At 33.8% G+C, this 72,089-nt stretch overlaps 2 pseudogenes; both read left to right on the top strand.

Moving 5' to 3' along the window:
• The first annotated feature begins 43,969 nt into the window (after positions 1–43,969).
• Positions 43,970–46,280, top strand: LOC149531296 (caffeic acid 3-O-methyltransferase 1-like; annotated as a pseudogene).
• Positions 46,281–54,776: 8,496 nt separating this feature from the next.
• LOC149531295 (geranylfarnesyl diphosphate synthase, chloroplastic-like) lies at positions 54,777–56,047 on the top strand (annotated as a pseudogene).
• The last annotated feature ends 16,042 nt before the right edge of the window (positions 56,048–72,089 follow it).

Here is a 72,089-nt window from a genome sequence, read left to right as displayed (position 1 = left end):
ACAAATTTCATGTGATAATGCATACTATGTTGAAGGATTAAACTACAATTTGCTAAGTGTGTCATAGTTAGGCAATGTAGGATGCAAAGTAGAATTTGGAAACAAAACTGCAAAAATCTATGATACTGATGGCAAATTGATAGGAAAAGGAGATCAAAAAAGAAGTAATCTGTTTTACCTTGATATGGATGATGTTTCTTTTTTTGTTGCAAAATTTGATGATAAGTGGTTATGGCATAAAAGGCTATGTCATGTCAACTTTGACAATCTGGTCAATATCAGTAAAATGAAGAAAGTCAGAGGTTTACCTAAATTGAAAAAACTTGACAATATCATGTGCAAACAATGTCAGCTAGGAAAGATGACAAAGTCAAGTTTCTAAAGAAAAAACTATACATCTAAAGAAGTACTTGAGTTAGTTCATACTGACTTATGTGGTCCAATGGAAGTACAAAGCTACAAAGGAGATAAATACATAATGTTGTTTGTTGATGACTATTTCAGGATGATGACTGTTATGTTCTCAAAGAAAAAATCTAATGCTTTTCAAATTTTTAAGTGGTATGTGGCTAGAGTTGAAAAGGAAATAAGAAAAAGTTTGAAATGCTTGAGATCAGACAGAGGTGGTGAATTCACATCAAATGAATTCGAGATATTTTGTAATGACAAAGGAATCAAAAGAAAAACGTCAGCTCCTAGAACTCTCCCACAAAATGGAATTGCCGAGAGAAGAAATAGATCTATGATTGACTGTGCTAGAACAATAATGATGGACAAGATTGCTCTAAAATACTGGAGAGAAGTTGTAAGTGTAGCTATTCATACACTGAACTAAGTACAAGTCAAGAAAGGTACTAGTGCAACACCTTTTGAATTATGGTATGGTCACTCACCCAATGTAAAACATTTCAAAGTATTTAGTTGCAAATTCTTTATCCTTAAAGATGCTAAAAATGGGAAATTTGATGCAAAAAGTGATGAAGGTATATTCCTTGGTTACTCCACTAGAAGTAAAGCATACAAGTGTTTGAATACTAACACTAAGAAAATTGTGGAAAGTACAAATGTAACCTTTGATGAGCATACAGAAGTCCAAGCTGAAGAACCAAAGAGAATGAACGAATACAAAACCTTTGTGTATTCTTATGAAGGAATGCATGTTGACGAGGATGATATCAATCAAATTGAAAGTCAACAACAAATTTCAGTTTCAGCCAAGTCACAACTAGTGAATGTTGAGTTACATTCAGAAGCCAAGTTACAGAATGAGGAAAATGCACAATCTGATCCTAAAGTCAGAACACATGAAATAGATGAAGAACAACCTGACAACGAAGTGCATAGTGACCCTGAATCTGAAAGATCAAACATGCAAACAAGGACAGAACCAAGATTATCCAAATATGTAAAAAGACATCACCCTGCTGAACAGATAATTGGTGACAAAGACGCAAGACCACTGACAAGGAATAGACTAAGACATGAATCATGTCTTATCAGCAAACTTGAACCTAAGACAGTATATGGTACATTACAAGATGATGAATGGTATAAAGCTATGGAAGATTGTTGGAAATGATCATATATAAAAAGTAATGGGAGTAATGGAACTAGTAAATAATGTTCGCAATCATTGTTTTTTCATTGATGTCAAACTTGCTACTTGCAGGAATCATAATTGCTTTAGTAATCCAAACACTATCAAATGATTGATTGACAAGGAGGAGGCAATCAATAAGATGTAACCAAAACACCTAGAGAAAGGTTGAAGTTATGATGTTGTAATGAAGTATAAGGATCAACTAAGCCATTGATGAAAAAGTGTATTGATGACATATTCTAAGACACAGAAAATGGGCACACTAAAACATATCAAAGATGCAAGGTTTTAACTAAATCATTTGTAAAGCCTAACTAACTTCATTAAAGAGAGAGAGAGAGAGAGAGAGAGAGAGAGAGAGAGAGAGAGAGAGAGAGAGAGAGAGAGAGAGAGAGATAGAGCCAAGCAAGCTAGTAAGTGTCGAAAAAATTCCTAGTTGAAGTTGAGAAAGTTCAACTTTAGTAAGTGCTGAGTCAACTTCAGATGCCAAGCAGCTATAAGTGTCGAGCAAAAACAAGTGTTGAGTTGATACAAGTGCCGAGTAGAAACAAGTGCCGAGTAACATAGAGATGTCGAGCATCAATAAACCAATAGTGCCGAGTTGTTGCATTATTTCAAAGATCAAAGATTCGTTAGATCTGAGCTGACAAGGTTGTTATCTTGAATTATGTGAATTAAATAGAAGATAAGAGTGATGAGCTGGTGGCATAGAACACCATGTAGAACATTTTTTTGGAGAATACAACTAGACTCTAAACGAAGTTTCTAGATAAGAGCAAGATATGGGGTAGATACATTGTATCCTACCTAATCCATATGAAACCCTAAAGTTGGAGAGGGAGAATCGAGCAGCAAAGGCAATCCAAATTTCTATTTAAGGAATAACAAGGTCATGAAGCAAAGAGAGAGGAGAGGTCAAGCATGAAAGTATAAAGTGCTAAAGGAGTTGCTAAGGAGTAAGAAAGCACAGTTACTCTGCTTCAACATATGACCACAAATATGATTACATTGGTATGATGAGTAAGAAGACTCAAGGAGATGAAGCTTGAGATGACAAGCTGTCAGAGCTGAAGTGATTAAAGCCAAGCAAAGGATTGAGCTGAAGTGTGATCTGAAATCTACAAGATATGCTGTAAGTTGTATCAGATCAAAAATCCATTATTGTTACTTTCTAGCAATTGTAAGAGTTTGTTTAAATCCTATGGACTTAGGTTGGTTTAATAGCCATGTTGTAAATCCTTTAATAGGGTGACATTCCAAGTGAATTTTCTAAAGTCCTTTGATCAGGCCCATTCCTAACAGTATGGTGAAATCCTCTAACAAGGTCACATTTAATAGTGTGTTGTAAGCCTTTAACAAGGCAAGCTTTTAACAGGGCATCACTTTAGAAGAGTGAAAATCAAGTAGCATGTTACTGGTGGTTTTTTCCAAATTGGGTTTCCACGTAAATCATTGTGTCATGTGTTGATCTTGCATGTTTTATCCCTGCATATTGATTTACTGTGATTTGCTAAGATGATTGATTTAAGCTTGGATGGATGAAAAGTTTATGGATTCACTATAATTTCAAAAAAAGTATTATTAGAGCATTTGGACCCTAGATAACTGATTCACCCCCCACCCCCCCCCCCCCCCCCCCCCCCCCCCTCCCTCCGCCCCCTTCCTCTCAGTTATTCTAAAGAATTCTAACAGTATTTTTATACCACATTCCTGCAACATTTATTTTAGATCGAAATACATCATATTGGTAACAAAATTGAACATGATTTTTACAACAACATGTGATTCTTTCCTTGTTAATCCTTACATAACATGGTTACCACTTTTCAAAAGATCTTTGACTAAAGGTAATAGTTAACACCTTATCATCTACAAATTTTCTAAACAATTCAATTTGAGTCATGTCCAAATGGTGTCTAGGATGTGGATCACATATTTTTGAGCCAACTCTAAATTTAAGAAAACCTCTTGAATTAGGTGATAGTCTTGTATTATCATGCTAGAATTTTTCTACCAAACTTTTGACTTCACTAGTAAGTTTCATATCACATCTCGGGAGTCTACCACTACAAGTCCACAAAATATTTGTTGGATCAAATTCAAAGTTAACCTTTCTCTTTACAGCTCTTGCTAAAGTCTTATGATTCACATTAACATATCCATTTATGTTACTAATAAATCTTTTGTCAATTCTTGATTTGTTAACTAAATTTGTTGTTATTTCTTGTCATGCTACATTCTTATATTTAGAGTGACTTCTCTTTTTCGATAACATCAAAGGCACTAGCAACAATGGATACAACTTGTTTTAAATACTCATTTTTATTCTTGAGTTTTGCATGCATTCCTAACCTTTTCATTACTTCTCACGTTTTAGACATTTTAATTAGTTGCAACATTAACTGACATTGAAACCCAAATTTCTTATTATAAAAAAATCTCTATATAATCTATTAGCATGTGTCCTAATTTGTCTCCATGAAACCAATCCCTCAAGATTATCTAGCACATCATTAGGAAAATGAAAATTATGTTCAGGCACTTTAGTATCATTCTAACATGTTTGTTCAGTAATTGGTGTTTCCATATCTACATTCATACAATTGTTATTTTCAATTGGCATTTCATTTTCACTGCTATTTGGAATTCGAATCTCATTTTCATTTTTTCTTAGTATTTCTCTTAGGGCATGCATTTCCATTGGAGTTTTTTGTACATGATTTTTGGGCAATCTATTCTCATGAAGAAAATCTAAATCATTTAAATCATAACTTGCTTCTAAAAAATCACCATTTTCATCATGAGAAAAAATTTCAAGGTTTTGAGACACATTAGTATTGAATGTTTGATTAGAATGTGCACCTAAATCTTCTTGTATTGGGTTCTCTTCTTCAGCCTTTTCATCCATCATGGTATCCTCAATGTCTTTCTCCTTTGAAACATTGCTCAACTCTCTAATTCTTTGTCTTCTCTCTTGTTGACATTGTGCTTCATTCTCTTTACTTGTTGCAATCTCCTCATTTGTCAGAACTTTTATTTTCTTCTTTCTTTGTTGTTTTGATCCCATGTTTGCACCAATATTGAATTCGAATCAGTAGCTTGTAAATTGTAGAAGAAGATAAGAAAATAGAATAACTATGATAGAAATTTGTTGTTGTAGTTTGAAACTATCATTCAATCATTGCAATCATTGAAAAATGGTTTGTGGGGCATCTTTTGGGGCCTAATGAGTAGATCGGAATAGGGTACCGGACTGTTTAAAAATTGGGTACCCAATTTTTAAATAATCGGGAACCTGATTGTTTAAATATCAAGTGCCCAATTTGGTTAATAGCTAAATCCAAATTGGGCAACCAATTTTTTAATTGCAAACCAGGTTCCCAATTCTAATGACATGGACAAGAATTTGGCATGGGCATGAATTTGCATGGGGTTTTGCCTTGGGGAAAGACATGGCATAGGCTTTGTCCCACCAAACCTATGCCTTTATGAACCAATTTTACTAAGGTATTTAATCGACAATTTCGAGGATTGTCATTTTTTTATATGGTCACCCCCATTGAATTTTTTGACAAAACAGAAACGCATTATAGGTCTTACTATTCTAATTTCAAAAATGTAAATTTTATAGTGCTATGAGTTCATTTGATATTTTTCCATTATTTATTAATCAAAAGTATCTCTTAAACGTTAAATAATGACATTCACTAAAACTTTAATAACTTTTTAAATTTTTCATATTTTGTAAATTAATTTACATGGCATCAATCCTCACACAATTCTTTTAAAGTTAAAAAAATAAATTAAATAAATAAAAATTAAATTTTGATTAAATTATGGCATTCGTACATGAGAGATTTTAGAAATTAGCTTAATCATCAATTAAAAATTGATTTTAAAAAATCATTAAAAAATTCCAAAAAAAAACTTATCATCAATCTTTGGTGTGTTAGGTAACTTTGTTTAAAAGGATTCACAAAAATTCATTTAGTTGCGTCAAATTATGGGTTCCATACACAGGCATGGTATGGTCCTAAAATAGGCATTTTGAAAAAATGGTTTTTAAAGATCCATACCAAAAATAATAATCTATCATATGGGTATAAAAATAATTTACATATTCAAAAAGAACATCCTAGGCACTACAATTTTTATTTCTAAAGTTTTTTATATTTAATCTCTAAATGGCTCAAGTTTTGGCATCAATTGACAATATATTTCAAAAACACAAAAAACACTTCCACTTTTTGGCCAAAAGTGAGACCCTACTTCTTGCAATGACCCCAATATCTAACTAGTCCATCAATCTGAATTTTGGGATACAATTCTTTTACACACATATTGTCATTTCTCAATAATCTTGTGATAGTATCAATGATTTCCTTTGTAATTTCCACTTTTCCATTCTCCAACCATAAGTATTCTCCATGTATTCTACTAAGTACAATTTTAATCCATTCTTCATCAAGATTTATGTGTAGTTGAACAATACATGCACCAACCTAAACTCATCATTTTGCACTTCTCTTGTTTTGAATAGCTCTTTATATGCTAGTTCAATTTCCTCATTTCCAAATTCAATTTTTTTACTTTGAAGATATCAACTTACACCCTCCATCAATAGTACTCCATATAGTATACTTGATAAGGCTCCTATTCTAACTAGGTCTTTGAATTCCAGTGAACACACACTATATTATGGCTCATATTCATCAAATATTCATATCAACATGTTTCGTCCTTCCATATTTCTCAATTTCAATAGCGTAATAGAAATCTTGCTTCATTTTCTATGACACTTGGCTCTTTTTTTCTTTTACACTTCTTTTTGTCAGATGTGAAAGCTTTGAAAAGTGTTTCCCGTATTTACAACATACATATTCAAACATCTATTTTTCTAAATGTATTAAATTCCAAGAAACAGTAACTAGTTTTCCTTTTACTGGTAGTATAAAATATTATATTTTTTCTTCACTGATTGTTGATTTATTCCTACAAGTATCCTTTTACTTTTTGGCCCCTTATAAATAATCAATCATTTGTGTCTCGACTATTTACTTACCTTAATAGTTAGATGAAGTTCTCATGTCATCCAATAAGAGCTCCTGGGTTGTTATATTTTCATCCCCTTTCCTTACCCATATTCTTTTCATTCCATTCGTTACTTGGTCCTTGTCTATAGTTCCTTTTCCTTTTCTAGTTTGATTTTCAGCATTAAACTAATACTAGTAGTAGTAGATGGAGTGATTGTATTACAAAAAAAATTGAATAGCATTTTTAGTGATCTTCACGGATGTGTTATTCCTGATCTACATTCTAAAGTTAGATGGCCATGTTCTCCACATTGATAGAAATTCACAAGTTCCATTATGTAATCCTCTGGATAGTGCACTATTTTCTTACTTTTCAGTGACCTTGGTTTACATGTATCTGCGTTGTGACCATATTGATTGAATTTATAGCATTATCCATTGAAACTCCCTCCAATTCTCCTATCATATTCTCTTGTCCTTCATTCTCAAGATTTATGTCCATATACACTGCAATTGTAATAGTAACCATTGAATGGTATTCTTTTTGCACTAGTTTCCTATTAGTATCTATAGCCATCTTTTATATGATTATTTTCTCCATAATAATAATAGATGGGATGATAGTTTTCTCTTCCTATGTCTACTTATTTTTTCTTTGATTGTTCAAAATTTGATGTTTTACCTTTCTTTATTGAATTAATTTTTATAGGGGTCTTGTTGATAACCAGTTGCTCATTCTTCTTTACTAATAGTCTATCCAATTCTAGCATTCTTTCTTCAAATTTGGGGAATTTCAAATTTACCTCCTCAACTTTCACTTCATTGCTTACATCATTGTTTTCCTTTTTTAATTTTTGGTTTTCATTCTCAATAGTTTGACTTCTTTCACTAATCTTGTTGATTAAATCATCTAGTGCATTAATATCATTTCATTGTCTTTCTATGACTAAATATTTTTCAGTCATTGTCTCTAGGGCATCTTGATGGCTCAATTTAGTGTTATATTTTTTTACTTTCAAGAGCTCCAGCTCTATATAATACCTCATTTAGTCTAAATGTTTGACTATATTTTTCCCTTTTCATTAGATTTAACCTCTCCTTCAATTCTTTGATCTTTTCCAATAGTTCATCATTATTTTCTAGTAATATCATTATTGGGGCATTAGCTTCCTCAAAGTTGACACTTTCTTCCCATAGTTTATCCAAAAAATCTAGACTTGTCTATAATTTCTCTATGAGCTTCTTTTGTTTTGCAACTAAGGCTCTCAGTTTGTCTTTTAATTAAAAAATCTATCCATTTTCATCTTGTAGGGCTTCTTCTAATTCCTTCAGATATTTGTAAATATTCATAATTCCAATGTCACTCAAGTTCTTTAAAATTTCTTTCAAGAATGAGATCCTCTAATACAAATTATTGGTAGCTACAAGTAGGAAAAAGTACTAAGAAAGCAAGGGGTATGTGCAGGATCATGGTGTACCAAACTATGGCCTTAAGTGGCAGTGAAAAATTAGCAAATCAGATTTATGTCAACTTGACACATAATTTTGAAGTGGTTATGGACTTTATATCAAAAAGTTGTAAGATAATAATCTGTAACTAATTGAATGTATTTTCTAAACTACTAGGCCTTATTAGGAGAAAAAAATAATTAATTGGTCAAAAGTTTGAATTTTAAAGCAGTACTAAGAAAATTTCAGGGCAAAAATAAAAAGTAGGTGTATGTCGGACCACCTTAATCAAAATCAAATCATAATATTTTTTTAATATAATTATAGATATGAAAAGTAGACTCATGCTCATATTTGACGCATATTTTGTGGTATTTTTATTCCAAATAAATAATTAACCATGAATTTTCTACCAAAACTTTTTCGAAAAAAAAAAGTCCCGTGTCTGACCACCCTAACTAATAAAAAATTTTACCAAATTTAAATTTTATTTTTTTTCTTATACTAGCCAAAGTATAGAATGTGATGCAAGTTTTAGATTTAAAAAATGTTATACCGTTTGAAAGTTATAGCTATTTTTCAATCAGTATGTCAATCAACACTTTACAATTATCTTCATTGATAATTAACTAATAAATACTTATCGAACTCAGAATTTGACAGAAATTATATTTATGGAATTTAGAGATCGATATTAAAAAGCCCTTTTCATTTTATTCAATTTCGATCAAAATAACATTGTCAGACAGCTACCCGAAGTTTGAGTATCACTAAAACCCTCTTCAAACACGTCTTTTGGGTTGACCGGGTAGGCTTGGTATTTACCAAGCCTAATCAGATATCCGACTGCAAATCAGATATTCGATATGTTGAGGTAGGCAAATTTAAAATCTCAACCCATTTTGGAGAGAAAATTGGGTTTAAACCTCACAACTTAATATTTCTAAATTATTTCACCTATATTACTATGTAAAGATGTATTTTAATATTATATATATATATATATATATATATATATATATATATATATATATATATATATATGTAATGTAAAGATATAAGATATAATCTAACAATATATACTAATATATTATATTAATCTTATTACAATCTATCAATATAATTTATATTATTATTTTTACTAAATATAATAACGTAATTTATATATATATATATATAATACATATTATATATTATTATATTAATATGTATGTTATTAATATACATATAATAACGTAATATTTTCATTAAATATTATATCTATTATATATTATTATATTAATATGTATAATAATATATTATATATATAATAACGTAAAATATTAAATATAAATATATAATATGTATTATATATATTATTATATTAATATGTATGTTATTAATATATATATAATAACATAATATTTTCATTAAATATAACAAAGTATTACATATATATATGTTATTAATCTATATATAATAACGTAATATTTTTATTAAATATAATAATGTAATATGTGTGTGTGTGTGTGTGTGTGTGTGTGTGTGTGTGTGTGTGTGTGTGTGTGTGTGTGTGTTATTAATAGATATGTATATTATTAATATATATGAGTCAAATGGGGTCATAGGTCAACCATTGACCACTTTTGATGCATTAAATGATGACACATGTCCTTAGGGGTCCTAAGAGCCCTAGGGACATATTACAATGGTTAATATGGGTCAAAGGGGGTCATAGGGTGACCTATGACCCCCTTTGACCCATTAAATGACGACATATGTCCCTAGGGGTTCTAAGACCCCTAGGGACATATTCGAATGGGTAATATGGGTCAAAGGGGGTCATAGGGTGACCTATGACTCTCTTTGACCCATTAAATGAAAACATATGTCTCTAGGAGTCCTAGAACCCCTAGGAACATATTCAATGGTTTATATGGGTCAAAGGGGGTCAGAGGGTGACCTATGACCCTCTTTGATCGATTAAACGATGACATATGTCGCTAGGGGTCCTCGGACCCCTAGGAACATATTTGAATGGGTCATATGGGTCAAAGCGGGTCATAGGGTGACCTATGACCCCATTTGACCCATTAAACGACTACATATGTCTCTAAGGGTCCTAGAACCTCTAGGGACATATTTGAATTGTTCATATGGGTCAAAGGGGGTCATAGGATGACTTATGACCTCTTTTAACTAATTAAATGACGACATATGTCTCTAAGGGTCCTATAACCCCTAGGGACATATTCGAATCGTTCATATGGGTCAGAAGGGGTCATAGGGCACTGTGACACCCTTTGACCCATTAAATGAGGACATATGTCCCTAGGGGTCTTAGGACCCTTAGGGATATATTCGAATCATTCATATGGGTCAAAGGGGGTCATAGGGTGACCTATGACCCCCTTTGACCCATTAAATGATGACATATGTGGCTAGATGTCCTCGGACCCTTAGGAATATATTCGAATGGGTAATATGGGTCAAAGGGGATCATAGGGTGACCTATGACCCCCTTTCACCCATTACATGATGACATATGTCTCTAAGGGTCTTATAAACCCTAGGGACATACTCAAATTGTTCATATCTGTCAAAAGGGATCATACGGTAACCTATGACCCCCTTTGATCTATTAAATGACAACATATGTCCCTAGGGTTCCTAGGACCCCTAGAGATATATTCAAATCGTTCATATGGGTCAAAAGGGATCATAGGTCAACCTATGACCCCGTTTGACGCATTAAACGATGACATATGTCACTAGAGGTCTTCAAACGCCTAAGAACATATTTGAATGGGTCATATGGGTCAAAGGGGGTCATAGGGTGACCTATAACCCCCTTTGACCCACTAAACGACGACATATGACTTTAGGGGTCTTAGAATTTCTAGGGACATATTCGAATTGTTCATATGGGTCAAAGGGGTTCTGACCCATTAAATGATGACATGTCTCTAGTGGTCCTATAACCCCTAAAGACATATTCAAATTGTTTATATGGGTCAAAGGGTGACCTATGACATTTTTTGACCCATTAAATGATGACATTTGTCCCTAGGAGTCTTATATTCGAATCCTTCATATGGATCAAAGGGGGTCACATGGTGACCTATGACCCCTTTTGACCCATTAAATGATGACATATGTTGCTAGAGGTCTTCAAACCCCTAAGAACATATTCGAATGGGTCATATGGGTCAAAGGGGGTTATAGGGTGACCTATGACCCCCTTTGACCCATTAAACGATGACATATGTCTCTAAGGGTCCTATAACCCCTAGGGACATATTCAAATTGTTCATATGGGTCAAAGGGGGTCATTGGGTGACCTATAACCCCCTTTGACCCATTAAACGATGACATATGTCCCTAGGGATATATTCAAATCATTCATATGGGTCAGAGGGTGTCATAGGGTGACCTATGACCCCCTTTAACCCATTAAACGATAATATATGTCGCTAGAGGTCCTCAGACCCCTAGGAACATATTTGAATGCGTCATATGGGTCAAAGACGGTCATAGGGTGACATATGACCCCCTTTGACACATTAAACAATGACATATGTCTCTAAGGGTCCTAGAATCCCTATGGACATATTCAAATTGTTAATATGGGTCAAAGGGGGTCATAGGGTGACCTATGACCCCCATTGACCTATTAAACGATGACATATGTCTCCAGGGATCCTATAACCCTCAGGGACATATTCAAATCATTCATATGGGTCAAACGGGGTCATAAGGTGACCTCTGACACCCTTTGACCCATTAAACGATGACATATGTCTCTAAGTGTCTCAGGACCCCTAAGGACATATTCGAATCGTTCATATGGGTCAAAAAGGGTCATAGGAGGACCTATGACCCCCTTTGACACATTAAATGGCGACATATGTCCCTAGGGGTCCTAGGACCCATAAGGACATATTTGAATTGTTCATATGAGTCAAAGGGCGTCATAGGGTGACCTATGACCCCTTTTGACCTATTAAACGATGACATATGTCTCAAAGGGTTGTAGGACCCGTAGGGACATATTCAAAGGGGTAATATGGGTCAAAGGGGGTCATAGGGTGACCTATGACTCTCTTTGACCCATTAAACGATAACATATGTCTCTAAGGGTCCTAGAACCCCTAAGGACATATTCGAAAGGGTAATATGGGTCAAAGAGGGTCATAGGGTGACCTATGACTCACTTTGACCCATTAAACGAAAACATATGTCGCTAGGAGTCCTCGAACCCCTAGGAACATATTCGAATGGCTCATATGGGTCAAAGGGTGTCATAGGGTGACCTATGACCCCCTTTGACCCATTAAACGATGACATATATCTCTAGGGGTCTTAGAACTTCTAGGGGCATATTCGAATTGTTCATATGGGTCAAAGGGGGTCATAGGGTGACTTATCACACCATTTGACCCATTAAATGACGACATATGTCTCTAGGGGTCTTATAACCCCTAGGGACATATTCGAATCGTTCATATGGGTCAAAGGAGGTCAAAGGGTGACCTATGACACTTTTTGACCCATTAAACGATGACATATATCCCTAAGGGTCCTAGGACCCCTAAGGATATATTCGAATCGTTCATATGGGTCAAAGGGGGTCATAGGGTGAGTTATGACCCTCTGTGACCCATTAAACGATGACATATGTTGTCAGAGGTCCTCGAACCCCTAGGAACATATTCGAATGGATCATATGGGGTAAAGGGGGTCATAGGGTGACCTATGACCTCCTTTGACCCATTAAACAATGACATATGTCTCTAAGGGTCCTATAACCCCTAGGAACATATTCGAATTGCTCATATGGGTCAAAGGGGGTCATAGGGTGACATATGATGCGCTTTGACCCATTAAACGATGACATATGTCCCTAGGGGCCCTAGGACCCCTAAGGATATATTTGAATTGTTCATATGGTTCAAAAGGGGCCATAGGGTCACCTATGACCTCATTTGACCCATTAAATGATGACATATGTCGCTAGAGGTCCTCGGACCCCTAGGAACATATTCGAATAAGTCATATGGGTCAAAGGGGGTCATAGGGCACCCTATAACCCCCTTTGACCCATTAAACGATGACATATGTCTTTAGGGGTCCTAGAATGTAGAGACATATTTGAATTGTTCATATAGGTCAAAGGGGGTCATAGGGTGACCTATGACCTCCTTTGACCCATTAAACGATGACATGTGTCTCTAAGGGTCCTATAACCCCTAGGGACATATTCAAATCGTTCATATGGGTCAAAGGGGGTCATAGGGTGACATATGACACCCTTTGATCCATTAAACGATGACATATGTTTTCAGGGGTCCTAGGACTCATAGGGACATATTCGAATCGTTCATATGGGTCAAAGGGGGTCATAGGGTGACCTATGACCCCCTTTGACCCATTAAACGATGACATATCTCCCTAGGGGTCCTAGAACCCATAGGAACATATTTGAATTGTTCATATCAGTCAAAAGGGGTCATAGGGTGACCTATGACCCCCTTTGACCCATTAAATGATGACATATGTCCCTAGGGGTTCTAAGACCCTTAGGGACATATTCGAATGGGTAATATGGGTCAAAGGGGGTCATAAAGTGACCTATGAATCTCTTTGACCTATTAAACGACAACATATGTCTCTAGGGGTCCTAGAACCCCTAGGGACATAGTCGAATGGGTAATATGGGTCATAAGGGCTCATAGGGTGACCTATAACTCTCTTTGACCCATTAAACAATAACATATATCGCTAGGGGTCGTCGGACCCTTAGGAACATATTCGAATGGGTCATATGGGTCAAATGGGGTCATAGAGTGACCTACGACCCCCTTTGACCAATTAAACGACAACATATGTCGCTAAAGGTCCTAAAACCCCTAAGAACATATTCAAATGGGTCATATGGGTCAAAGGGTGTCATAGGGTGACCTATGCCCCCCTTTGACCCATTAAAAAATAAAATATGTCTCTAGGGGTGCTATAACCCATAGAGACATATTCGAATTGTACATATGGGTCAAATGGTTGACCCATTAAATCAAGACATATGTCCCTAGGGGTCCTAGGACCCCTAGGGATATATTCGATTGATTCATATGGGTCAAAGGGGGTCATAGGGTGACCTATGACCCCCTTTGACCCATTAAAAGATAACATATATCGCTAGAGTTCCTCGGAACCCTAAGAACATATTCGAATGGGTCATACGCGTCAAAGGGGGTCATAGGGTGACCTATGACCTCCTTTGACCCATGAAACGATGACATATGTCAATAGGGGTCCTAGAACCCATAGGGACATATTTGAATTGTTCATATGGGTCAAAAGGGGTCATAGGGTGACCTATGACCCCCTTTGACCCATTGAATGACGACATATGTCTGTAGGAGTCCTATAACCCCTAGGGACATATTCAAATCGTTCATATGGGTCAGAAGAGGTCATAGGATGACCTATAACAACCTTTGACCCATTAAATGATGAAATATGTCCCTAGGGGTCCTAGGACCCTTAGGGTTATATTCAAATCATTCATATGGGTCAAAGGGGGTCATAGGGTGACCTATGACCCCCTTTGTCCCATTAAACGATCACATATGTCGCTAGAGGTATTCGAACCCCTAGGAACATATTCGAATGGGTCATATGGGTCAAAGGGGGTCATAGGGTGACCTATGACCCCCTTTAACCCATTAAATGATGACATATGTCTCTAGCGGTCCTATTACCCCTAAGAACATATTCGAATTGTTCATATGGGTCAAAGGGGGTCATAGGGTGACCTATGACCCTCTTTGACCCATTAAATGACGACATATGTCCCTAAGGGTCCTAGGACCCGTAGGGATATATTCGAATCATTCATATGGGTAAAAAGGGGTCGGGGTCATAGGGTGACCTATGACCCCCTTTGACTCATTAAATGATGACATATGTCACTAGAGGTCCTTGGACCCCTAGAAAGATATTTGAATGGGTCATATGGGTCAAAGGGGGTGATAGGGTGACCTATGACCCCCTTGGACCCATTAAATGATGACATATCTCTCTGCGGATCCTAGAACCCCTAGGAACATATTCAAATTGTTCATATGGGTCACAGGGGGTCATAGGGTGACATATGACCCCCTTTGACCCATTAAACGGTGACATATGTCTCTAGGGGTCCTATAACTCTTAGGGACTTATTCAAATCATTCATATGAGTCAAAGGGGGTCATAGGGCGACCTATGACACCCTTTGATCCATTAAACAATTACATATGTCCCTAGAGGTCCTAGGACCCCTAGGGACATATTCGAATCGTTCATATGGGTTAAATGTGGTCATAGGGTGACCTATGACCCCCTTTGACCCATTAAATGACCACATATGTCCCTAGGGGTCCTGGGACCCATAAGGAAATATTTGACTCATTCATATGGGTCAAAGGGGGTCATAGGGTGACCTATGACCCCCTTTGACCCTTTAAACAATGACATATGTCCCTAGGGGTTCTAAGACCCCTAGGGACATATTCGAATGGGTAATATGGGTCAAAAGGGGTCATAGGGTGACCTATGACTCTCTTTGACCCATTAAACAACAACATATGTCTCTAGGGGTCTTAGAACCTTTAGGGACATATTCAAATAGGTAATATGGGTCAAAGGGGGTCATAGTGTGACCTATGACTCTCTTTAACCCATTAAACGACAACATATGTCACTAGGGGTCCTCAGACCCCTAGGAATATATTTGAATGAGTCATATGGGTCAAAGGGGGTCATAGGGTGACCTATGACCCCCTTTGAACTATTATACGATGACATATATCTCTAGGTGTCCTAGAACCCCTAGCGACATATTCAAATTGTTCATATGGGTCAAAGGGGGTCATAGGTCACCCTATGACCCCCTTTGACCCATTAAACAATGACGTATGTCCCTAGGGGTCTTGGGACCCCTAAGGACATATTTGAATCATTGATATGGTTCAAAGAGGGTCATAGGGTGACCTATGACTCCCTTTTACCCATTAAACGATGACATATGTCCCTAGTGGTTCTAGAACCCCTAGGGACATATTTGAATGGGTAATATGGGTCAAAGAGGGTCATAGGGTGACCTATGACTCTCTTTGGCCCATTAAACAACAACATATGTCTCTAGGGGTCCTAGAACCCCTAGGGACATATTCAATGGGTAATAGACGATATATGTCACTAGGGATCCTCAGACCCCTAGGAACATATTTGAATGGGTCATATGGGTCAAAGGGGGTCATAGGGTAACCTATGCCCCCTTTTGACCCATTAAACAATGACATATGTCGCTAGAGGTCCTAGAACCTCTAGGGACATATTCGAATTGTTCATATGGGTCAAAGGCGGTCATAGGGTGACTTATGACCCCCTTTGACCCATTAAACGATGACATATGTCTTCAGGGGTCCTATAACCCCTAAGGACATATTCGAATCATTCATATGGGTCAAAGGGGGTCATAGGGTGACCTATGACACCCTTTGACCCATTAAACGATGACACATGTCTCTAAAGGTCCTAGGACCCCTAGGGACATATTCGAATTGTTCGTATGGGTCAAAGGGGGTCATAGGTAACCCTATGAACCCCTTTGACCCATTAAATGATGACATATGTCTCTAGGGGTCCTATAACCCCTATGGACATATTCGAATTGTTCATATGGGTCAAAGGGGGCTATACGGTGACCTATGACACCCTTTAACCCATTTAACGACGACATATATCCTAAGGGGTCCTAGGACCCCTGAGGACATATTCGAATTGTTCATATAGGTCAAAGGGGGTCATAGGTTGCCCTATGACCCTCTTTGACCCATTAAACGACAACATATGTCCCTAACGGTCCTAAGAACATATTCGAATGGGCCATATGCATCAAAGGGGGTCATAGGGTGACTTACAACCCTCTTTCACCCCTTAAATGATGACATATGTCCCTAGGGGTCCTAGGACCCCTATGGACATATTCAAATCGTTCGTATGTACGTGGGTTAAAAAATTAAAGGATATATATATATATAGTATTTATACTATTTTATTATAATAATAATAATATAAATAAACATTAAATATTAATATTATCATATCTATAGTAATAATGATAATACTGTTATAGCTATAATAATAATATATATTAATACTATATTGTAGCATAATAATAATAATATAAATAAACACTAAATATTTACACTATTATATCTATAGTAATAATATTAATACTATTATGGGTATAATAATATTGATACTATAGCTATATTAATACTATATATTAATATTACTATATATTAATACTATTATATATTAATACTATTGATACTTTATATTAATACTATTATACTATTAATACTATTGTATATTAATACTACTATATTATTAGCTTAGTAATAAACCAAAGTCAAAAAATTATAGCAAGTTTTGATTTTGATAATATTAATATAATTATGGAAAAAGAGGGAAATTATCGCAAGTTTTCCTTCCAAAAATTCACTTTGCAATATCAGATATCCGATTTAGGATCGAATATTCAATTTTACTAGCACCAATTCCCAATAATTCTCTATCCCTATAGACCCGCCAACATCACTTTTCCACTTTTTTTTTGACGGGTTTTGAAAAAAGTCACGTTTTGGGGCCCAACTAATCAAAAAAGTTTTGAAAATATAACTTTAGGTGTTCAAATTTGTCATCTGAATGGGGAGCGGCAGTCGTCGAAAGGATAAGTGCAAAAGGAAGATATCCAATGAAGACATTGCGACTTATAGAGAAAGGGAAAAAATGGAATACCGAAGAAAAAGACAAGGTATGCTAAATATCCGTCATGTTGACAATGAATTAATCAAAGGTGAAATCATAGAATCAGATAATGAATATGTACAGTTGAGGAATGAAAATGTACCTATTGAAAAAAATAATGCCGAAATTGAAAATTTGGAGAATGAAAATTTTGAAGAAGAAATGCCACCAAGTCATAATCCAAATTGCATAATTGACCATGTTGAAGATGACAATGCACAGGAACCTAATGCACAAGAACCTTACATATCTCCTAATTATAATCAGCACGAAAGTTCTAAAACACCAAAATGGATAATTGAAATTGATGAAACGATTATTGCTAGTTTGGAAGGGAAAAAATCAGAGAGAACCATTCAGTTATGGGCTTCAAGACTATATCAGATGTTTTTCGGCAACAAGACAGTGGTAGAGCAATGTCAGCTTTTCATGCACTTATTAAAGATGCAAAAGATGAGACCTATGCTTTCCAAATTGAAGATTCGTGTCAATAAAAAGTTGGAAAGAAATGCCATTATCGTGAAGAATCTTTTCAGTGCTCTCAATAGCATTGGAAAAAATAGTAGAGAGAAGGATAATAGAGCTACTCGAAGGGTCATTACAACCTCTTTGGTAAGTCATCATTTGAGAAAGGGTAGATATATGAGATAAACTTGTATTGATTTGAATCTAAATCGTACTACTTTGAGAAGAGCACTTAGTCAACGAGAGAAAATTGATGATCCTCTTCAAAATGAAACATGGGCATTTGGTGGGAGACTTTCATGTTTTGATAAGAAGCTATCTGACGATGTGAAGGAAGAAATTACACAATTTTGGCACTCTAATTCATGAGTATCACCCAATACTAAAGACGTCTTAAAGTTGAGAATTGACATCAGAGATCACACACCACATCCTAAACACCATTTAGAAGTAAGTCAAACTATGTTTTTCAAACAATTTAAAGAGAGTCATCCAAGTCTTCATATATCACAAAGGGCTTTTGAATCTTTGAAGCCATTTTATTGTGTGCCACTCAAAATTCGAAATACATGTTGTTGCAAATATCATGTTGAGTTTTCTATGCACCATCAACTATTACACTCCATCCATTCTACTTTGCATAGTAAAAAAATGTTGGAGGATTGTGGGGCTAGTGGGCTTCCAAAATCATCAAAAGACTTGCTAGATCAACTCTTATGTCATAGAGTTGATGGTTGTTCCGTTTATAGAAATGCTTGCTTAAATCAAAAGTGTTCAGAATGTGGTGGCTTATCCAAGTTTGGCAAATGTTTCCATGAGGGGTGCGAACAAGATCTTAGAAAGACAATACTAAAAAAAAAGCTATATGAAATGGTGAAATACACATTGAAGAGTGGGAGTGAGAGCTCAAGATGTGAATTGGTTGGAAAAGATATCAGTGTGGCTAATTTTATTTCAGATTTCAAGGCAAATCTTTTTTACAAGTATGCAAGACATAGTCATAGGTCTCAGTGGTTGGATCAACAATTTAGAACATCTAAAGAGACTTTTCCCATTGGCATTATTATATCAGTTGTTGATTTTGCTAAGAACTACACATTGCAACCTCAAAATGAAACACAATCTCAGTATTACAACTCCATTCAGATTGCAATTTTTGTTCACATAGCATATAGACATGCCCCTAATAGTGCAGAAGATAATCGAAAGATTATTAGAGAGTATCATTTTTATATGACTGATGATAGATCTCACTCTCATGAGTTTGTGCAACATTGTTTTGAGAATTTTTTTGATTTCTTACATGAGCATGCAATTGCTATGGATAGACATATCATTTGGTTAGATAACTATACAGGTCAATTCAAGAATGCTCGCATTTTTTATTGGTTTTGTAGGATGCACGTAGAGAAAGGGGTGCCTCATATTTGGAGTTTTTTTGAGTCCAACCATGGAAAAGGGGAACATGATAGAGTAGGGGCATGTGTGAAGAGAGCTCTAGCTAAGGAGCAACTAAAGATTTCAACAACAGAGCTTCTTGATGTTCGTAGCATTGTCGATTGGCGTAGTTTAGCATTATCACAGGGGGGGACTCTTGATTCAGTGGTATGCGGGTTTTTTTGGTTGGTTAAGGAAGGGTCCATAGGTCATAGATCAGATTGTGCTACAGTGAGAGACTCATCAAAAATGCATTCATTTCGGAGCTCTAATTCTAGTATATGGACCATTTGGACATGACAACTAGCTTATTTTTGTCGTACTTGTTTTCAGTGTGATTGGGATCACCGTGAGTCAAGTGAGTGGGTGGACACATGGGCTCCACATTATCTTACTCCATTTTCTATCATACCCTTTATCAAAAATGATGACATCGAAAGTTCACTTGAGCATAACCATCTATCAGATCTACTTCAGCCAGGACATGTCTTTGCATTGGTTGCACCACAGGGGAATGATGAGAAATTTGATTATTGGTTAGCACGTTGTGTAAGAGGAAAAAAAAAACTTGTACAACCGATCATAGATGATGATGGATTCACGTATCTTACTGGTTCAGTGGTTGTTGCTGGAACATGGCTGCAAACATGCATGCTTAGAAGGAACATAATTCCTATATTTGAAGACTATTAGAAGCACAAAGTAATTCTCATATATTCCCATCTCATTATAGGAACAAATGTAAAGTTATTTAAGCATCAAGGAAGACCAAAAGTAAAAGAACTTTTTACTATTGCTAATGCTGATCATGAAGCCCTATTAGAGACCCTAAAACAGAGAGAGGACCCTATTGAAATACTCGACTAGGTATATATACTTCTTATGTTATTTTCTTCATAATGATTTAATGAATTGATGATTATCTTGTTTAATACAATAAGTTACTAATTTTTTTATGATATTGGAATGTAGGTGCATCATGAAGAGTTGGAGGGGGGTGGTATTGGGGAGAATTTCTTAAATTTATGATGTATTATGATGTAAAATGTGTAGTTTTTTGTATATGATTTTTGTATTTTGGTAGGTTCTTTGTAAGGAATTATAAGAGGAAGATATTGAACAAGTTCTTCCAAATCATATTTGCATGTGATACAAGGCTATAACAACAATTTTAAGAGCATTTATAACTATATGAAAGATAATTGCATGCGGATATCTTATTACAAATTTGGTTTTTTCCTTATTTGACATAAAGCTGACATTATGATTATTAAAACTATTTTTATCAAACTAATCAAATAAGAAAAATCTAGAAAGTACGGATGAACAATTAGAATACTTGATTTCTTCCATTTTGCAACCAATCATAGCATTTGAAAGCATAAAGAGTCATAATATTGTATAATGTTTTGAAAGACTTTCATATTGAAAAGTTGTATGAAGCACATTCAGGATAAGCCATGAAATCCATGAAAGAAGATAGCATGTAGGGTAAGCAATTAAAGCCAATAAGCAAGATAGCACATGCATAATGACATGATATGAAGTTGGATATGAAGGCTATGAGTGGATGAGAAAGTAAAATAGGGTACACATGGTTAGCTTGATTTTCTTTTAGTTGTAGCCCTTGAGAGTACGCATGGTCTATATGGACAGAATTAGGTTCTTTGTTTGGTGGAGGCATTTTCAAAAGCTTTGACACTTTAGGAGGTTCATTAGTGTTATAAGAAGTGAAGGTGTCAAGGAAATCATCACTTGACATAGGTTCATTAACATGATCTTGTGACACATGAGTCATTAGAGGTATCAACAATCCCATCATAAATAAGATCTTGGATTTTATGTTTCAACACTATGGAATCTTTAGTTTTATGAAATTTTCTTCCATGGAGATTAATTTAAGAATGCCCCGTGTGTATGTAAAGGTCTTAAGGGAGATTAATTTAAGAATGCAATATTCTCCTCTAACCTTTTCTCAAGTTTAGAATTGATTTCTATCATGTGCTTAGAGAGATGAAGGTAAGAAAGATTATTTGTCTCTTCTAGCTCTTTGTATTGAACATAAAGAAAGAGAGATGACAAGTGAACAAATTTAAGTGTAGTCAATAGATCAAGGAAACCATTTAGTGAAAGAAAATCTTAGTATGAATATCATAGACCATTAAGTTAGAAAATACCAATAGCTCTAAGACCAAAGAGCCATTTTAAGCATGTTCAAGCACTAGAGACATAGAAAATCAAAGTCAATTTATGAAACTCCCCTTAGCAAAAAATGCAAACAAATATTTGCATTTGATGTTTTGACTTGGTTGAAAAAGTTTGACAATAATTGATAATATTGCAAGCTTGATGTTCAAAAGAATTTTTTTTTCCAAGAAAGATAGTGACACATGGAGTAGTCTTCAAACAATCAAGCAAGGCACAAAGCAACCTTTCATGATACAAGTCAAAGGGGTCAACCTTTCTTGACAACTTTTCAAAATCTAACTCCTAACAACTACAAGTCAGTGTCATTAGCTCCGAGTGGGTGGGTGAACCATAGTGAAACCCTTGTTCCAACCACGTAGACCATCTATCGTCCGTGGCCACCCCATACCGAGGAGTCTCCAAGGTGCTCTAAGTGCATTTTGAGGTCGATCTTTCGAGGGTCATAACTCAGAGCTCGTGAGGGCTATTGATGAACTATCAAATGCTACAGGATGATGATATTGAGGCCTAAAATAAATTATCTCATTTTTGAGAGATCACATTCCATTTGGATTCAGCACAGCGATCTCGCTCGATGCCAAAACTCGTAGTGTGCCTCAGTTCATAGGTGCACCACAGCGTAACTTTGAAACCGCTAATCTTGGCATCGAATTGTCAATGCCATTAGCTCCAGATGGGCGGGTGAACCCTAGTCACACCCTTGTTCTAGCCACGAAGACCATCCATCATTTGCGGCCACCCCATACTGAGGAGTCTCCAAGGTGCTCTAAGTGCATTTTGAGGTCGATCTTTCGAGGGTCATAACTCAGAGCTCATGAGGACTATTGATGAACTGTCAAATGCTAAAGGACAGTGATACTGAGGCCTAAAATAACCTATCTCTTTTTTGAGATATCACATTCCATTTGGATTCAGCATAGCGATCTCGCTCGATGCCAAAACTCGCAGTGTGCCTCAGTTCATAGGTGCACCACAACATAACTTTGAAACCGCTGATCTTGGCATCGAATCATTAGTGCCATTAGCTCCGGATGGGCGGGTGAACCCTATTCACATCCCTGTTCTAGCCACAAAGACCATCCATCATTTGTGGCCACCCCGTACCGAGGAGTCTCCAAGGTTCTCTAAGTGCATTTTGAGGTTGATCTTTCGAGGGTCATAACTCAGAGCTCGTGAGGGCTATCGATGAAATGTCAAATGCTATAGGACGGTGATACTGAGGTCTAAAATAACCTATCTCATTTTCCAGAGATCACATTCTGTTTGGATTCAGCATAGCGATCTCACTCAATGCCAAAACTCGCAGTGTGCCTCAGTTCATAGGTGCACCACAGCATAACTTTGAAACCGCTGATCTTGGCATCAAATCGTCAGTGCCATTAGCTCTAGATGGGTGAGTGAACCCTAGCCACACCCTTGTTCTGGCCATGAAGACTATCCATCATTTGCGGCCACCCCGTACCGAGGAGTCTCCAAGGTGCTCTAAGTGCATTTTGAGGTCGATCTTTCGAGGGTCATAACTCAGAGCTCGTGAGGGATATCGATGAACTATCAAATGCTATAGGATAGTGATACTGAGGCCTAAAATAACCTATCTCATTTTTGAGAGATCACTTTACTGCTGGATTCAGCACAACGATCTCGCTCGATGCCAAAACTCGCAATGTGCCTCAGTTCATAGGTGCACCACAACGTAACTTTGAAACCATTGATCTTGGCATCGAATCTTTAGTTCCATTAGCTTCGGATGGGTGAGTGAACCCTAGTCACACCCTTGTTCTAGCCATGAAGACCATCCATCATTTGCGGCCACCTCGTATCGAGGAGTCTCCAAGGTGCTCTAAGTGCATTTTGAGGTCAATCTTTCGAGGTTCATAACTTAGAGCTCGTGAGGGCTATCAATAAACTATCAAATTCTATAGGAATGTGATACTGAGGCCTAAAATAACCTATCTCATTTTTGAGAGATCACATTCCGTTTGGATTCAACATAGCGATGTCACTCGATGCCAAAACTCGCAGTGTGCCTCAGTTCATAGGTGCACCATAGCGTAACTTTGAAACAGCTGATCTTGACATCGAATCATCAGTGCCATTAGCTTTGAATGGGTGGGTGAACCCTAGTCACACCCTTGTTCTAGCCACGAAGACCATCCATCATTTGCGGCCACCCTATACCGAGGAGTCTTCAAGGTGCTCTAAGTGCATTTTGAGGTCGATCCTTTGATGGTCATAACTCAGAGCTCGTGAGGGCTATCATTGAACCATTAGAGGAGACAAGTTTGTAAGGATGGAGTGGCTTAGTGTTTTTGCTAAAATAAGTTAGTGGGAAGGCTTTATTAGAGGGTCTTGGTGAAACTAGTGGGGTGTTTGCCCACTCTCTAATTTTAGAGACAGGTAGGTTTTGGAGGGAGATTAGGGGAGCTCTACTACAACTATCCTTACCCTAGCTTGGACCAAGGTTGGTATCTCAAATTTTCTTCTTTTCCATTTCTTTCTTTTAGCATGGTTAAGCAAATATGCAAGTGTGGAGTTTATCAATGGAGTATGCATTGCATTGCATTGTGAAGTATCATTCATGTGAGTGCTTGAATGGTGTTCATTCCATGTAGATTAGTGTGACACCATTGTGCATCTTGTTGTATTGTGTGGAGTATTGTGAGTATGAGGTTTGGATTTCGTCTATTTCCTTGTTGTATTATGGGTGTTGATATTGTGTTGTGAAAATGTGATGTGCTCTTAAAAATTTCTTGTTTTATTTCTACTTGGTTTTGTTTTCTTGTTTTGTGCATGAGTATTGTTATGGGTGTGGGACTTACACTCACCCTTGTGGGAAGGGAAGAGAAGTCCAGGGTGAAGGGCTTAAGTTGGGTTCAAAAAATGTATTGAGAACCTTGGAGTATGGGCTCCATTGTATGCCATAACATTTCATATCTTGTTGGGGGTGATAAGGAAAGTATGGTGTAGAAAGGAAGTTTGAGGAGCTATAGCTGATGGTAGTGGGTTTGGAGGAGGAAATGTGGAGGCCCCGAGAGGGCATCAAATGGTTCATTTATGATAGCCTCGAGAGGGCATGAAAATTATTTATTGTAAATACGGTTTGGTATGGCAAGTCTGCATTTTAGAACACACCTTCACCCTATGTTTATAGTTCCATCTGTGAAGCCATTGTGAAATAGTCTTGGGGGGAAATTGTTCAAGTTTGAAATGTAATGTTTATGCATTGAAATATTGTATGTGTATCCCAGTTTGAGCCTTGTTCCCTAGTGTGGGGGTGGTCTCTTTGAGGCCTATGGTTGGGTGGAAAGCACCCATGGTCCTTGTTATTTTGTTGTGTTGCATATGCAGATTTGTGTCCAAGGGAGCAATGGAAATGGCTTGGAATGATCATCTTGCAGATTGATGTTGGATGAGAAAACTTGACATTGTGCCCTCATTTGTGAAGGAGGATTCACCAGCTTGTTCATGTTCTCAATGATCATGTTGGACAATGTTCATGCTACTCATTGTCCATATCTTTGAATGTCCATGTTCCTTATGATTTTGAAAAGTCCCTTATGTTGCCCCATTGTGATGGAAGGAGATTGTATCATTGTTACCTAATGTACGTGTAGAAGAAATAATTGATAAGGTTGTATATGCATGTTTCATTTGGAGTTTATATTGTTATGAAAGCATTGGTATGAGTCACAGATTTGCTTTGACATCATTGTTATCATTTGAAAATGTGAAAGAAAGTTTTCTCCTTGTGGTATTCTAAATGACTAGTTGATAATAACAATCCATAGATGTTATGTGATACCATTGATTGTATAAATTTAAAACTTAGTAGATTTCTTACAATCTTGTTGTGCACTCAATAATTTGGAAGGAAAATTTTATGTTCATATCACATGCATGGATAACATTGATTTTAATTACCAAGCTTAATGCAATTCTAATCAAGGAAATCATCAAATTAATTTTATGATATAACAAAATGAAGTTTGTTGTAAGAGAAGACATAATAAAATCTATGATATACATTGTTGTAGGCATGCATTTTCCTCTCTAGAAAATGTATGGTAAAGGCAAATAAATCCCTTCCTTAATATAGAGCAATAAAATATTAAAGAATATTCCCAGATTCTAGACTGTTGTCCAATAAAAATAAAAATAATAATAGCATATAGAGACTAATGAGTGTCCTACACTAATATATTTTCTAAGTGACAAAATGGTACACATTACAATCTTGTGACCTCTAAGTCACATCCAACACTCAAATAATAAATTAGTAATTAAATAAATAAAGGCATATTAGTGTGCATGTTAGAGAATATGAAAAATTTAAATATTTAACTCAAAAATAAAATAAAAGCCAAGATTGATTGGATGTACATATAATAGGGTTAATATGAAGTAAGTTGTCGGGACGATGGGATTGGAGAATCAAGGATAAGGATGGATGGTGGATTAAAATAATAACTCAAATCTAGTTTTATCTAGACAATAAAGCACATTGATACATTGATACATATATGTTAGAACAACAAGGTATGTTATATACAAACCTTATTAATACGCTTGCACCTAATCCTTGCATAAACAATTCATCTAACAAATTTAAATTGACACACTCAATACGATGGTGTAGTAGGATGTGTTTAAATACAGATCGTGAATTATTATTGACTTAAGTACTTTGAATTGGCACTTAGACTTACTAAGAGTTCCTCATTTTATGTGCTTACTAATTCGTACTATGAAACTACTTTGAATCTTAACATGCTTTGATAATAATAATATTGATAGTGAGAAAGTGAGCTTATGGTGAATAGTTAGATGTAATAATGTAAAAATTAAATGTAATAGTATAGTAATTATAGTAATTAAAATAGTAAATGTAAAAGCATGGCAATGTAGCTAGATTAGTTAGTAGTTGATGAGCTAGATAGTTAGTAATTGTCTTTTGTTAGAGTGAGTTTAATTTATGTATTGAAACAGTAATTTTTGTGTTTAGAAAACTGTAGTGAGTGCTAGTTTGGTGAGGAAGCAATGTTGATAGAATGCATAAGGATGACTAAATAGAGTAAAGAGGGAGAAAATGACTCAGTATTGGTCCAATCTTTGAGAGGACCTGTAACTAGTAAGATATGGATGCAAGCACATGATACACGTTTAGCACATAAAACAAATTGTTTATTCCATAAGTTGTGTAACTAATGTGTTGAATGATGGATACTATCAATGCAAATGGCCCCTTCTCCATCATTTAGACTTCAAATCTACCTTTGGGGAATATCTTTTCTAATTTCCAATGGTTAGATCCGATATAGTGTGGTAGACAAGTTCACATTTTCTTATTTGACTAAGGGTGCTCATGTGATGAGTACTAAATCGAAATTCTCTAGATACGTGTGTTTAATCGATTAATATATACTACACTTCCACACCATATAGTAATTGTCACATTAATATATATTGTAATGATTAATGAATGTGTGTACATTGGTAATGAGGATAATAAGTAATTCTGATCCCCTTCCCTTACATGCTAGAATCATGACCTAGTCCATATGATACAACCGACAGACCCTAATAGAATATTAGTATTAGAGGCTTGTTAGGATATGAATTACCTCACTAATTTATGAGTGTTGTATCTTGAACTTGCTCGTTTGACTCGTGATGCTAACTTGAACTAGACTGTCATCCAATCTATTTGAAAACCACCTGTGACTAAAATGTTAACACCTTCACACTATCCACATGAGTCTTGAACTCCTATTCAATGATAACCTTGTTTTACAATATGTAATTTCTTATGTGACTTCATAAGCTACAAAAAAAAAAAAAAAAATTGTTCTGTTTTTACTAGTAAAATTTAGGGCATGACACATGATCCATGATAAATTGAACAATACTAGATACTAAATTAATATATATATCATTGTGCACGTAAATGACAAAAATATATATCAAAATACATTTATCCATAGACAAAATTTTACACAAATATATATCAAAGATCATGTATCCATAGACAAAGTACTCATATATATATATATATATATATATATATATATATATATATATATATATATATATATATATATATATATATATATATATATATATATATATATATATATATACATACATACATATATATATATATATGTGTATGTATATATACATACATATATATATATATATGTATATATATATATATATACATACATACATATATATATATACATACATACATATATATATATATATATACATACATATATATATATATATACATACATATATATATATATATATATACATACATATATATATATATACATACATATATATATATATACATACATATATATATACATACATATATATATATATATACATACATATATATATATACATACATATATACATATATACATATATATATATATATATATATCAAAATACATAGATCCATATACAAAATGTGGCTGATCCTGCCATCAAAATGTGTATAATATCAATGTTTCTGTATACAATGTGGCATATGCCATCTCAAAATGTCTCATGATGCATCCTATGAAAACTATACTATCCTAGGGTTCTGGTGGATGATCAAAATGCAGCCTCTTCGCTACACTAGGTGGATCAGATGCCTCCTACAATAAAAAAAAAAAAGGAAAACCCAAAGTTAGACTACTAAATTTATATGATTCTACGTATCTAACATTGAATTACTCAAATGCATAATGATCTTTTATATAATGGAGATTAATACTATCAAAATTTCATAATAAATACCTCTTTTGTCGACCTCCTGCGCCGGTCAGGAGTCCTCTTGTATGCCCTCGGCAATGCTGGCACCTCTCTGATTGTGGGTTGTATATGTTCAAATATCTTTGTCAGATGAATCTACAATTTAAACTATAACATTATAATTCATAGCATGCTAAATTTATAACATATTTAATCATGAATTCAAACTACAACTCACTATTGTAGGCTCCTCCTCAGGAGTGAGTGGCCGTGTCATCAAATCTACATAACTGTCCTGTCAAACCTCATGTGCACTAGGAGCCTCCTATGAGATACAAAATAGTAGTTGTTAATATCATGGAAATTAGTTTTGAATTTATTTATGAAGATAAGTGATGCAGGAGCATCCCATGCTCATCAGGGGAACATTGAAGATCCAAGGCATTACAGAGGTCATGGAACATATCTTGAAGTCAGTTGGGCAATCCTTGGACCAATTATGGCTCATGGAAGCATACAAAGTTATAATGTTGGACTCATATGTGGAAAAAAGTTGTAATTGGGCATGAGATAGGATTTTAGGATTTCATATGGTAGATGAGTCATTTGATAGGTTCATGTAGGTTGTCATGATCATATCTTGTCATTAGACAAGTCAAAACATTCTAGAATTGAGTTTTGGGGTTTGAACAAGCAGGCCCTAGTTTTAAGCCATTTTAAGGAGGATTTTGAAGTTTGGGTGTTTAGGAGTGTGACCAAGACCTATAATCTTGAAAATCCTTAGTGTGTTGGTCCCTTTGTTGAAGCCTTGGCGTGTCTAATTCCTCCTTGTGTGTCCCAGAGTTGAAAGGTACATAAGCAGTGTCCAGAGATTTCTTGGTGAGGAAAGAAAGAGAATCAGTGAGTTGGCCCTTGGGAAGGAAGAAAACTGGTTGTGAAAATGCCTCCTAAAAATCAAATGGCTAGAGAACTTGAAGAATTGAGAGAAGAGTTGGCAAAAGAGAAAAGAGAGAGGAGAGAACTTGAAGCATCTAGAGTGAGCGAAGAAAGATAGATGAGAAGAGAGATGCTAAAGCTTATTGCAAGGATAGAATCCTTAGAAAAGGAAATGCAAGAACCTAGAGGAGAAGAGGTTAGAGAAAGAAATAATGGAGAGAACCATGAAGAAGAAGAGGTTGGTAATGCAAGGCAAGAGCATGAGACAACAGATGATCTTGAAGAAATGAGATTTATGAGAATCATTAAGGCAGTACAAGGTAATGGTGGGAAGAACCATATTGATTTTCCAATATACCAAGGTAAAATGGATAGTGAAGAAGTGCTAGGGTGGATAGAAGCCCTTGAGAACTACTTTGATATTGAAGACATAGAGGTAGATAAGAAGGTAAAAGTAGCAATAGCAAGACTGAGAGGAACATCACTCACTTGGTGGACTAGTGTTCAGAATGAGAGAGAGGAAAGGTGGTGCAGGGCACCTAACCTATGTGGCAGGGGGGAACAAGTATCTATGTTGCCGGACACCTTGCCACTCCATGACAACGAGGATTCAAGTAGATTAGGAAGTTGTAATAAAGGTTTGGTCCATATTTTACAAGTTGGTCTATGTTTTTTAATAAAGTCACATGTAAGTCCCACAAGAATTTTGGTGTGGTTATAAACCAAGTGACTCCATGGGACCAAAAGGCCTTAGAATAGGGTATTTAGAGTCTAAATAGTATTAGCAAAAAGTGGTTGTTTGTTTGTTATATGGTTGGGAATGCCTATATGGTTGTTCCAACAATCATGTAGACCTTTATATATGTCATATGTGATCTCAGTTGAAAGGGGGAGATTAGAGTGTACGGTGGTTTAGAGAAAAAAATATTAAAAACTTCAATTTTATGGAAATTTACTGGTAATCGCTCGGCTGTTATGAAGGTACAGATCTGTATGGAAATTTTATGATTGCTAAGTGTATGAAATAGTTGTAGGGGTGAGTTAGGAAACTTTTGGTTTTGGTTTGACTCAAAAAGGAGTTGGGGTTTAAAAGTTATCTGCATTTTAGTAGAAGGTGGTCTAAAAAGCCTTGTTTCCTAGACCCTTCCACAAATGCATCCCTAACTTGCATTCCCACAAGTGGCACCCTCTAAAACTGAGGGATCTGCAAGTTAGGAGACTAGGCAAAATAATTCTAGAGGTTGGAGGCCTGGAGAGAAGGGAAACTATTTTTCCAAGTTGTCCCTAGGTCAAGTAAGCCCATGTGCTTGACTTGTTTTTGCAAGGTAATTGGTGACAGTCATGGTTGCAAGAACTTCTGACCAGTTTGAGTGCTGGAGTTGGATGCATTGACTATGTTGGAGATTGCCTTAAGTGTTTTGGGTCTTGGGAACCCATCTTGCCCATTCTTCCTTGAAGCCCTAGCCTAACTTGATCAACTACTCCTAGGTACCAAGAAGCAGTTTGGAGGGTGCTGGAGCAAGATCACACCAAAAGCTTTTGGATTCTTAGTATGTGCCAAGAAGGGTGTTTGGACCTATGGAGAAGTCCCTATGCTATTAAGGGATACTAGGAGAAAAGTGCAAAGAAGCTAATTGGAAGGCTACAAGGTTTGTAGGCCTAGAAGTACAAAGGTGTGTTGGGAGTTTGGTGGAACCAAAAAAATTGATGAGTTTGGGTTGGAATAGTATGTCCATGATTGTCTCCATTTTTGGTGACAGTTGGTGAGGCTTTTGAAGTGGGATTGCCTTGTTTGGCTTGGAGGTTGAGTATACCTGGAGTGGGTAAGAGGACTTGTGAGAAGTCCTAGAATCCTAAGTTGGATTGTGATAGCCATTTATCAAAAGGAGATTGAATAAGATTTCAAATTAGGAGAGAATGAAGACCATGGTGAGAAATCAATTCTTTTCATCTGATTTAGCAATCCAAATTTAAAGATAAGAAGGAACAATTTGAAACAGAGGAATATGGATGTCATGTCCTATACTGAGAAATTCCATACCCTGAGTATTAGGGGAGGACTGGAAGATGAAGATGAGAAGGTGGCTAGATACATTAATGGCCTCAATTATAATATTCAAGATGAAATAGGATTGAATGTACGAAGGACACTTGGAGAATGTTTTCAGTTGGCAGTCTGGGCAGAGGAGAAATAGAAAAGAAAGAATGAGAGGCAAGAAAATCAAAGAGGAGGTGGAACAATGAGAGGAAGAGGTGTAAGAAGTCAGTTTGACACTTCAAACAATCAAGACAAAGATAAAGGAAAAGAGATTACATCTGAGACAAGAGGAAGTTTAAGGGGAGGAAGATTTGGAAGTGGAAGAGGTAATAGTGTTTTCACAGGTAAATGCTTCACATGTGGAGGAGTAGGCAATCAATACTACAAGTGCCCTGAGAAAGGTGTGGATTTCAGGAAGGAGGAGAGGAGAGTCACCTTGACCCAAGGAGAAGAGGAAGAAAAGAAGTATGATAATGTAGACCCTGAACTTGAAGGAGAATCTTTGATGGTGAGAAGAGGACCACAAATGCAGCAGCAAAAGGAGACCAGACCATCCATTTTTAGGACAAAGTGCATGAGCCATGGTAGGATTTTTAAGATGATAATAGACTCTAGTTCCTTTGATGATTTAGTGTCTTATGAAATGATAAATAAACTAGGATTGAAGAAGTATCCTATTGATAGACCATATATGGCATTTTGGGTCAGTGATGCACAAAATATTTTGTAAGGGAGCAAGCAATAGTGGATTTCTCTATAGGAGAATATAAAAGATCAAGCTATATGTGATCACATTCTAATGACATGCTGCCATGTAATCCTTGGAAGGCCTTGGCAAGCCTCAAGGAACACTATTCATTTTGGCTCATCAAATGTTTATATAGTAAACAAAGATGGTGTGAAGTTTAAGCTAAATCCTTTGATTGGTCATGATGAGGAAAGAGTTATTTGTTTTGGAAAGAAAGAGTTTGTGGACTTGCAGGAGCAGCGGGAGAGTAAACATGATATGACAGATCTGCCACTAAAGCCATCTCTTTTGGTTATGAAGGATGAGATTGTTCAAGACAAAACTCAGAATTCTGCTTACAAGCAGACAGTGACAGAAAAAGGAGTGATGATAGGAATAGTATGCTATCCTTTGGTGACGAGAGTGAACAAAGAAGTGAACATATCCATGGAGGATAAGAGACAGGGTCAGCATGACCTCAGACAACAAGTTATTCAGCCTTTGTCAAGGATAAAACATGATTGTTCACAATCAGCAAGTAGTAAGGTTACCATGACTGGTTACAAGGATCCAATGCCTTTTTTTTCTAATGATTTGTATGTAGGTGTGCAAGGTAATACATTCTAGGTGCAAAGTTGCAAACATCCCTCTAGAAGGATGGGAGGAAAGAAGATAGTACTCCTTAACTCTTGGGACAAGAGTTGCTTTGAAGGTGGGGTGTTTGGTGCAAGGGCACCTATTAAATCATCTAAGAGAGCCTTGGTACCAGATGAAGATAGATGATCAAAGACATCATTGATCGTTAATTGGGATATATTAAAACCAATAATAGAATTATGTAATAAACAATGTACTTTGAAAGACAAAAGTCAGAAAAGTCCTAGTAAGGACCTAAGGGCAACATGATGTAAAATGGCCAAAAGAGCCATATGGGGTAGTCTTAGGATAGTTTCATACTTAGTTGTATTTAATAAATCCATATGACCAATTTTGAGTCATTGGAATAGTTTAGAAAGTTAGGGAATGCATAAAAACTATAGTTTGAAATTTGAATTTCAAATTCAAACGGTCATATTAGTTTTGGAGGGAAAGTAGTAATTTGGTATTTGTCTGATTAAATAAACCTTTGTAACCAACTTGGTCGGTTGGATAGGTCCATATAAGCCTATTTAAGTTGTAATGAACATATGCAAGACATGAATCATTATTGGTACGGAAAAATTCAAAGAAATTGTATTGAACAACAATCATACTTTCCTCTGCATCAATAAAATTTTTTTTAAAAAAATGATACTTATACATACAATGGGGCTCTCTGTGCGAATGAAAATCCCTGATGATCTAGGACGCCAAATCTGTACAGGCTCATCGCCAGTACCCACACCATATATACAATAAAGAATGTAATTAAATGAGTTTACCACAAACATTTTACAAGAATGCATCAATATTTAATCAATTAGAAAACATCTAATTACCTTTCCTTTGTCAATGCATGTTGGCTCACCCCCCACACTTTGTCCCCCCGAGGCAGGTGGTATCTGCAAGATAAAAGAAAGATTAGAAACCATATATGCTACAATATCAAATAGAAAAAAAAAAATTTGAACACAACATAATCTATGTAGATGTCTCAAGGCCAAATGAAATGGCCGAGAGTGTAGCATCATCTATCTGTCTGAGCTCCTCCTCGATCATCAACTAAACATGAATGAAGATCACATACATGTAAAAGTCAGTATGGCTTAAAAATTAAAATTACTCTATTATAAAAATTAACTTTAAATCACATATGTCATAACAAAAATATGTATACACGTACCGACATCGAAGGAGTCCATGCCTCTGCATTCCCCTCCTCTCTCGCATCAGGGTCTGTAGCCTCTGCACGTGCATCTGGTGTATCCTTGTCTAATACAAAATGATACTCAGGAAGATCACCTATGGGACCCAGGAAAATATTCTTGCATTTAATGCAAGTGTGAGGCACACAAACGTATGATGAGCTAGATGATGATGAACTGGCACCAACATCATCAACATGAGGAGGCAAGACTGACCAATCCTGAGATATCATTAGGCTACTCAGCCTATGAATGGCTTTGATGGTCTAAGAGCTAGCCTCTGCCATAATATCTAGATGCTGCACTCAAGGAGGGGGGGAGATATCACGGGGGGGGACAAAAGTGCCAAGTTTCTTCCGCTGGGAAGAGGGTCTATCCTGAGGAGCTCCTAGTCCTAAGCCCATGTTGGACTTCATGCTCCAATAGTTCACTTTAAGTTTCAACACAAATTCTGCATATAATTTTCTAAGGAAATAAAATGGTATGTCTAAATTACCATGTGGAGGGATATCAAACACCATCCACAACGGTCCCAAAAATTTGCATGTATGGCATCATTTGTGCACCATTTAATCGATAGTTTGGTTTTTTTTGGGTCAACTGGTATACCCGTTGTTGGGTTAGCAAAAATGCTACCCAAATCATCTTTGGTTATGTTGAGGGTTGCGACCTCATCATAATCCAAACCATCATCAAACATCTGGTGCATTTCATCACGCCAACGAAGAGTGGCATTTTGTTGGTTTGTAAGGGTTTCAATGTTATCCACTATGGTGTTTAATGTGGATAACATAGGAGCTAGTGCAGGTACATTATTGTATGTTCTATGCAAACCTCTCAACTCAGTGAGATTTTCATTTATCAAATCCTCAATTCGACGAGGGTTTTGAGAAGGTAGAGGATCATTTGGTGGAGGTTTTTGTGGGGATACTGGATCGTTTGGTGGTGGGTTACGAGGAATATTATTCCCTGCCTTAGTGTCATCATTCTGATCAGCCATTCCTATTGAATTGCAAAACATAATATATATTTAAAAAAAATCTAAATTTTAACGATTTTTGTCAAAAAAAACCCTAGATTCAACTAAAACAAACAAAATCATGTTAAAATCTATTAAATTTAGGTTAAAAATGAGTCGGGGGGGGGAGGGGAGGGCAGAACATACCTGATATTTGATATCCGATCCTGTATCTGATATCCGATCCGCTATGGCAATACTGGCCCCAAATTCACGTAAAATGAGGGCCTGTGGGTCTGTGATTTTATTTAATCCAATGTACAAGCATTGGATATCCGATATAACATCAGATATCTGATATGGCACAATAACATAAAATGAGTACAATATATATAATATAACATATAATATATAATATATAATACATATTACATTTTATATATTTTTATATTATATTTTATATTTATTATATTAATTTACTATATATTATAATATAAAATATTATATTATATAATAATAATAATATTATCTTATATTATAAGATATTACTTTTTATTATTATATTATATCTTATATATATTATATTACATTACTATATATTATAATATATGAAATATTATATTATTATATTATAGTATAATAATTATTATAATAATATTATTATTATAATATAATAGTATGATATATTATTTAATATTATTATTATTTAATATGATATTATTATTATATCTTATTATTATTTAATAATAATATTATATTAAATAATAATAATATTATTAAATAATATATCATACTATTATATGATTATAACTATTAGTCAAATATTTGATTTAAAATCGGATATCCGATATTATCAATTATCCGATGTCAAATCGGATATCCGATATCATATCGGATATTCGATAAGGCTCGGCTTAACCTTCCAGGTTTGGTTCCTGGATAGGTAAAAAAAAGTCAGAGCAGATTTTGAAGCGCTTTTAGGCATCTTCAAACTCTCTTTTTTTCACATTGCCACTTTTTGGCACACCATGATCTGCACATACCCTGGGGGTGGGGATCAGTACTTCCAAAAATTCTCCTTTTTAAATGCTTACTTTCCTTTAGTTGATAGTATGTTGAAACATTCACTCAATAATGACCTTTATATCTTTTAGGTAAACCAATAGTTAATATACAACTTCAAAAATAAAATGAAACAAAAATTCAAACCATTAACTTGAAACAATTAGCACACTAATTTTGGTATTATAGAAAACCCTTGGTTAGAGGGAGAAATTATAGTGGGTGTGATACTCACAACTCATCATTGTAGTAATAAGGTGCTCAGTTAAGAGCTTACAATAATTTCATCTTCCAAATGACTGCACTTTGCTAAAAGTTTATAATACCCTACTAAGATTATCAAAACTCCTATCAAAGACTACTCTATTAAGAGATTTAATTCCACTCTTACAGTGTTCACCTAATTAAAGCATTTACAATATGAGTTCAAAATAAGAACTACAAAGTCCTATTAAAGACGACCTTGTCAAAGGATTCCACAATCTTTTTTATTAACTAATTAGGTAAAAACAACAATAAATTGACCTATTTTTACCTATTCTCTACTTGATAGGTATAATTTTTATGGCATCAACTATTCTCCCTCTGATAGTTTTCTTTCTCTGTCGCCTTACTGATAACTTCACCTTTTTGATAGCATATCACTACACTTCTTCTTTTGATAGCTTATTTTCTTCTTCACTCCTTTCTATCACACGCCTCTTTCTTCTTCTTTTCATGCTTATTCACTCATTTCACTTTTTGGCCTAATTTTTTAGGTCTTGAACTAATTAGGGTTTCTAGAATCTTCCATAAGCTTCCCTTGGCCTCGTCTTCCTTTTCCACTCTACTAGGCTTTAGCTTCTTTGATAAGCTAAGCCTTGTAATGTCCCTAATAACACATTATTCTCCAATAACAATTTCTTTACTTGAATATATCATATAGCATAATATAAGATAATAGAGTTTTTGTAATGCCTACCCCTACTTGACTTTTCAATTGTATTGTCAGATTCTTTTATGCCAGTTTTCTAATTTTTTTTAATGATTGTCAATACTTAGTCACTATATTTGATTATATGTCATTTCATATTTAGTTGATTATATATTAAGTTACCTAGTTATTTCATGTGTTTATGTTTACCCTTTCAATAATTATATAGGTATGTTCAGTTGGTGATTTTCAGTTATTGAATGATCTTAGTTAGACAAATAATTTATATGCAGTTTCTATGGATACTTACCCCATACTTGCATGTGTATGGTGTGTGTGTATGTTTTCTTTATGTTTGACATTTTTGATGTGGTTGAAGAAGGGAGTTGTAGTCACCTGCTAGTTAGGATCTACACGATGCACCACTTCCTATCATTGCTTGTTTAGTTTAGAATATTGTGTTTGTACATGTGTGAAGTTTATGCAGATTGCATGTACTACGTATCGGCTTCCCTAAATTGCTAGGATGAGCGTACCCTATCACAGTATTTCAATGGTATAAGTGGGGAGATAACTCTTGAGTCCAAATCCTAAACCCTAAGCCAATTGTCTTAGAAAATAGGACAAGTATTTAAGTTAATTTACCCATTTGAATTCCTCAAGTGATGTGAATTCAAGATTTTGACTCTAGAGTTTGATTATGTTCTTTGCCTTTAGTTGAGTTGTCATTTTTCGTTTTGTGGGTATGTGGTGATTTTCTGTTATAATTAAATAAAATTAAAAGATAATTTAATAATTTAATTTAATGAAAAATTTATAAAGAAATTTGATATTTAATTATATTTAATTAATTAAATAAAATAATTAAATTTAAGTTTTTATTAAAGTTCTTTTTTAACATTTTTATTTTTATTTAATTTAATGATAATTATTTAGGAGTTTTATTTTAATAATAAACTCTAAATAATGCTATTAATTAAGTTAATAAATATATTATTAAAAAAATGGCTCATGAATTACTTAAATAAAATAATAAAATTTAAAGATAAACTTATAGTTCTAATTTTGGCATATTTATAATTATTTAATTTAATAATAATTTATTTAGGAGTTTCATTTTAATTAATAAACTCTTAATATTATTACTAGTTTATATATATATATATATATATAGAGAGAGAGAGAGAGAGAGAGAGAGAGAGAGAGAGAGAGAGAGATCCTTCTCAAGCACTGCTATACTGAGATAATTTATAACAATAGGTGCCTTGAGAAGGATGAAAGTGAGAAAAAAAAATTAATAAATTTTTTTTAATTTAAATTGCTTAAAGTTGTTGCATGAAAATTGTATATACAAAATTCAATATTTAATTATATTTAATTAACTAAAAAAATAATTAAATAAAAGAATTAAATTTAAAAGATTGATTTAAAGTTCTAATTTTAGCATATTTATATTTATTTTATCTAATAATTATTTAAGAGTTTTATTTTAATAATAAACTCTAAATAATATTATTATTTGAGTAATAAATATTATTGGATTAAAAAGAAAATATTAAAATATGTGAATATTTGATTATTAAAAACTAATTAAATTTATGCTTTAAATTTAGAAGTCTAAATTAGAGGTCTAAATTTAGAAAATTGGTTAAAGAAAGATTAGAATATGATGTTATTTAATTAATTACAAATTACTTAAATATGTACTTCAGTTTAAAATATTTATTTTAAAAGTCTAATTTAAGAAGTTGGATAAAAATAGAATTAAAATATTAAAAGATTAAAGATTTAATATTGTTTTATTATGATTATTTAATTAATAATTATTAAATTAGAGTTTCATTTAAATAATGAGCTTTAATTATTCTTATTAATTTAAATAATAGCTATGCTTTAAATAGTGCTTACACTAATTAATAAGTGGAGGAAAAAAAAATATAAAAGAATATTTTAATTAAAAAGTTCTTTAAATGTGCATGAAAGAATTAAATTTATAAGATTTGATTAAAGTTCAAATTTAGGCATATTTATATTTATTTAATTTAATAATAATTTATTTAGGAGTTTTATTTTAATAAAATCTAAATAATATTATTAGTTAAATTAATAAATATTATATTAATAACATCACATGATTTAATAAGGGAGAAAAAGTTTTAATTTAATAAAGTTTATTTTAATTAAATTGCATAAAGTGTGTGCATGAAAATTAAAATATAGTAAGACAAAGGGTTTTTGCATGATTGCATGATCAAACCCTTGATTTGGGGGAAAAACTTGTTATCAAGGAAATTAGAGCTCATTTCTAGATAAACAGGTTTGTAGGAGCCAATTTCTGAACAGAGGGTTTTCAAAGGAAAAGGAAGATTATTGTGTGTTTGTGTATTCATTATTTTAGCATCAGATCCAGGTAGGATCTTGTGAGTTAGTGTAGTAGTCGCTCATTCTTTGAATTCATGTCTATTGTGTTTCTATTTTCAGAATTTCTCTGGGTTGAAACTCTTGTTTGACAAAATTGATTTCCATTATAAAATTGTATCTGATTTAATCTGAAAACATTTAGTAAATATTGAACTTTAGGATTTTCAAAACCTAATGAATTATGAAATTCACTTTTGTATGTGCTTTATGTGACGTGATTTACTGGTGTTGGGGTTTTTGGGTTTGTCTTAGCTTTAGCCAGTCAGGATGTTTACCAAAGGCCTAGGGGTTTGTTCTATGATGTCATGATGATGTTTGTATACAATCTTTTATACTCAACCATGGTAATGTGTCTTGTATGCTCTATGAGGTGTTTTGATGCATTGATTGTTATTATTTTCCTGTGTTCTTGTGTGAAACTGAGGTAAATGGTGTGACCTATCTAATATAACCTTTGAGTCTTTTATCATTTATTTTTGGATTGCTTTCTAGTCACTTGTATAGGACTGAGGTGTTTGTATGATTTCTACTTAGTGATGTCATGTTATGATGTGGATTGATTCATGTATACTTGATTTTGGGATCAGTCATGTTAGGATGGTCATTTTGGTGGAATCCATGATTACGATCAATGTTTTTCCAATACTTTTCAATTTCTTGTTTAAGAAGTAATGTATGGTATGTGGTCTTTTGTGATATTTTAATTTTACTGAGCTTAGGGTAGGTTATCTATATGTCATGTCAAGAAGTGGCTTGCAATGGAGGCTGAGGCCCAAAGTGGCTACTAGGGTAACCCATTGTAAGTTGCTTAATAAGTGAAAAAACTATATTAAAGGGGATTAAAATGAACCTAATAAGAGTCTTTGTATGTTCCCTCCCATGCCTCAAGTGCTAGTATAGACTAGGATGGGAGTAGAGAGAATGGTTGGTTGTGACCATGCATCATTAGTATGCCTTGTTAGTACAAATGGATGCTAGTGCCGCATAGAGTCACTAGGAGGCCAAGGTCAAGTTATACTACTAGGGTAACTCTAGCATTGATTCATGTGATGACACTTGCCCACTTGCATAGTAGATCTCCTACATGTCTATGTTGCCTTTGGGATTAGTTGATACTTGTGTCTTGGTACCTTTGAATTAGATTTCTTTTAGGTGATTCCTTGAACCTAGATGTTGGATTTGATTGTTGAATTTTTAATCCTATTTGGGACTTGAGACTATCTTCTTAGTGCAATGGGAGTGCACCCTTTTGGGTTCACAAGGTTGGGCGGTAGTGCTTTTTCTTATACCATTAAGATCTGACCGTTAGATGTCATTGCTAGATGTGTTTGTGTAGATGTTTCTTTCTATCTGTCCTTGTATTTCTATGATGGATGATTGAACTATTGTATTGAATTTGATTTCATAAGATCTTACTAGATGATGTAATCTATTTCATTATGTATATTATTTCAACCTTTTATACCCTGTGACCTATACAGTGGATATTGTGCATTCTATTTATTGCCGAGTGGCATAATATATAATTGTATATTATTTAAATGGATTCGTACTAGTTTATTATTATTTGATGTGGATTTATTATATATTAGATTTATTATTAAGTAAATCTAAATGTGATTCAACGTCATGGGACCCTTAAGAATTGTAATATGTTTTATGGTATGTGTTTATGTGAATGTTAGTTGCTTCCGCTATGTTATAACTGTTATTGTACATTATCTTTATCTTTTTTTTTTTAAAGTTTGTCAAACTTGGTGAAACTTTAGGTTAACTTCTTTTAGGTCACATGGCAAGGCATTACAATTTTGATCAACAATGCCAACATTACAAATAACATACCAAGGAGGGTTGATGATTTTGTCCAAGGTAACATTCACTCCCATAAGAGGGAAGGCAAAGGAAAATCCTAGTTTTCCCTTTTATTTTACATGTTATGGGATCCTAATTTTAAAATCTAGTGTAGTATCTTTGTGTAATTTGTATTTCTCTAGTGCTTTGTGTGTAGTTTATATCCCTAATTGATAAAGTTGATATTATATGTAAAAGAGTCATATTAGTTGTTATGTTGTCATAGATGTTGAGTCTTAATTGGTGAGACATTATGCTAATTCAATAGAGTTACATATCATTTGATTGATGAAGAGGATTTGAAGAGAGTGTAATGATGAGGTAAATGTTGATACATATAAATACAACTTTGATATCATAATAGACCATGAGTCTCTGAGGAATAACTAGAAAATCTACCCTACAAAGATCTCCCTGAATATATATTTGATTCGACCTTTAGATATCAAGCATATATTGGAAGTCCCTATAGAGTCTCACTCCTAAAATGAAAAATAGAAGTACAAAAATATCACACTTTCTTCTACTAAAAGGATTTTCAAGTTTCTTTTCCCTAAATGAACCTGAGCTCAAATACATACATAAGAAGAAACTACTTAAAATCACTTTTTTATGACAATAAGGTTGGGCTAATTTAACATGCTCTAAATGTTGTGGAGATTATGAAATACCTCAAAATGGTCAGCTAAAAGGAATTTTGCCCACCTCATAAGAGCATGAACCACTACAGGGAATGTCATAGACAAGATAATTTAGTTAATGATCATTGAATTTTTTAGATATCTAGGATATTAAACATTCTTTTTTAATAGGGAATTATCCTATACCCTCCAAAGATGCATTTATACACATAATAAATCACCTATAGGGTCTAAAACCACCATAATGGGTGTACTAGTTAACTTCTTCTTAAGGATTTGCATTTTTTCCTCACAACTAGTTGACCACATAGAAAATTTCTCCATTTTCTTAGTGATGGTAATTAAGTTGGATATCCTTAAGAAGTCTTAGAATAAACTATTAATAATATCTTGCCAAGTCCATGAAACTACATACCTCTAGCACATTCCTAGGTGTTGGTAAATCCATTATTAAATATTGTGAGCACCTATAGAAATGTCATTTCCTGAATTACATGACTAAGGTATTTTGCTTCCACCTTAAAGAAATCACAATTATCCAAGTTTCCATGTTACTTTAATTTTCATGAAGACATTATAACACTTAGCAAAACTACAAGTACTCCTCATGCTCCTCCATTTCCCTACAGTAAACAATAATTTCATCTAAGAAAACTAGGACAAAAAAATCCAAATAGGTGTGAAATACTTTGCTCACTAGAGACATAAATATAAATGGTATATTAATGAGCCTGGATGCTACCATTATAAACATGTAGTGTAAGTCCATAATAGCTATGGAATTTTTTCTAATGAATATGTGTCTCATCAATCTACAAACAATTATATGCAAAATTATGATCTTTTTTTTATAATACTTTATTCCCTTCATCCAATTGAATAGATCATCAATCCAAGGCAATGGGTGTTGTTTTTTAATTGTCACCTTGTTAAGATGTCGATTGTTTATGGATAAGGAGAGAGCCATCCTTATTCAAAAGAATTATTGGTTCTCTCCATGAAGATATAGTAGACTGAATAAATTTCTTAACAAAAAAGCTCTTCCAAGTATAAACAGATCTCATTCACCTAAGTATTCAAATGGCAAAGATCTCAAGAAAAAAAATTGATGCAAATTTCTATATTTCTCTGTGGTGGCACATAGAAAACATTGCTAGGGAAAATATCAGAAAACTCTTGAAGCAAGGAATGAGTAATATAAATATTTGATGATGTTGGGAAATAATTGACACCTAGATGCCAATATCTATAATTGGGCAGTAGTTTGATGCATTTGGAGAGTACTTTGAAAAAGTCTAATTGAAACAAAACACTTTTCAAATAAAAGTTTAGACATAATATAGTTTCTAAGATTTTATGTTGTCTTTTCGTTTAGTATTGTATCATTGAGAAGGAATCTAAGAATATGATGTTCCAACAATTTGCCAAAGTTTAGATGTCATTCTCCACTTAATTTTCAATCCTATCTTCTTTCTTGTCAAAATATTTAGCTATTTTGTAAAAAGCCTACATTCTTCAACAACTATTGGATTGCAGCCTTGTTAAAAAACAAATGAATTAAAGCATCTCTGAATTAGTCAATTTCATAATTTGTCATTACATATGACCACTGCCTCGGAATCCCACTGCACAAATTTCAGTGTGCACATCGTGACAGTGCCGAAATCTACGATGAACGTGGACGGAAACATACGCTTCCTCTGCACATTTCCCCGCTAGATTTTTTATAGTTTGTAAATCGTATGCACATTTTTCAGAACCACCACCTCTACCGATGGAAGGAATGGTAAAACTACTTTAGAATGGTAGCAATCGGCAAGTACCATGTGCTATGATCATCGGATATACAAAAATACATTCATTTTATGATTCTATATTGTGGCCATCTTTCTATATATCTATAATAAAATGTGACAGACTCTCTCATTGTGTATTAAATTCTAAACTAGAACTGCGAAAGTGTCCTCTAATGATGCAACAATTAATAATGAGGAGAAATGGCTCTTGGTGCTGCAGCTTTGCACCTCCTCTTATCTACCCATTGCTATGAAAGTTGCATTAGAACTCGATGTGCTACAAATCATAGCCAATGCAGGTTGTGGCCCAAATTCCCAATGTAACAAACCCAAATGCAGCAATTACTCTAGATAGGATTCTAAGAGTCCTAGCAAGTCATTCACTCCTCACCTGCTCTTGAACCACGGGCAATAATGGGAAGCCTGAGAGGCTCTATGGTCTTATTCCTCTCTGCAAATACTTGTGTCTAACAAGGATGGGAAGTCCTTGGCACCATTTGCACTGGTGAATCAGGACAAGGTGTTTATAGACTCTTTGTTTCATCTAAAGGATGCTATTCTTGAGGGGAGTCAGCTATTCATCAAAGCTCATGGGGTGCATGCATTTGAGTCCCCTGCCATGGACCAGAGATTCAATGTGGTATTCAACAAGGCCATGTCTGAACACTTTGTAATGATGATGGAGAAGATTCTTGATGTCTATCAGGGCTTCAAAGATTTGGAGGAGCTTGTGGATGTGGGAGGTGGAGTTGGGTCTACTCTCAATCTTATACTCTCCAAGTAACCTCATATCAAGGGAGTGAATTTTTTGACTTGCCTCATGTTGTGAAAGATGCCCCTGACTATCCAGGTTACTAATCAATGTGTTAATGAGTACCTATTATTTCTATTTTGTTTCTGATTAATTAGATTTTAGTGATTGTTCTAACTTGTTAGAGATTACATTGTCTGAGTTTTTTCATAATGTTTTGGATTATATTTTGTGAGTTGTTATTGAGATAATAAGGATTTCAATTTTAAAATTTTGATTTTTGTATTTCAGATATTGATCAATAATTCAGATTGTGTTTAATGGATTAGAGCGTGATCATAAATTAAAATGTTGTCTAATCCATGCTCTTGACTATTATGAAAAAGGATCTTGAAGATTGACCTAAAACATTAATAAAAAATTTAAACACTATCTATTTCAAAAACAACAAAAATCTAAAAATACCTATATTACTTAAACATTGACTTTGACTTGTTATGGAAAATATCTCCTATTTTTCTATTTATATTCTACTTTAAGATTTCAATTTGAATTACTCATAAACCACAAAATAAACAATTTTGAATGAATTTTTCATAAAGAGTGACACATTTTGGAGGAGACATGTTTGAAAGTGTACCATCCAGCAAGGCTATTTTTATGAAGGTATGTAATTCAAATTCAGAATTTTAAATAATTATGTGAAATTTCAAATGGTATTTTCTAGTATTTTAGCATTTAGATTTTAAATAAAGAATATAATACTTATGTTTCTACTTTAGATATATGTTTTGTTTATCAAATGAGGTGGGTATTTGATTTCAAAATAAAATTACCTTGATATAGGAAAATATGTTTTTTTGAGGTCATTTTATTGAGAAATTTCTCAATTAATATATTTGGCGTTTAGTTCTTCAACATTTGTCATCAGATTTATAAACAACTTAAATGCATAAAGCAATTTGAAGGTTGCAACTCTATTGTGAAAGTCGTTATAATTCTGACATTATTACTGAATAAATAATGGATTATCAAGCAAACATTAGTTAAGCTAGAGAAATGTGATATTATTTTTTAAACAAATACAATAATTACACTTTTGGTAAATATTGAAGCTTACATGATATAATAATAATTCTTACAATGAAATTAGTTGTTAGTTGGTTATGGTCTAATTTATTATCTATATGATATTTGAAAATGTATTTGATTTGAATATTGAATTGGACAATTTATATATATTTTTTTTTTGGTCAGTGGATTTTACATGATTCGACTGATGATCATTGCATAAGGCTTTTGAAAAATTGTCACAAGGCATTATCAAAGAATGGAAAGTTGATTGTAGTGGATTGTATCTTACCAATAGATGTAGAGACCACTACATTTGCTAGACAATCATTTCATATAGATCTTTTAATGCTAGCATACAATCCAGGGGGGAAAGAGAGGACAAAGGAGGAATTTGGCAACCTTGCAAAAGCTGCAAAATTTGTAAGAGATATTAAGCCGATTTGTTGTGTCAATGATTTATGGGTTATTGAGTTCTACAAGTGGCTTTGTTAAATGTTAATTTTAATAGCTCTTAGAATGCAGACCTTTCTTCTACCATATAGAATAACTTGGTGGGTGTAGAATATACACCCTTGCTAACACTATAAAAAAAATTCCATGGGCTTCAATTCTAAGAAGGATAGATAACACATTATCTAGTTTTCTTTTCGTTCTCCATATACTATGTTTGTTTAGTTTTAGTTGTATATATGAGCCTACTTTCTTATTTTGGTCTCAATAAAGAGCTTACATAAATTTTCTTATTTGAAAAACTATTATTACATTGCAAATTAACTGAAATGCAATATATTTAGGAAATTGTTGTAGAAATAGCACTTGCCTCCTTGAATGGCTTCTTTAAAATTATGCCAAAAATATTATTGAATAATTATATGAATGATGTCTAGTCATTTGGTCTTTAATTTTTCTATAATGATAAATAATAATAAACAAATACAACCCTATAAGATAAAAATAAAAATTTGATAAATTACTATTTATGTTTCTTTTAAAATAATTTAAACTAGATCAAACAATGAAATTATCTTTAATAAGGAGGTATTCTTTATATTTGTAAATTAATTTATTAAGTATTGTTTGTATGAAAAACATGTCATGATGGTGGAATAAGATGTAAAAAATTTAAAGAAAATTAAGATGCTTATGCTAACCAAGCTTGAAAACTTATTATTGTATTATATTAAGTGAGAAATAAATATGATGTTAAACATTGATTAATTTTTAAAGGGCTTAATAATTTATTTCAAAGAATAAAGACCAAGATGTTTCATTATATTAGATAACATTATTATCAAATTAACTAACCAATAGATATAATTATTATTTTACTTGTTAAATCTTAACTAAATCCACTAATGAATAACCATGTAGTCGAGGCTAGAGCAATCTATTTGGGCTTTAAAATAGCCAAAAAAAAAAAAAGGTTTAGCTAAAATGTGGATTGAGAGTGATTCCTTAAACATCATTAAGTTCTTAAAGGGTCTCTCCCCTCCTAGTAGGACTATTAGGAACATCATAAATGATTGTACATAAATAAAGAATGACTCTCAATGTTTTTTAAATTTCTCATGAGTATCATGAAGGAAATTGGGTCGCATATTTCCTTGTTAATAAGGAGTCACATCCCATCATTGTTTAAGCTAGGATTATGTGATTGCATTTGAACAAAAATGGTCTATATTATCATAAATGATGTTAATAGGTGGTCTTTTAAGGCCTAACTAGCTTTCATTTCTATTATATGTGTAAAAGCACAATGTCGTTCCTAAACATAATCATTCCTTTCACTTTGATATTCCACAACTCATGAACTTTATACCAAAATTATGGGCGAGAGTGCCACATCATCTCATAATGAAAGTGGTGTAGCACTTTCCAATTTTTCTCCTTCTAGACTAGGAGAATAGGAGAGTGAATTGAGGTTGTTCGAGGAAGAGCATGGAGGGTAGAGGAAGAGGAGATGTCCCACCCTATAGAGATAGAAACCTGTTAGTCTGACTTGGATAAAGTCATTTCCCTTCCTATTGTTAGACCAAGTAAACTTGGATCCCAAAAGCTCAATGTCTATCATATCATTCCTACTAATGAAATTACTCAGATTTAACATACTATTATAAATATCTATTGAACCCCCCTCCTCTTCAGATGGGAAAAGAGGGTATTAAAGTCAATCATACAAAGTGCATTACCATTAATGAACAAAACTTTAGTGATATCCTCCTAAACCAACACCTTTCTAGACTAAGAGTTTGGGGCATGTATATTAAGTAGGAGCTAGAAGGTATCATGGTAATTAGACATTATTTCCAAATACTTATGTATGAAGGAAATAAATTTATCTGAGAACTTACTTGGATTCCACAAACTATAAATACCACTATAAGCCCTAGTAGCTTCCATATAGTGGAAGCTAGCACCTATCCAAAGGCCATTCATAGTAGTATCAAAGTTAGCATACTTCATCTTAACCTCTTAAAGTAGTAGGATATCAATTTTCTTATAGAGAATCAATTTTTTATGTTCCACGAACTATCTTTGGGGGTCATTCAAATCCCTAATATTCTAGGATAAGGCGTTCATTTATTTCTTCTCCTTTAGGTACTTTCCAAGGTTGATTATTTTCCATTAGCAATCTCCATTTCTATAGCATTTTTTCTAGTTGATCTATTATTGGGTATCCCCACTTTGACCTCACTTCCCACATCTACCTTCAGGTTTCCCCAATTTTTTCTCTGTAACTCTTCCCATCTTTCATAATTGTCATCATTTTTTGGCTCTAGTAAGGTAGTTGCTTGGTCTTTTGTCAAGCTCAACTTACCAAGAGAACTGAGGGAGTCTCCCCAAAGTTGCTTGATAGGCCTAGTCAATCCTAGAGTGAGAAGGTATGACACATCTTCTTTTTTGTTCATATTGATGTCAACCATGACCTTGAAAGGCTTCTTTGGAATTTTGCACTCTTCTAGCATTGTCTCACCTGAATCTAGTATGGAAGCCTTTAGGGTTAACTATATCTCATTGATCTCATTAGTGAAGGGATAGTCCTCTGAATCCTCCAGTATAGTCTCTATCTCACCCTGTTCCACTAAAGGGGGGTCCATTTGTACTTTAACCAACTGCATCACCAAAAGGGGGGTAGCTGAAGTGGAACCTGCCTCACTACGACCAACCTTGGAGATCCCATGTGAGGACACTTTTGCCTCTCTTTTTTTTGAATGAATCTTTACAATGTACATCCAAGTGACCAAATTTAAAGAATAATTGGCAAAAGGGGTTGCTTTATCATAATCCAAAGCTTTGGTTCTCTTCCCCCACTTGGGTTTGAGTGAGATAGTCATTGGGAGGGGTTGGTTGGTAGCAACATTAACCAAAATTCAAGAAAAGACTAACCCACCTAGATATAGATCTAATAACTACGTCTAGATAATGAAGTGTCCAAATGAGTTACCAATCTTATTAAGGATTTTTTCATCCAAGAATTCAAGTGGGAACCTAGGAAAATGATCCCATATAGGGGTCAAGTAATGGAGGTCAGTTCTAGGGTCAAATCCTTGTTTCCACCAACCCAACAACAAACCATGGTTTCCATAACTCTAAGTACCCAATAACACCATGTTAATATCTCTCTATAAGGTAAACTTGAGGAGAAAATTCCACCTAGGAGCATTGACATTGAGACACTACCCTTAAGTTTCCAATGGCCACTCCATTTTCTAACCATCTTAATCGATGGTCTGATTGTTAAAAATATTCCTACTAAGAAGATGTTTAAGGAAAAGGATATATTCTTTGCTAGAGAGTCTGATAGAAAAGAATTTGGGCCCACAACTCCTTATATGACCTTTGGAAGATCCATTGTCATAGTGCTCTCCTTGGATCCTCTCACCACCTCATTATAACTTTTCCCCAAATATGGGGTGATAGGAACCACCTTGGGGGGATCAATCACTAGAAAGGATAAATCATCTCTATCTCATATTTTAAGAATTAAAATTAATTTATTAATTTTTTGTTAACATCTCTAATTCATCTTCTTTTATCAACTTTTTAGTTTTATAATAATCAAAATTTCAAGATCTAATTTGATAAAAGATCTAATCAATTTTATTATCATAACTTTTCTATGTCTTTAGAAATCTATCATCATTCCACTAAACCAATATAGTACACAATAAAAGATAAGCACCTACTTTATTTATGATTAGTATAAGAGAAAAATATTTAATATTAATATTAATACAAATAAAAGATAATTATCTTACTCTTATTTATTCCCATTATAAGAAAATAATATACTACATGTAACAAATGACCATCTCTCTTTTAGTTATGATGCTTCTATAGTTGAGTAGAACCTAAAGTTTACATATATAATCATACATACTCTAAAACATTTATGTGATAATAGACAATTTAATATAAATGACTCATATTACACAAAAATATTATAAGTTGACAATACATATCTTTATTGTCTTATACTAATTCTATGAAATTACTACAACCTCACACAACATCTTCATTACAATCTAATGAAATAAAATCTAATTAAGTTGTGATAATCATTAACATAGAGAGATTTCACAACCAGTCATGGTAGAGAGATGCAAATTCTAGATTTGATTATGTGCCATACTATTGCATGAAAATTTTGAATCAGACTTAGTGATCAACAATAAGAATGCAAAAAGCTAGAGAAATCAATGATCCATCATTAGGATGGGAAGAGATGAAGGAGATATTTCCTCTAACTCTTCTCACCTTGATGATGCAAAAATATGACACATAATTGAATCCAAAATATGCATCTCTATACTATGATAATCATTGTGAAGTCTCCACATAGCAATGCCCAAATCCCTCACCATAGGGTCCCATTGTTGGAATGATTTAATGGGAAATAAGATACTAAGAATGGGGGGAGGGGGAGGGGGGGAATCAAGACTTTTTATCTTCAAAACCAATTTAATAAATTCACACCTAATCCATCACAAATAGATCTACCATTAAAATTGTAATGCTAAAAGATATATGAAATACATCACATTCATGAAAGGTTTCAACACATAACACAATGATTTGGTAACCTAGAAACACTTCAATGTGAAGGTAAAACTGGGGTTGGGATGAAACTCACAAATCTTCAATGTTGCAACAATAAAGTTAACCTATTAGGGTTACAATGTTTGATCATAAGATATGATCTACCTTGTGAGGGGTCTCCACTATTAAAAGCTTTAGACACTACAATATATGTCGTATGCTTTCTTGTATGTTGAGTTTGGGGTTGACTTAGAGTGTTGACCAATTCTAGGATGTTTACCAGAGGCCAGGAAGTATTGTTTTGGTGATTACATATGATGTTATGATTTGATTTATGTTTACTTTTTTGGATCAATCCTCTTAGGATGATCGTATTAGTGATGCTTGTATTTTGACCAAGTGCTTTTGGTATTTTCCAGTTGCTTGTTTAGAGAACTGATGTATGGCTTTTTGTCTTTTGAGATCTTTTTTCTTTGTTGAGCTTAGGGTAGGTTATCTATATGTTAAGTTGGGAAGTGACTTGCAAAGGAGGCTAAGGCCCTAAAGAGGCTGATGGGTAACCCATTGTAGGTTATTTAAAAAGTGAAAATACTACACTAAATGAGATTAAAATGAACTAATAAGAGTCTTTGTCTTTCCTCTCCCATGCCTTGAGTGCTATATAGACTAGGATGGGAGTAGAGAGGACACTTGGTTGCGACCATGCATCGTTAGTATGTCTTGTCAGTATGAAAGGATACTAGTGCCACATAGTCACTAGGGGGGTGAAGGATTAAAAGACTAGTCAGGTAACCTTAGAGGTGGCTTGTGCAATGAAACTTTCCCACTAGCATTATAGATTCCCTACGTGTCATTGTAGCCTTTGGGTTTAGATGTCATTTTATCTTGGTACCTTTGAGTTAGATTGCTTTTAAGTTTTCCTTGACTTAGATGTTGGATTTGACTTTTGAGTTTGTTATCCTATTTGGGACTTGAGACTATCTCCTTGGCATGATGGGAGTGGACCTTTTAGGGTTACCACGAGGTCGGGTGGTAGTTCTTTTTAATTTTACCATTAAGATACATCAGTTAATGTTGTGGCTAGAGTTCCTTGTTCTACATTTCCTTTCATTCTATCTTTGTGTAGTATGATGGATGGTTATACTAATTTTATTGTATTTTAATTTTATTGATCTTAAAGAGATTATGCAATCTATTTTATGATGTATATTCTTTCAGCCTTTCATACCCTATGACATTTATAGTGGATGATTGTGCATTCTGATTATTGTCAGGTGGCATTTGGGACAAATGTACATATTATTTAAATGGATTTTTACTTGTAGTTAACCTTTAATGTGGATGTGTTATATATTGGATTTAGTATTATTTAAATCTAAATTTGATTCAATGTCTTGGGATCCCTAAGAAATGTAATATGTTTATGTGTTGCTTATGTATGAATTTATGTTATTGCTTCTACTATTTTATAATTTTTGTTATATGTTATCTTTAAAATAAAAAAATATTTGGCAAACTTAGTAAAACTTTAGATTAGTTCTTTTGGATCCCTTGGTGGGGTATTACATAGAACAAGGGCATGAAGATCTAGAGCTTTGATACCATGTTGAAGTTGATGAAAGATCAACCCCACAACTCCCAAGAATCACCTACATGCAAACACTTGTCATGGAAAGAGAGAAGCAAAAGCTATGGAAGTTGGAATTCTCATATCCACAAATGAGACATTCTTGATGACCAAAAAAAGAAGTTGATATTATCAAAAATGAATGAATAAATTACAAAGAGAGATTGTCCTTATAAATGAATCAAAACTCTAAAAGGTAAAACCTAGGTTGCATGATGATAATTAATAAAAGAATTAATTATTATATACCTAAAGTTTAGCTTAAGTAATTTACTAGAGATAATAAGTGACTTAAAAATTAAATCAATTTGATTTTATTAATAAGAAAATACTTTATTAAGTTCTAACATTGACCATAAACAAAAATCAAAAGTGGTCTAAGAGTACATATATGTTTACATTTGATACATAAGAAATACATATTTATGTGAGAAAATATAGATAAAATATTAATAAACTAGCAATCGCACCTAAGTGTGCAATAGGTACATCATAAGAGTTATGTAAGGCTATTTTCCTATTTGTCTCTGTTCATCTCTCTCTCTCTCTCTCTCTCACACACACACACACACACATCACATCTCCCTCTCTCTCTCCATCTATCTCTCCCTGTCACCTCCTTTCTATACATTTAAATCTCTATATCTCCATATTTCTTCTCTCTCTCTCTCTCTCTCTCTCTCTCTCTCTTCAATATATTTCTTTCTTCCATCTCCAATCTCCCCCTCTATCTCTCTCTTCATCCTCATTGTATCCCTCTTCATTATTTTTTCTCTAAATAATTAACATTAAAAATAATAGTAGATAAATGAACAATGTAGAGTTTTTTTGAAGTGCATGCAAACACTTGTAACAGAAAGAGAGAAGCAAAGCTATGGAGGCTCGAATGCATAAATCCAAAAAATATGAGCCATTCTTGATGTGCAAATTAGAATTATAAATTGTATTGAATGAATGAATGTTACAAAGAGATATATGCATCCTTATAAAAGGAGATCAAAACCCTAATAGGAGTCTAACCTAGATTGCGTGATAATAATTAATAAAAGAATCAATTGTAATATGCATAAAGTTTAGCTTAAGTAAAATAGAGTTAATAAGAAAAAATCTTATTACTCAAACATAATATAATAAAATTACCTATTTAATATTGTAGATCTCTTAATTACCTTTCCAAAACCAATAAAATAATAAAAGTTATGCCTATTTTACTAAAATGTGTAGTTTTTTCCAAATTGGATATCCAATTTAAAAATAGATATTCGATTTTAGATCTAGTATTTGATTAGATTTGGTACCAAACTAAATTCAAATTTTCTCCTGCCCTTGCAAAAAGTTAAAACACTTTTTAACATGTTTGACACGTAGAAAACATTTTATTTTTTCCATTGTCACTTCTTGGCATACCATGATTATGCACATACTCTCCAAGAAGAATTTTTGTGAGTTTGAGATCTAAATCTTTCACAAGAGATGTCTTGATAATATTGATCTAAAATGACAACCTAGGACATACTCACCCCCTAGAATTATTTTATTCCTACAGTGCTTCATACAATGCACGTTCTTTTAGAAGTTGCCATGAGGGAAACAACAAGAAAACAATAATAAACATAAAAAAAATGTCCAATCAATAATGGATCATTGAGTGATCTCACTAGGTTAAAGAGTGGTGTGAGTTTTGTGTATGGTAGGATGATACACAAGAGGCATATCTTATATCTTCAATTTGCATTTGTCCATTTTTTGGTGGTATAAAAAAATGATTCGATTGAAAGAATGAAATATTTTAATAAAATTTGTGAGCTCGAACTAGACTATGAGAACCCTAAAATAGCTCATGCTCCATAATAAGACACTAGAACCGTAAAAAATTGTAAGTTCAAAGCTATGAGATTTCTACATTAATTCAATAACTAGTTTCTAAGATTTGATTGTGTTTGTACTTTTTCTATCAATATTTTAGATCACACTATGCCATCTACTATTTGAAGACAAAAGTGAAAAGAACAAAAAACGGGACACACTAATCTCCATCCAAAATGCACTAAAGACAAAATAAAGTCAAACTTCTTTTTTTTCCAAATTCACTAAAAAGTAGTATTTTTTTCCAAAATTTTTGTTGTTTTGACTACAAACTATGCAGATCATGAAGATCAAACGGAGAAATTTCTAGAAAAATCCATAATATTTTTTATTTTTTGAAAATTGGTCAACTGTACAATTTAGATGGAGGATAACCACATTAAAAATGATAAAAACAAAAATAAAATATGGGTGCACATGAGATGAGGGGATAGGAAAATTCCATTTAGTCCATCGGCTAATTATACTTCTAGTTTTCATGAATCGATTATTACAAAAAGATCAGTTGAGAGATTATTCTCTATACCTACTACTAGACCAGGACAGCTAGGGAAGGAAAAGGTAGACGTCATTTGCTAATTTAGAACAGCTGTTCAAATTTAGTCACAGGAGACGTATAGTTAGGGAAACAAGCTTAAGATCGCGACATGGCAAGGTTAGCGCTGTCCAGGCTCTCCAAACTTGGGGTTTCCCCAATAACCGGCTCCATTCGAGCCTCCCAAGCGCTTCAATTTTTTACCGTCACAAGACCCACGTCTAATCACAACTTGAGACGTACAATCACAGTACAATGCTTGAGATCTGGAGTGAGTACAGAAGACATCGATCTGAAAGAGTACACAAAACCCCTCATCGAGAGTGTCAATAGGGAGCTCGACAAACTGATCCCCGTGAGCGATGACAAAGTAGAAGAAGCCATGAGATACGCCGTGATGGGAGGGGGCAAGCGATCGTGCTCAGTCATGTAAATAGCGGCGTGCGAGGCGGTGGGAGGGCGGAGAGAAGAGGCCCTCCCGGTGGCCTGTGCGATGGAGATGATCCACGCCGCCTCACTCATCCTCGACGATCTCCCCTGCATGGACGACGACTCACTGCGCCGCGGACGCCCATCGACTCACATCGTCTTCGGCCAAGGCGCCGCCATTCGAGCCAGCGACGCACTCTGCGCCCTCGCGTTCCAACACATCGCTCGCCCCTCTCACGACGCCCAAACAGCGCTCAGAATCGTCTACGAGCTCACAAAGGCCGGGGAATCCACTGGTATGGTGGGCGGACAGTACGTTGATCTGGCCAGCGCGGGGAGTTTATCCATTGAGCCGGCCTTAGTGGAGTACATTCACTGCCACAAGTCGGCGCTCATGGCTGAGATTTCCGTGGTGGGTGGAGGAATCGCTGGCGGCGGGTCGGATGAGGAGGTGGAGAGGCTGAGGAGTTACGGGCTCTCCGTTGGTCTTGCGTATCAGATCGTTGATGATATGCTTGATCTCAGCGGTACTACCGAGGAGCTCGGTAAGACAGCTGGGAAAGATAAGAGGGTCGGCAAAGCCACGTATCCTGAGGTGTTTGGGATGGAAAAGTGCCGTGAGATCGTGCTCGATCTTGCGCTCAAGGCCCAAGAGTGCATTTCGCAGTTTGATCCCTTGCGAGCGGCGCCGCTTGTTAGTTTTGCACAATTTGTCATTGCCAGAAACTTCTGAAAAGTTTGCTGGATAGCATCTCCATTTTATTTTCTTATTCCTCGGGAATGGGACTTCTATGCAGTGGCGTAACTTGGATTTTGTTGACTTCTTTCGTCGTGTAATTTTAAAAAAAAGCTATTATGAGTGTGCTTCAAAATGTTCTTTGTATAAGATTTTTATGGTCTGTATTTTAAAACCATTTAAAGAAGTATTTTTTAAAATAGCAACAAAGTACCCACGGTTAAATTTACTACTTTGCGGGTGTAAGGTTGAGGTTGATGCGTGGAGATGAAAGATGTCTAGACGAATCAAAAGAGGTGACGAAGATGTCAAGATGATCAATTGTTGTCAATGCCGTGGGGAGGCTTTGTGCAGGTCGAGGACAAAAGAGACAATAAAAATGGCCAGTGGGGAGGGTAAGCCAGAGAGGAGGCGCTGGATATGATTTAAGTAATAGCTAATAATTGTTTGTTGTTGTAGTGTAAGGTGCAAATAGATTAAAGTAAGGTGTACCAAGTTTGTTGTTGTAGTGTAAATCCATCAAACACGTCAAAGGAAAGGTCCCTTCGGTAATGCTGATAATGTTGCTCAATAAACCAAACAATTAAAAAGCCAACAAGAAGCTCGACATTGCCAAAGAGTTTGCAGGTTGTGTGAGAATGTGCAAGCCAATGGGAAAGGTTTGTGGCTTACATGTAGGTTTGCAACAAATAACTTATAAAAATGTGGTCTCAATTCAAAAAGCTTGGCAAGAACTACCTTGAATAGATTGTCTAAATGACAAGACGTTAATAAAAGTAGAATATAGTGTCTTTATGATCTATAATAACTTTATCATTTTATTTTTAAAATGCAATCAAAAAATTGTAAAATTATTAAATTTTATACACCATCCATACAATATGCAAAAATTATGGAAAGGAATCTTGTGTTACAATTCCAAGGTCATGTTGGAGTGTGACAAGAATTTGAAAGCACAAAAATACACTTCCACTAGTGAAAAGACAAAATTGAATAATCTATTAATTATAGTATGAAGAAAAATGTGTGTAAAATACTTGAATATATAACAAAGAATGAGGAGGTGACAAGGTAGCAATGTTAAAACTTTACTACTCCAAAGGTGCAACACATGTGAGTTTCCTTGATAAGTGTGTTAGCGAGTAGCAAGTATGTGCATGCAATAGGTGTCTCTAGTGATGAGGACACATGTCTCAGCCATATAAAGTGAGAAGAAAAAATATAAAACCATCACTAAACTTTGGCTAAGTGTACATAGGCTACTCACTAGAAAGATGATTAGCTAACTAGTTTGACAATGATTCTATTTACACTAACAAGGTAGAAAGAGAAGACATAACAATATAAAAGCATATAGCTCTTCATATGCTCACAAAAGCATAAAATTGTGTAAGTATATCTAGAAAAAACATGTCATGTAATGTAATCTAAATGACAAGATCGTGCCCAATAAAATCTAGAAATGGGTGACAAATATGATTATATTAAAATTCTAAAAATATTATAAGTCATATGAAACCCTAAGGGTACAACTAGGTCATGAAAGAACAAACAAACTCACCAAAATGTAAAGGGAAATAAACTTTCACATTATTAGTCAATGCTAATCTAGTAAGATGCATACATATTCAATCATAAATTGACCCAAATTTATATATTGAAATTTGTGGGTATATGACATAGGGGAAGCAAGAGAATCCCTAAAGGAGATGTCCTAGCCCCTAGCAAATAACCACACAGCAAAAATAAAACAACAACACAATATCTAATAATATGAATACACAACACTTTATTCATGGGATAACTGTTACATGCAATGTGTTGGGCTATAAGACCTTTTCGATTGTGACCAAATACAAAGCAAGTAATAGTTCTACAAGATCCAACCCAAACCCTAGCTCGTCCAGATCCACACTCTAGTAGAAATTGAATGATTTGAGCAATACATATCCATAAAGCCCAAAGAATACCTACATATAAAAACTTATCATGGAGAAGGAAAAGACAAGAAAAGGCAAGGGTTTTCTTTAAAAATATGAAAATTGCATTCTCAGAAATGAAAAAGATAAGAGATAATTACAAAAGATCAATCCTTATAACATGAGATCAAAACCCAAAAAAGGGTAACCTAAAAGGTAAATGTTATTTAATATTTATTAATTAATTATTAAATGTGAATACATAAGTGCATAAAGTGAAATCTTAAGAAGGGAGTAAAGGTAATTTAACAAATTAAATTAAATTAATGCTTTATTCTAACACCCCCCACCCCAAGATGAGCAACAATGCAGAAAGAGCAAGGAAACTACAATGCAATGCGAAAAGCAAACTTAAGTCCCAAGAACAAGGCCTAATGAGGTACACAATCACAACCAAACCTCTATGAAATGGAGAAATAGAGAAAAACTAGTGGGAAAAACTCTACTTCAAAAAGAGATAGTAAGAAATAGAAGGATGGGAGAACTCATCACTGAGACCCCCCAAGGACAACTTCTTTCACCCCAAGCATAGAACACAATTCAAGATACCTTGGGGATGAAAAAGGTTTAGTGAAGATGTTTGGAACCTATTGAGTAGTAAGAATGTAATCCAAGCTCAAAACACTATCCTAAATTAGATACCTGATGAAGTGCATGTGAAGCTCAATGTGCTTGGTTTGTTGATGCTCGATTGGGTTGCAGGAGATGTGTATAGCACTTTGATTGTTACACCATAGAAAGGTGGGACTATCAGGAGGAAATCCAAACTCTATCATCAACTAAGCATGTTGCTTCTTGCAAGACCATGTGATAGGATGAGAACCAAGACAAAAGACAAATCTACAAGTAGACTTGTGATCATCCATATCACCAGCCCAATCTGAATCTGTGAAACTAACAATGTTAGGATCCCCTGATGTGTAGTGAATGCCATAACATGTTTTACCCCTAATATACCTCAAGATATGTTTGGAAGCTTGCCGATGACTCTCATGTGGACCATGGGAGAATTGAGAGACAAGTCCAACCACAAAGGAAATATCAGGACATGTGTGTGTCAGCTACAACAAACTACCCACAAGTTGTTTGTATAAAGTGGAATCCAGTGCAAAAGTAGAGCAAGTGGTAGATAAAACAACACCTAACTGAAAATGTGTGGGAGTAGGCGTTCAATCAAGCACGTTGACTCTCTAAAGCATATCAAGAGCATACTTCTACTAGAGTATGGCTATCCCATCTGAAGACTAGACAACTTGTAGGCCCATAAAATAGTGCAAAAGTCCAAGGTTTGTCATCTCAAACTGGTTTCTCAAGGCTTTTTGACTAGTCTATATCATGGAGACTGAGCTACCTATAATGATGAGGTCATCTACATAAAGCACAAGTATCAATAAGTTAGCCTCATGATGCTAAATGTAAATCGTAGGATTGGAATGACACTGAGTGAACTATGAACCAAGCAAGAACAAATCCATCTTTTCATGCCAAGCCCAAGGAGCATATTTGAGACCATATAAAGACCTCCAAAGCTGGAATACTAATGAAGGGTCTAGCAAAAAACCTTGAGGTTACTAGGGCTCCTCATGAAGGTCTCCATGCAAAAAGGCACTCTTCATGTACATATCCCTATAAAGCTACAAGAGAGAGTACAAGGAAAATAGAATTCATCTTGGCGACAAGGGCAAAGGTCTTAGAGTAATCAATACCTTCAACCTATGAAAATGCCTTTGCAACAAGATGTTCATTGTACCTATCAAAAGAGCCATCTGCAGCATACATGGTATAGTACACCCACCAACACTGATTCAACTTTCTTCCTTTCAAAAGAGGACAAAGATCCCATGTATGGTTCTTCATTAAAGAAGAGCACACCTCTTCTATAGCCCTATCCCACTCTAAGTGTCCTATCACCTATGAAAAATTCTTTGGATCATCTAAAATGGCATGACTCAACAGGCCACTACCTATAGTTTTAGCACGAGTGCGAGGAGCATTGGTAGGATCACCTAGCAAAGGCATGGCTACATCAACAATATCATGAACCCACTTGGGCACTCATGGAACATCTAGTGGAGGTGGTGAATGGGGATCAATATCTAGATCTTCCTTAGAGATAATCTTGTAGAGGAGCAGAGGAAGTATTGGTTAGTGTGGAAGAAGTTGGAGATTGAGGATCTATTAGATGATAATGGTCATCAAATTGAACATCTCACCAAAAAAAGACATCTTTGAAATCAGGATCAAACAACCTATAAGCCTTCGCATCCTCATAGTAGCCAACAAAGATGAGTGGTTGGCTCTTCTTGTCCATGGATTTTCACTGAGCATCTGGAATAAATGCCCAAGCCTCACTACCAAAAATACAGAAAGTAGAAACATCGAGCTTGACATGATTCCAAGCCTCCTTAGGAGTCAAGTCTCGCAATGCCTTTTAAGGCATTTGATTCTAAATATAGTTAGCATAATTGATAGCTTCATCCCAAAATGAAGAACTCGTTGCTTGAGACTAAATCATACAATTGGCCATCTCTTGTAATGTCTTGTTCTTTCTCTCTACAACCCCATTCTGCTGAGGGGTGTGGGGAACTATGAATTGATTTTGTAAACCATGCTCAGTGCAAAACTCTCTAAAAGAATGATTCACATAGTCCCCCCCATTTTAAGTGCATATACACTTGACAAAAAAAGAAGAGTACTTCTCCACAAACGTCTTAAAGATTTGAAATGAATCAAAGACATCAAACTTGTACTTTAAAAAGTACACCCATTTGCATCTAGCGACGTCATCTATTAAGGTGAGGACATATCAAGCACCTAAAAAAGATGGAGTGGGAAATGACATAAGATCAATGTGGATCAACTCCAATGGTGCCTTAGCATGTGTGGATCTATCTGTCGAAAAAGGATCTCTATGATGTTTGCCAAGTGCACAACTTTGACACACATAGTCAGTATAAGAGATCTAAGATATGATGTTTTCCAAGTACACAACTTTGAAAGAGCATGTCCTTTCCTTGCAGGAGGAGGTGGAGGCTTTAGAGAAGTAATAGTGATATATTGCATGGTGTCCTCTAAAGCCTCAAGACATTTACAACACCTAGAAATTGGATGTCTTTCCTTGCCACAAAAACTACAAAGATCACCTATGTACTTCTTAGTCTTGGAGGAAGACTCACCAGACTTAAAAGAATTACCCTTCTAAGAGGGTTTCTAAGCCTCTAGTTTAGGAATAGGGTTGGAGGAACTCTCATTGCCTAGTGAATCTAACTTATGCTTTAATTTATACTTCAGCTTTCCTATAGATGTCTAGACTACCAATGCCTTTGTCTTTGAACCAGTCATAGTATCAAACTATGTAAGCTTTAACTACTCTCTACTCAAGAGAATAAAAAATACCTAAAAAGTCAGCATAAGAAATCTATTACCCAAAGCATCTTTGGTGGAATAGAACTCTGAACATAGAAGCAAAAATCTAATAGTTTCCACAAAACTTAGAGAGGATCAGTTAAATGCAGTCGGTGTGAGTCTTTGTCATTCCACAACCCTATAATAAGGATCTATGTTGATTAAACTTCATCTAAAAGTCATCAATGGTTGGAAAGGAATCTGGTATAGGAGAGGTAAACTCTACCTCAATCTGAAGTTCCCTAAACTCATTCACAATACCAAACAAGCCTTGAAGCTTGGTCCACATAGCTAGAGGGGTATTGCACCTATCAAGATGAAATTATAGACTATTGGATGTACCTATAAAGAAATCAACCCCTTTTTTGTCATCCATCATGTTCTATGTTGCATGACCTCACAAGGCCTCTAAAAAACTAGTCGCACTACATCTAAACAAGACTACAACCCTTTTTACTAGAGAAGATGTGTCATCAAGGTCTCTAAGTGTGATAGTTATGAGGGGTTAGAAGTTCTAGACAAGAAGAGATCTTGACCATTGTTTTAGAGAGTGTTGAATTTTTTTAAAATAAATTTCTAGTTTACATATGTAAATAATAGAAACAATAAGACAAAACATCCCCCCACAATGCAAAAAATCAAACTCCAACTACTAGAAGGAATGCGTAAATGAGAGAAGAGAAAAAAAATATTTTGATATGAATCACAAATACTTGGTACAAAATATTGATGAAATGATAGAGAATCTAGAAAGTGCTCGAGAAGAGCTTTCTGGCACTTTTATAGATAAAAAAATGAAGCTATAATGAAGAAACTATGCCCCTTGGAAGATAGAAGTCATAGGTACCAAACCTAAAAAGAATCAAAACAATACATGCTCAATTATCTTCGTCTTGAAACTAGATTTCTAACGCTTCTTTTGGATTTTAAAAAACCTATGTATGCTCAAGATATCACAAAAAAAACTACAGGGCCCTGAAAATCAATAAAAAAAAGAATGAATAAATAATTTTTTTAATCCAAATAAAACATTAGCAGAGTAGTGGTGGCATGATGATGGGCAGTGGGCATAGCACTAGTGTTGTGCTCGATGAAGCAGTTGAGTTTTGGAGGAGTGGTGGCCCCAAGAAGGACTGGTGTCAGAGCAAGTTTCACGAAAACTTAAAAAAGTTAGTGGGTTGGCAATATGAAAAGCAATGGCTAAAAAACCAAGATCGTTGCAGTTTTGAGGAAACACCACGTGGTTTTGTATAAACCATGGTGGTTTTTATAACTACAATGCGTTCAAGTGCCTAGTTTAAAATTTTTTTTAATCCATTTCGATATATGTGTTAGAGGTCATAAACCCTTGTATGTAAAGAAACTTTGCCTCTCAGGTCAAAATTGTCCAAAATTAACAAACTTTATATGAAAATGGGGGTTTTGACACTTTCTAAATCCAACTGTGAGGTCTGTTTGACCTCAAAGTGCTCCTAAAATCAATGAACCCCTAGTTTTCACAAAATAAAATACTTGAAAAATACTAGATTTGTTCTATCAAACCCTCATTCTTCTTTTTGTCCAAATATCGAATAAGCTACAGTAGATTTGGCTCTGATACCATGAATGATTTTAGCAATAAAAATTCACAAAGTCCAAGGAAGATTGACATATAAAAACTTTTCATGGAGAAGAAAAAGAAAATAAGAGGCAAGGGTTTACTCTAAAAATATGCAAATTGTATTCTCAGAAATGAAAAAGATAAGAGATAATTAAAAAAGATCAATCCTTATAGAAGGAGATCGAAACTAGAAAAAGGGTAACCTAAAAGGTAAATGTTATATAATAATTACTAATTAATTATTAAATACAAATGACAAAGTGCATAAAGTAAAATCTTAAGGAGGGAGTAAAGTTAATTTAGTAAATTAAATTAAATTAACGCTTTACTCTAATGTAAACCTCAAAGGAAGATCTAAGATTGTGCTTGCAAGCCCACCAAGAAATCTTCTTGTTCCCAAACCTCAACTACTAGCTCTTCTAAAACTTTACCCAAGATCCAGGTGTAAACTACCTCACATTTGGGGCCCTATCCACACACTTAGGAAAACTTTGCTCACTCAAAAACTCCATCTTCTTCATGTTGGATCCCATGCTAAATAATGACTCTCTCCCTTGAATGAATGCCTAAAGACTCCACAAGACTCCTAGTTATACCCACAAAGCCACAAGTCAGCCTAAAAAATTGGAAATTAAATAACCCTTGCATTAAATGCATATTTAAGCCACAAGTCAGCTCAAAACAAACATTAAATACAAAATGTTAACCCTCACTAACATTAACCCACGATAACCCCATGAAAATACTTAGGACAAGCCCCAAGTTTCCAACACTGGTTAAATGCACATAGGAGAGATAACGAAGATCCAAATGGGTCCACACAAACTCCCAAATTGATCCACGTCATGATCGAATGCTACATGCATTAAATGCACCAAGAACTTTAATCGACACCAACACACTTTTGAGTGTTAGCAAACTTCCAAGCATTACTAAGAAGCCAACACATTCCAAGCAATACAACTACCAAGCTCCTTTAGTGACTGATCACCACAACAGTTGAGTACCTTCAGCAACTGAGAACCCCAACCAACACTATGCCTAGTAACAACCGAGCATCCACCCTTCCTCTTTGATTGAGCACCAAGCTTATCCACCAAGCCCATTCAGTCAAGCCTCCAACCAAAAAACACCATAAAGATGACTGGGCACCTCTAGCTTTCCATTGAAAATGCGAGAACCTTCAGGAACCTTAGATTCCCTTGCACCGATATATATGACTTAAACTTAAATATTGTTATATGGAACTAAATATAATGATAAGAAAATAGATGTAAATAAGGCAAGTGGTAGTTAACCCTATTCTTAAGAGAAAACAATAATCTTAATAAGGCATAGAATTTAGATAATTTTGAAGATTGGAAATTATGCCTCTTTTCTATAGGCTTTGTCTTGTGGTTTGAATAGTGGTGTGGGAAATTTATATAGTCATGGACTTGGTCTCTAACAAGATACTTTATCTTGTATAATACACACTTTTTCTCTTCAATTTACCTTATATATCATCCCTTCTTTTTCTTTTGTGATCTAAATTATAACATCTATGTTTACTTTTAGAAGGTTATTGAATCACATAGATGACAAGTTCTACTACGTTAACTTGAAGAATAAACCAAAATTGCAATCATGCTAATAAACAAAGAAACAATATTTGAACACACATGTGCTATAATGATTATTCCAATTAGGATTCATTTTACTATTCCTTGATTAGATAGGATGATAGAAATAGATGAAATGAAGTATCTTCTCAACAAAAAGTACATAGCAAATAAGACTCTCAAATATGTGTTGGACTCTAGATGGGAAAGGAATGGAAAAGAGTAGTTAAGGATTGGATTTATAATACAAGTGTAAAATTGATTTAAATTGTGAGATTGACTTCACACAAAAAGAAGGCATGAGAGTACATGTATACACTTGATGTATAAGAAATGTATAACTATGTGAGCAAATATAGATAAAGTATCAATAAAAATATAAAAATATGTGAAATTTTACTTGAATCTTACACAAGATTATACTATTTGTACATTTAAATTTATAAAATCATTAATCAAAATAAATAAAAATTAATAGTTTCATTACTTTTATTGGGAAGTATAATGTCTTACCTGGGAAAGTCACTCCTTTGTCGAAAAAAAGTATGACATATAATCATGTGGGTTCTTCTAGAAAATGTTGCTTATGGTGCCAACACACTTTTTTGATATAATATATTTCATCTCACTACCATATGGCCAGTCTTAAACATCACACACTCATGAAGAAATCAAGTTTGGAAAAATAAGTCAACTTTGACTATTTAACACTTTTAGCCTAAAAATCAAACCTTAGTGTGTAATGTTTAAGTCATTTGCTACCATATTAGTTGTCCATTTATGTCAAAAGTATCAACCTATTTTAATGGAGTTCATTACCAACTTCTATGAGAAATGTGACCATTAGAATAAGGCTTTACAAGAAAAAATCTACTTTCTATATTTGTTTAGTTTTTTGGGTTTAAAATGCAAACACATATTAAAAGCCAAGAAAAGTATTTAAATTGTATTTTAATGGATATACTCGAAGAAATGTCTTGGTTAGATGTGGTGTGGCTCTTTAGCAAAGGATGTGAAGATTTCAAATATTTTAGATTACTTCCTTCCTAGAATGATAAAACTTAGTTATTAAATATATAATGTTTATTATGACTATTACATGGGTTTTGGGAATGTAACCCATGAGAATTGTAGAATAGCCAAAACATCAAACAAATTTTAAAGTATATTTTTGAATGATTTTTAATTGTATTTTAGATTTTAGAAATTGTATGAGAGTGTATAGTATTATAATATTTTAAATATTGTGATAATAAGAATGTACATTTTTATATAAATTATAAATTAAGAAAATGAAAAGAAAAGAAAAAAAGAGTCTTAATGTTTTTAATGATTACTTTCTTTTATATTATTTTGTAAATAAATGGAATTGGTTTTTGCTAAAAAAATCTTATGAAAGTATGATATTTTGGATTTTTACTTTCTATTATTAAATAGTTGACAACTTAAGTTGGAGTTATGGATCTTTTAAGAATTATTATCTATTTTAATTAAGTCGATAGGCTTATATGTGGGAGCTTTGCTCTCAGTTTTTACATTTTTTTGCCTGGAAATTGTCAGCCCATGCCAATTTTTTATATTTTCCAATAACAGATTTTTCTTTTTGTTAATTTCTATTTTCTATTCAATGAAGAGATTTTGTTTAGCATTTATTTATAATAATAAAACTCTATTATTTCTAATTCAATCTCTAAGGTCAATTTTCTACTCCTCAGTTAAAGGATTTTGTTTAATATTTGTGTGTAAAATCAAACTCTTTTTTTCAAAATGGAATAGTAGAGTTTGTTGCAAAAAGGGTTTGCCCAATATAGTTTCTTCCTGTTAATTTAAAATTTTTTGTGCTTCTCTATCTGTTGCCTTGATCAACATTGTTGACAACATGAGACAATTCATGCAAAAACTTGAGGTAAGTCTTTTGTTATAATTTTTGTGAGTTTATTTATGGAATATTTGAATCATTTTTTGTAGTGTTAGTATTTTGTGCATTTTTAAAGGATTCATATTTACTGTCAAATTTATGAAATCTATATGTTTTGTGTTTTCTTATCAGAGCATAATAAAGATTTGAAGGGCCACTATTTCTAATATTATACATAGCTACTAGTGAACATACAATGTATATATCTTTTAGGCTCCAAATGTTACTAGAATATATATTTTAGGGATGTAGGCTTATTGATGTCAAATGTGATATCTAATAAGTTGTATATTTTATTAAGTCTTCATGACTAAGTGATTGTATCTTCCTTACTTTATTGCATATATTATTTCACAATTTCTCCTTAGTCAATTGAAATGTATTACATGATCAATCTAATTAGTACAAATTACTACATAAATACCTAAAAATATATGAGGTGAGTTTAATGAAGTAAATGCAATAGATTCAAACTAGAGTAAATGCAATAGATTCAAGCCTAAGTATATATTATTAGGATGTTTCTAATTAGTGTTTCTTTGAATTTTTTGGGTTAGAAAATAATTTTTAATATAGAAAAAATATTATAAAATTTATAAAATAGAAGATTATGAAAATATTTTAGAATTGATAGTTTAAAAAAAAAATTAAATACACAGTATTTTGAGAGTTTTGAGTTTACAATTACAATGCCCACTTTTAACATTTTAAAAGTTTGTATTCATTTAATAATATAATGTTTATATATTTTAATATTTGAATAATAGAAATAAATTTTATAAATGTTGAAAATCTGTTAAAAAGGAATATTCATATTTTGAAAGATCTTTAATATAACATAATATTTTGTATATTTTAATATTTTAATAATATAAGCAAAATCTATAAAACTAGAAAATCTAGCAAAAAGGAGAGTTCAAATTTTGGAAAGATTTGTCCTAAATATATGTTTTAAAAAATAGCTTTCTAATAAACACATATATTTATTTTTAAAATACTTTACCAAAATTTAAGTATTTTTTAATGATATTATCTATTTCACTTTCTTATGATTGGATGATTGAAAATAATTTTTTTTATCAACGTGATTGAAAAGATTATTCAAAATATTAAAAAACTAAAAAATAAAAATTCGTAGATTTATACCATTTTTTTCATAAAGTAGGAAATTTGGTTAATTAAGAATAATCGTATATTAAAAACATATCTTTACAATAAAAATTTGAAGTCTTTTTATGAAAAATAAAATATTAAATAATGAAATAAGAAACTTTTTATTTTCATTATTTCATGGTCTAGATTTTTGGAACTATTGGAAACCATTTTATCCCCTACAAATTTTCAAAAATAATGAAGCTAGATATGTTAAACAACATGTGAATAATATTTGAGTAAGGTGGAAAAAAATTATAAACTTGATAACAATATAAAATATATTTTATAAATTTGTTTTCACTATATTCAAAAGTTAAAATTAAATGAAAATAAAATTATTTTAAAAAGATAAATATTTGAAGATCACATATAATTTATCATCTAATTAATCATATAATTATTTGAGACTTTTGTTTTTGTTGATAATGACATATCTTTGTAGAAAAATTTAACATAAATAATCTTAACTAAAAAAATTGAACCTAAAAGACACCTTAGAAACTTGAAAATGAAATAAATAAATAAATAACTATTAACTTTATGCTAGCAATCTTCACTGTTGTATATACTACAATAGAAACAAATTTTTATATATTGTTATATATACTTTAATTTATAGAGGCTTTATAATATAAACATTTTTTATTAAATTAGAAATTAGAAATTATGAAAAGATATTTATTTTGATGTTTGATATCAATTCTCAAGACAAGGTATTACAACAACAATAATAATAATTTAAATAGAAAATATTTATTTTAAAAAAAGAAAGTAGATATTAGAATCTAATTTTAAAAAAAACCAAAGAAATTACATAAATTAATAAATAATATTCTACATTTTTTATTTACCTTATTTAAATTTCACCTCTCATTGCACTAATTTTCAACTTGTAGACTTAAAAGAATTTTGTATTAGTATTGATTGAGTTTTGCAATTCACATTTTACCTTTAAAAAATATCAAAATTCCTATCAGAAATTCCTATCGGCTCATGTTGGATGCACAAAAGAGAACGACTGGTAGTTTTTATTAAGCTAATAGATTTGATGTAAATGTTGTAAGACCTCAGTTTTTTTATTTTCTAAATGATTTTCGAATGAGCCATTGAAAAAATCAGATTTTTAGAATTTATAAAAACGGAATTTTATTATTCACAATCTCAGTTTTAATGTTTCAACAAGTTCATAGTTTAATTTCTCTTAGATCACATGGTTCATCAATTCACATCCATTTTTCCATTTTTAAGTTGATAGGCTTATATGTGGGAGCTTTGCTACCAGACTTTATAATTTTTCATTGGAAATGGTCAGCCCTTCATGGCTGATAAATTTTTTTTGGTAGTGAAAAATAACAACCTATCATATTTTTTAAATTTATAAAAAATAAATTTTTTCCTTACTTTCTTTTATTTTATTTTTTGATTTTATCGTTCTCAATTATAATTTATTTACCAAAAAAATAATAAAATTTTTAGAAAGTTGTAAAAAATTGAATCTTCTAATAGATGTTGAAATCTAATTGAAAAGATCATTGTTAAAGAAGGGATATTGTTGATAAAGAATGTTTTCCATCATTGTTTTGTCACTAATGTCAAACCTGTTATTTGATGGAATGAAAATTTCTTATAAGATCCAAGTACTATCACTTAGTTGATTAATGAAGAAGATTTAATCAATAAGATGTAACAAAAGCACCTAAGGGAAAGGTTGAGTTATGGTTTTGTAATGAAGAACAAGGATTAGTTAAGACAATCATAAAATGATGTATTGATAATACACTTGAAGATACAGTGGTTGGCTACACTTAGAGACTCTAAAAGAATAAGTTGTAACAAAGTTGTTTGCAAAGCTTGATTAAATTCATTAATGTGTGTCAAGCAAGTTAGTTCATGCCGAGCAAATTATTAGTAAGTGCCAAGAAAATGCAAAATCTAGTGTGTGTCAAGTGAGATAGAAGGTGTTGAGCAAGTTCAAGTACTAAGCTAAACAAAAATGTAATAGGTGTCGAGCATCAGTAAAATTTAGTTAATGTCGAGTGAAATCATAGTAGGTGCCAAGTAACACAATATATGCCAATCATCAAAAAGTCAATAGTGCTAAGCTACTGCATTATTTGAAAAGTTAAAGATTCACCAGATTTGAGTCAAAAAGTTTGTTACCTTGAAGTTTGTGAACTAAATGCAAGATAAGAATGGTGAGCCACTGGAAAAAAATTATAGGATAACCATTTTTAGGTGAATTCAGGTGGATTCTTCATGATGTTCCTAGAAGAAACAAGATAAGGGGTAGATACATCATATCTTATCTAATCCATTTGACCCAAAAACAAGAGTGGGAAGATTAGAGTAGAAAAAGTATTCCACACTTCTATTTGAGTTACATGTCAAGAAGCAAGTGTGGTTGTTTAGAGATAGTGTGTGGTGTTAAGGAGAAGAATTCAAGATAGAAGAATAGAGTACAAAGACTCTTCTTTGATAGGTGACCACAGAGGTGATTGCATTGGCACAATGAGCATGAAGACTCAGGGAGAAAAATCTTGAAAGGAGGACAAGCTGTGAGAACTATAGAGACTAAAGACTAGGAAAATTTGTGAAATGAATTGAGATCTAAAATCTGCAAGTTATGTTGTGAGTTATATCAGATCAAAAGCCCTTATTGTTACTCTCTAGCAATTGTATCAGTTAGGGTAAAATTGTATGGACTTAGGTTGATTTAGTAGCCATTGTGTAAATCCTTTAATAGGGTGACATTCCAAGTGAATGTTCTAAAGTCCTTTAACCAAGCCCACTTCTAATGGGGTGGTTGAAATCCTTTAACCAGGTCACATTTAACAGTGTGTTTTGTAGCCTTTAATAGGGCAAGCCTTTGACAAGGCATCACTTCAGAAGAGTGAGAATTGAGTAGAATTGAGAGGAAAAATTGGGGTTAAGTGTCCACATGATTTCAAAATATAAGGGAATTTATCTAGAGCCATAAAAGGCTCCCATTTTAATAAGATTGAGCTTTCATGAATAATATTCCAATTAAACAATAGAAAACATCTATCTAGCCTAACTTGAATCAAATAATTTATAGAGTGAATGATGAACCAAGTAAAGATGACACCTTATAGATCAAATCAAACATATTCCAATATGAAATAAACTTATGAAGATCAAGCATAGAATCTATGAAATTAGAGCTACCATTTTTTTTTAGAAAGAAAAATAGGAGTATTAAAGTCCCCTATGACCATCCACTTGTTAGTACTATTACAACTTCTATCTTGAAGGATAAGATCCCAATAAGCCTTCCCAACACTAGAAAAATTAGGGCCATAGAAATTGGTCAGGTTCTACTCTAGTCCAAAGATGGAGTGAGATAACACCATGCATTGGGACTACTTGTGTTGGAAAAAACTAGATCCAATAAGGACCATAGGTTACCATAAGATTTCTAGGCCACCTAAATAATCTTAAGAATTAATAACAAAGAAAAGTTTAACTAAACATATAAATTTACTATCTAGGGAAAAGGCCAACATAAACATCTTTATTTCTTTCAAGAGAACAATATCTAGATTCAAATATTTAATAAAATTCTTAACAACTATCTTCTTTTGCAAAATTTTAAGACTCTCATATTCCAAGAAGAAACAACATTGGTAAGACCATTTTGAGAAAATATGCTTGAGAGTTGTATGACTCCTAATTTGAAATATCTTTGTTTCCTAATTGTTTCCTCAAATCCCTACTTGAGATCCTATAGAACCTCTAGGTCAACCCGACATCAACTGACTTACGAACCTTAAAGTGTGAGAAAGTGAAGGGTAATGCTAAGGGGGAGATGTGGAGAAAGAGGGAGAAGGAAGGGGTCCAAGATTATCCATGAAAGAGGAGACAAGGGTGGTCAAAAGAAGGGAAGTGGGGGGGTTACTAATAGGGGAAGGGAAGCAGGGGAATTAAGGAAAGAGCTAGGCCTACCCTCAAGAGATGCTAATAATCTTCCCTTAGTGGGAGAGGCTTCCGAGGGTACAATTAGGGAATGAACAACTAACTACAAGGAGGGAGCCATTGAGGAAGGAAAATGGGTTGTAGGGACTTGAGAAGGGGATATGGAGAAGAGAGCCAATTCTATCTGAATACTAGGAGAAATAGGTAAAGGATCAAACCCCAGGATCCCACTATCCACCTTAGGAGATGACTAATCCTAGGGACACTCAAGATAAGAATTGGAAAAATGACCTAGCAAAGAGAAAAGATGATAGAAGGACATAGAATTCTCATACTCCAAGGGCTAGGAAATGAAATCTAACCTATATTTGAGGATTTCCAAAACTAGGCAAGTCATTCTTGGGACTCATGAAACACAAAACCTAACATAGATAAACTAGGCTAGCTTGTGGGTCAGTGCATCAACATCTAGGAACT

This window comes from Cupressus sempervirens, chromosome 11 (assembly GCF_028749045.1).
Source record: "Cupressus sempervirens isolate cs-2001-9-10 chromosome 11, ASM2874904v1, whole genome shotgun sequence".
Taxonomy (NCBI): domain Eukaryota; kingdom Viridiplantae; phylum Streptophyta; class Pinopsida; order Cupressales; family Cupressaceae; genus Cupressus; species Cupressus sempervirens.
This window is presented reverse-complemented; position numbering and strand designations above follow the sequence as displayed.